Source organism: Lactuca sativa, chromosome 9 (assembly GCF_002870075.4).
Source record: "Lactuca sativa cultivar Salinas chromosome 9, Lsat_Salinas_v11, whole genome shotgun sequence".
In the NCBI taxonomy this organism is placed as follows: domain Eukaryota; kingdom Viridiplantae; phylum Streptophyta; class Magnoliopsida; order Asterales; family Asteraceae; genus Lactuca; species Lactuca sativa.
In genome coordinates, this window is record NC_056631.2 from 199699008 (window position 1) to 199769186 (window position 70179).

The 70179-nt window shown below is 36.1% G+C and overlaps 6 protein-coding genes and 3 non-coding genes across 10 annotated transcripts; 7 read left to right on the forward strand and 2 right to left on the reverse strand.

Moving 5' to 3' along the window:
* The first annotated feature begins 3939 nt into the window (after positions 1 to 3939).
* Positions 3940 to 15018, forward strand: LOC111918227 (phosphatidylinositol 4-kinase alpha 1). Its single transcript, XM_023913895.3, has 25 exons — positions 3940 to 5054; positions 5156 to 5497; positions 5592 to 5753; positions 5836 to 6009; positions 6155 to 6313; positions 7218 to 7345; positions 7428 to 7734; positions 8391 to 8777; positions 8864 to 9022; positions 9157 to 9339; positions 9592 to 10080; positions 10492 to 10851; positions 10975 to 11189; positions 11272 to 11455; positions 11758 to 11903; positions 12007 to 12163; positions 12259 to 12525; positions 12609 to 12686; positions 13012 to 13062; positions 13174 to 13346; positions 13433 to 13628; positions 13704 to 13844; positions 13955 to 14163; positions 14256 to 14417; positions 14518 to 15018. Exons 1-25 carry the CDS (start codon positions 4155 to 4157, stop codon positions 14774 to 14776), a joined length of 5988 nt encoding a protein of 1995 aa, XP_023769663.1. The 5' UTR covers positions 3940 to 4154; the 3' UTR covers positions 14777 to 15018.
* Positions 15019 to 19633: 4615 nt separating this feature from the next.
* On the forward strand, positions 19634 to 21326 carry LOC111918180 (HVA22-like protein k). The gene is made up of 8 exons (XM_023913837.3): positions 19634 to 19672; positions 19805 to 19863; positions 19940 to 20037; positions 20123 to 20174; positions 20298 to 20361; positions 20503 to 20598; positions 20877 to 20949; positions 21097 to 21326. Exons 1-8 carry the CDS (start codon positions 19634 to 19636, stop codon positions 21213 to 21215), a joined length of 600 nt encoding a protein of 199 aa, XP_023769605.1. The 3' UTR covers positions 21216 to 21326.
* Positions 21327 to 30583: 9257 nt separating this feature from the next.
* Positions 30584 to 32689, forward strand: LOC111918226 (HVA22-like protein k). The gene is made up of 8 exons (XM_023913894.3): positions 30584 to 30742; positions 31261 to 31319; positions 31424 to 31521; positions 31614 to 31665; positions 31775 to 31838; positions 31946 to 32041; positions 32175 to 32247; positions 32374 to 32689. Exons 1-8 carry the CDS (start codon positions 30710 to 30712, stop codon positions 32550 to 32552), a joined length of 654 nt encoding a protein of 217 aa, XP_023769662.1. The 5' UTR covers positions 30584 to 30709; the 3' UTR covers positions 32553 to 32689.
* A 2016-nt stretch (positions 32690 to 34705) lies between these two features.
* Positions 34706 to 41509, forward strand: LOC111918225 (uncharacterized). The gene is made up of 23 exons (XM_052767207.1): positions 34706 to 34920; positions 35234 to 35565; positions 35665 to 35768; positions 35859 to 35927; positions 36492 to 36552; positions 36639 to 36778; positions 36871 to 37060; positions 37171 to 37232; positions 37534 to 37622; positions 37721 to 37799; positions 37882 to 37941; positions 38456 to 38602; positions 38721 to 38759; positions 38911 to 38948; positions 39482 to 39568; positions 39804 to 39969; positions 40054 to 40128; positions 40224 to 40357; positions 40484 to 40560; positions 40659 to 40728; positions 40824 to 40889; positions 40963 to 41110; positions 41248 to 41509. The coding sequence occupies exons 1-22, from the start codon at positions 34861 to 34863 to the stop codon at positions 41095 to 41097; spliced, it is 2280 nt and encodes a 759-aa protein (XP_052623167.1). The 5' UTR covers positions 34706 to 34860; the 3' UTR covers positions 41098 to 41110; positions 41248 to 41509.
* Positions 41510 to 42693: 1184 nt separating this feature from the next.
* Positions 42694 to 42766, forward strand: TRNAF-GAA (transfer RNA phenylalanine (anticodon GAA)). Its single transcript has one exon. It is a non-coding gene; the product is annotated as a tRNA-Phe (tRNA).
* Positions 42767 to 43702: 936 nt separating this feature from the next.
* Positions 43703 to 43775, forward strand: TRNAF-GAA (transfer RNA phenylalanine (anticodon GAA)). The gene has a single exon. It is a non-coding gene; the product is annotated as a tRNA-Phe (tRNA).
* Positions 43776 to 45283: 1508 nt separating this feature from the next.
* Positions 45284 to 45356, forward strand: TRNAF-GAA (transfer RNA phenylalanine (anticodon GAA)). Its single transcript has one exon. It is a non-coding gene; the product is annotated as a tRNA-Phe (tRNA).
* A 508-nt stretch (positions 45357 to 45864) lies between these two features.
* LOC111918224 (4-hydroxy-3-methylbut-2-enyl diphosphate reductase, chloroplastic) lies at positions 45865 to 48967 on the reverse strand. The gene is made up of 9 exons (XM_023913891.3): positions 48638 to 48967; positions 48150 to 48346; positions 47588 to 47899; positions 47420 to 47494; positions 47150 to 47255; positions 46635 to 46729; positions 46342 to 46527; positions 46143 to 46229; positions 45865 to 46050 (listed from the first exon to the last, which is right to left on the reverse strand). The coding sequence occupies exons 1-9, from the start codon at positions 48897 to 48899 to the stop codon at positions 45985 to 45987; spliced, it is 1386 nt and encodes a 461-aa protein (XP_023769659.1). The 5' UTR covers positions 48900 to 48967; the 3' UTR covers positions 45865 to 45984.
* A 1884-nt stretch (positions 48968 to 50851) lies between these two features.
* Positions 50852 to 55186, reverse strand: LOC111918223 (probable E3 ubiquitin-protein ligase ARI2). 2 transcript variants are annotated; one of them, XM_042898588.2, is made up of 8 exons: positions 54792 to 54928; positions 54609 to 54711; positions 53066 to 53098; positions 52682 to 52961; positions 52124 to 52604; positions 51497 to 52045; positions 51245 to 51417; positions 50852 to 51164 (listed from the first exon to the last, which is right to left on the reverse strand). In XM_042898588.2, exons 2-8 carry the CDS (start codon positions 54648 to 54650, stop codon positions 51028 to 51030), a joined length of 1695 nt encoding a protein of 564 aa, XP_042754522.1. In that variant the 5' UTR covers positions 54651 to 54711; positions 54792 to 54928; the 3' UTR covers positions 50852 to 51027. The 2 variants fall into 2 exon arrangements, with proteins under 2 accessions (XP_042754522.1, XP_023769658.1); XM_023913890.3 differs by lacking the exon at positions 54609 to 54711 and having other exon boundaries at positions 54792 to 55186.
* Positions 55187 to 70179: the final 14993 nt, after the last annotated feature.

Below are 70179 nucleotides of genomic sequence, written 5' to 3' on the forward strand. Positions count from 1 at the left end.
AATAGTATCATCCGTCTCAACATCAATGAACTCGTTTTCATTTTTTGCATCTTATAGTAGATCAGTGTAATGGATTATATATATATATATATATATATATATATATATATATATATATATATATATATAACAAATACATAATTAAAACACATCACATTGATTATTATTACTAGTTTCGTTACCGACTAGGTTAGAGTTCGACAGCGGCTTTGAGAGCTACAATTTGTTAGTCAATTTTTTAAGTTATACTTACAATTATAGTTATTAGACTTATCCAAGTGGGAGACTGATGTATTAGGTGTCTAAGCTCATATCTATAATTGGTAGGTACTTGAATTGATAGTAGTATAGTCCTTTTGGGTTGCCTCTACACTAGCAACCAAACAGGATGATTATTTGAGGGAGAGGTTGAATTTATTATTTGGAATAATAAATTAGTATATAAAATGATTTATTAATATGTTATGAAAATAACATATTAATTAGAAATCATGTTTTTTTAATTAATTGTTAATCATAAATTAATTTGGAATTAATTTTGGGATTAAAGTTAATTAACTACACAAAAATTCAATTCATGAAAGTGGCCAATCAAACACAAATCAAATTTAAGGATTATAGTTTAAACAAGAACATAATCACTAGAATAGAATCACAAATCAAACATCAAATCACATGTTTCAAGTCAAACAATCAACATGTTTTGAACAAGAACTAGAAACTAGGGTTTCTTAGCCACACATGGCTAAGAACAAATCAAACAAGAATAAAGATGAAATTGAAATGTTTAATGCTTACTAAAATGAAATCAAAAGTGTTTGCAATGATTAGGTCTTCTCAAAAGCTCCATGAAATCTCTTAGAATCGCCCAAGATCGCCCCAAACTGCTCCACAAAACCGTTCTTTTCTCTACAAATGACGTTCTCCTGTTTTTAATTAAAGTTCACGTGCTTTCCATAAGACCATGCGTTTTTAGCATGGTTATGCCTTTTGCCCATGTGTTTTTGGCATGACCCATCGTTTCATCTTCTCTTCGTGCTCCAAAGCTCCAAGTTCCGTCCTCCATGCTCCATGCATCTAAGCTCCAAGTTCCACGCCCCATAATGCCTGCAAAATAAATCAAAAATAGTGAAGTACCAGAATCAAATACCGCCTTGTGGATCCCCTTGAGAAATCGTTTTCCATAAATCGATGTTTTACACGACGAAGGAATATGAAGGGTGTGGGAGGGAGACAATATGTCGAAGGGATGTGGCAACATAATGGTCGAAAAGAGGGGGTTGTAGAGAGATGGTCACTGGAGACGTGACAGGAAGAAGAGAATGAGAGGCGGCCATAGAGAGCCTGATTTGAAGGAGTTGAAGGCTGAGTATCACCGTGGGAGAGAGAAGGATATTCAGTTTAGGATTTTTTTTCTAATTTTTTTATTTTATATAATAATAACAAACGAATAAATCATTAAAATTTTAAAAAAGTCTATAAGGGTATATTAGTCATTTTAAGTTAATCGGGGACTAAATTTGAAACAAAAATAAATTTTAGGGATGGTCCGAGTTAAAAAGAGTTGTTAGAGACCAAGGGTGCAGATTACCATAAAACACATGGACCATCCGTGTAATTTACCATATATATATATATATATATATATATATATATATATATACACACACACACACGTACGTATGTATATAATTTTTTGACTGTTCAAACGGTCACTTTTATGGTATCCAATCAAAAAACGCGGCAGAAAATGGGAGAGGTGCGGCCAAACCACACTCAAGACCGCATAGGATGCGGTGTTTCCTTGCTTATGTGGCACGGAGTGCGGCCAAACCGTCATCATTTCCTTTGAGTCTTAGGATAAGGGGAGTGGTAACACTCATAGCACCTTGCAATGTAAACTTTTTGAGTGCCACCACATTTTTTTTTCCATTTAGCACATAATCTTAACATTTGGTAGGGAGTGGTAGCACTTCTATCACTCTATTTTTTTTTATTTTTTTTTCTAGTTTAATTTAATTACTTTATTTTAATAAACAAACATTTTTTTTAATAATACACAAACATTTTTTCGATTTATTTAATATGACATATTTTTTTTAACGACACACATTTCATATTAAATAAAAGCGATTACAACAATTTAAAACACGATTTAATACTACTTTAGACTTAAAACACGATTTAATACTACCTAAAACATAATTTAAAATGTCGATTTAATACTAAGTAAACGACTTAAGACTTACTTAAGACATAAAACACGATTTAGTCCCAATTATATTGTTTTGCAAGGTCCTTTCTTGCATTGTTGAACACCCGACGATCATCCTGAGACACGTTTTTCCCCTGTTTTAACCAAAGCTTCAATGCATGATTTCTTTCTTTTTCCTTTCTCATTTCTAATAAAGCATCAAGCTTATTGTCCAACCTTCGGAGACCGTCCCTAATCTCCTCCATTTTAGTCGATGAGCTTTGAGCACCTTGAGCTTTTTTTTTTTTTTTTTGCTTTGTCTCGTTCCATAGGACGAGTTGGAAGTTCATATGGCTCATCATTGTTGAGGTCAATCCCTCCAATACGCGCATCAGAATATTGATCGTGGGTAGACTTTGAAGTTTTGTTTCGTTTGGACATCCCCGCGTAATTATCGAGACTTTTTAGATCTAGCTATTTTCGATTGCATTTCACAACTCCCCAAACTCATTGGCAAAAGCTCTTTTGGCTTTCGCCTTGTAAATACGAGGGACGTTAGCCATGTCATCCACCTTAGTTGCACCGTTTTTAGGGGTTGCAGATCGCGTTCAGGTAGATGCCGTTGAACTCCATTGCGGCTCGGTTGTCGATCCTTCATTTCGAGTAAAGTGAATCGGGATTGTGGTACTTCCTTTTCATGCGTTGACAAAAATTAAGCTAAACTTTTGATTTGAAGGTTATTGAGTCTTGGTTGTTGCTGTGGATCGGGTCCTCCAACACATCTAACCATGACTATGCTAATGCATTCTCTTCATCATCCGTGCACCCTCTACGTGGAGCCCTCGTGTGTGTGTGTATATATATATATATATATATATACTTAGTTATCATTATTTTTTGTACTTGTGGTTCGACCTTGGGCTCTTGAAATGACTCTTGAACGGGATCTTCAACGGGGCCTTCATCAGAAGAATCGGTTGACTCGTCGAGTACGTGATGTGGTTGGGATTGAAAATTACTTTACGGTTGAAGAATTGAGTTTTTTCAACCGTTTTCAAATGAATCAAGATCGACATTAGGACGATGTGTTGGTTGAGAATGGTTGTGGTAAAATGTCATTTGTTGAGAAGAGAACGGATTGAATGAAAGCATTTGCGGAGTCATTGTAAGAAAGTAGTAACTAGCGGAATAGGGAATTGGTTGATCAAATGATGGTCGATAACATGATGGTGATGGAAGGGTTGAGGATTGAGTGTTTGGAGGTGGAAGGTTTAGTGATGAAATGTTTGAAGCTTTCATTTTGTTGGTTTTTGGAGTTTTATTTGTTTGAGATAAGAAATTTTTCCTTGGTGAATTGAGAGAGTTTGTGAGAGAGATATGATATTTTGTGTGTGTAAATTGTTGGTTTGATTTATAGTAATTGAATTTTTTAATGAAAGTTGGTAATAAGTTGTTAAAATTAAATTCAACAATTGAATTCGGTCAAGCAACAAACAATTCGGTTAAACGCTCTCCAGACAATCAAATTCGTGCATAGCCTTCTCTCTGTTCTCGCCAAAAACTTGGCGCGTCTCCAGACCCTCTAACAACAGTCGCTAGGGAGCCGTGTTCTAGCGAGTACGGCGAGTGCCACTCCGCTTGGCCTTAGGAGTAAGTTAGCTAGTTAAATTTGGATCAAACATGATAATAACATAGAAAATAGTTATTGCTTTAAATTAATAAAAGTGGATTTAGCTTTTGAGGAAAGAGAAAGACGGCAAAAGAAACAAGGCATACATAGACGAGGGTTTACAATGAGCAAAGGGGAAGATTACATAAGAACCTTGCATTTGACTCGCAATTTTATGTATTATTTTCCCCAAATTAGTGGCTTCGTGATCTTATAGTCAAAACCTTACAATTTGTTATGAAGATTTGATTTAAGGAATTTGTTTTTTCACTATCTGATCATTGGTTGATAATGGAGGCATTGACGGAGCTATGCGATTTGATCGCGCAGAACCCTAATCAGTTTTCCGACAAAATTGCCTGGATTTGCAGCCGGTGTCCTCCGTCGGAGTCTCTCCTATCCGGATCTCCGAGAATTTCACGTTCTCAGCTCAATGCGGTTCTTGTAACAGCCCGATTCATCTCCAAATGCGGCAATTACAGTGATACCCGTCCTCGAACGATTGCTCTTGAGTTCATAAGAGCAATTCCAGCTTCCTTTGAACAATCATTCTGGCCAAAATCGTTTGGGAACTCTTCGATTGCTTCTTTTTATGCGGAATTCTTTGGGTATGTTTGCAAAGCAGCTGAACTGTATCCGGAGTTCGACTCTGATGTGGCAAGGTTCATGGGAGACATTGTTTTTATTGCTGTTAATGATAGATGTGGTGATATAGCGATTTCCAAGGCCTTTCTGAGCGTTTTATCTGAGAGTTTCCCTCCTATTATCCCATCAGATGCAAATAAATTAGTTACTTCTTTACTTGATGGCCTAGACTTTGCTCTTCCAAGCAGCAGTTCTCCTAAAGCTATAATGGGGTCCAATTCCTCTTCACAGAGCTCTCCAGTTAGTGTTAGCAACGTTGCTGCTTCCAGTTCATCTAATGGCGGTGTAGATGATGCCAATTCAAAGGCTATAGTTACCAACGGGGGAACCACTGGTGGATGGGCTACAATAGGGACTCCCTCTGGTAGTGATAGGAGGGGGGCTGCTTACTTTGAAGAGGAATTGGTGGAGAATCTTGAGAAACAGGAGATTGCCTTCAAATTAATCGGACATATTCTTGATAAAACACAGATTGATCCCAAGCTTTTGGAACGGCTGCACATTATTACAAAGGATCAACTCAAATCAATTTCATCTTTTCTCAAGGTAAGATTTGCATAAAATATTGCTTTGTTTTCTGTTCATTTGCATTGCGAAACAACTCCACCATTTAAGAGCTAGTATATGAATTTCCATTTCTTGGGCAGATAAGGAAGCGTGATTGGTCGGAGCAGGGCTCATTACTGAAAGCTAGAATCAACACAAAACTTTCTGTATACAAAGCTGCAGTTAAGTTGAAAGTCAGAAGTCTTGCATCTCTTGATTCAGATGGGAAATCAGCAAAGAAGTTATTGCATGGAGCTTTGGCCTTGTTAGTAGAAGCAGCAGAAGCTTGTGTATATTCAGTGTGGCGCAAGCTGCGAATTTGTGAAGATCTTTTCAGTTCGTTGCTTGATGGTATCTCTAAAATTGCTGTTACACGTGGAGGTCATCTACTACGGGTTCTGTTTATACGGTTTAAACCCCTTGTGCTAACTACATGTGCTCAAGTATATATCTTTTTGTTTGATCTGTGATAAGTTCTGTATCTTCTTTAGTTTCTTTAGTGAGCTGAATGTTTTTTTCTTTGAATTTATCTTGTAGGCTGATACTTGGGCAAGCAGCCAGGGAGCTATGTTTGAGAGTGTCTTGAAGGCAAGCTGTGAGATTATCGACTATGGATGGACCAAGGATCGAGCTCCTGTGGATACATTTATTATGGGACTTGCTACAAGTATTCGTGAGCGCAATGACTATGAGGAGGAGGTTGGTTATATACTTTCTTATTAAGCATTTTACTTTGATAAAAATATAAATTCTTATCATCTATATGTATATATAACTTCAGGATAATGCCAAAGAGAAGCAGGCAGTTCCTATTGTACAGCTCAATGTCATCCGGTTGCTTGCAGAGTTAAATGTACAAGTTAAAAAAACTGAAGTGGTTGACACTATCTTGCCACTTTTCATTGAAAGTTTGGAGGAGGGTGATGCTTCAACACCTGGCTTATTACGTCTGCGAGTATGATACTTATCTTTAATCATGTTTTATTATGATTATAAGTCCTATTTCTTTAAATCACTCATTTTTCTTGTTAAAAGGCATATCAAAATCTCTTGTTGTTATATGAAGGCATTCTCAAACTTTCTTTGGTGAATCACTGCAGCTTCTTGATGCTGTTTCTCGCATTGCAAGTTTAGGTTTTGAGAAGTCTTATCGTGAAGCTGTTGTGTTAATGATAAGAAGTTACTTAAGTAAACTTTCCACCATTGGATCTGCTGAAAGCAGGACCTTGCCACCAGAGGCGAATACAGAACGTGTTGAGGTATGTCCTGCTGGAGTTATGCCCCTTATTTACTTATATATCTTTTGTAAGTTGAACTAGACAGAAAACTGGCACAGAGAAATCTTTATCAAATACATGTAGGCGGTGTTTCTTTTTGATTTAATTGAATTAATGCAGACAAAAGAAGTTATAAGGATTTATAATTAGTGTTGGCTTATGTAGTATGAAATAAAGATGAAAAATGAAATCAGAAAATACTTATACATCTATTGATCTTTATAAGTCCACAAAAAACCATAGAATTTTATTCAAAAGTATAAAAATATCATGCAATTGTAAAAAAACAAAAAGATTCCACCATCCCATTTGATGTCATACATATCAAGATGATAAAAATGATGAAATTATCATGTAACACATATTTTTTTGTTTTTTATATTTGATTGCAAGCTCTTTAAATCCAAATCTTAAAAAACTAAAATTTTGAATTTGGGCATATTTTGTCTTGGATAATTTTGGTTATTATCATAAATTGGAAAGCATTATTGTGAATTGTTAAAGTACAATGTTATTGTGTATATATATATACATATATATTACCAAACAATCAATTATTATCCTGCATAACATCTAGACAGACGGGTAAAATGGTCATTTTGTCATGTTTAAACCATTCATTCGGTCAAAAAAAGAAAAAAAAAACAGTCTTTGTTTATACAACACTTACTCCAGACAGACATCATTTATGGATTGAGTATTTTATCCCTACAACAGTCAATTAGGAGAAAAAAGAAACTGCCCCTTAGTATACTTGCTTACTATATATAATATAAGTTTGATTTTAGAACTGTTTTACATCAAGAATGAATTTTTATAAGTTCACATTCAGTATACTTTCTGTAAATCCTCACCTTAGATGCTCACTGGTTCAATTACATTCAAGACTCTTCCTGCAGGATTTCAATCCATAGCTAAAGGCCTTACCAATGAAAAACTTCGTGTGGACTTTCGTCATCGCCTGCTGTCTTTATGCTCAGATGTAGGCTTAGCTGCTGAGTCCAAAAGTGGAAGGTATAATATGGAATATATGTATAATATATAATATCATTATATGCCAAAATTATCTGAAAAATATATTCTTTCTTATTTGCAGTAGTGGAGCTGATTTTCTTGGGCCTTTACTTCCTGCTGTGGCTGAAATCTGTTCTGATTTTGATCCAACGGTCGATGTCGAACCTTCACTCATGAAGTTATTTCGTAACCTATGGTTCTACATTGCTCTTTTTGGCTTGGCACCCCCAATTTTGAGGTCTCCAGTCTCAGTGAAGCCAAATTCTACAACATTAAACAATGGAGGGAATACAACTGCTGTTGCCCTTCAAGCTGTGGGTGGGCCCTACATGTGGAATCCTCAATGGTCTTCTGCTGTTCAACGCATTTCTCAAGGGACCCCACCCCTCGTATGTAACCGTTGGCTTTATTTTTATTTTTTAAAACTTTTTTGGTCTTTGAGCATAGCTGATTTTTTCAATTTTGTTCTCTAAAAGTTTTCTCTTGCAAATTTGGTCCTTATCTTGAAGTTTTCTAACGATTTTGGTTACTGTGTCATCTAAGTTGATTAAATATTTTAAAATGGCCATTTTGTCCCTGTACCAAAACTGAGGAAACAGTATACCACATAGACTAAATTTGTAAATTTCTCTTATTTTTGAATAGAGGTTTTGTAACATATTATATGTGCATATGATTTGTTTTAAAATTTATAATATTTTAGTTATACTGGTTGTTGAGTAATTTGTTAATATATCAATTTTAAATTATTTATATAACTTGCTAAAATAAAATATATTATTCTTTAAAATATTCTCTATGTAGAAAGCTATAAGTCGATGGGATCGTTATTCAAAAAATTTTATAGTTTAAAAATCCAATATTTTAGGGCCAATATTTTCTTTTATAAACATTTTTTGTCCATACGTTCATTTTACAATGTTCTTGAATCTGTTCTTGACATTAATGGCACCATGTGGTTATGTTTAACTCTCCTGCTTCTGTGAGAACTGTAAAATGTGCAAAACCAAAAACATGAATTTTGTGATTTTATATTCTTTGTCAGGTTGTGAGCTCTGTAAAATGGCTAGAGGACGAATTAGAACTTAATGCCCTTCATAACCCTGGTAGTCGTAGAGGAAATGGAAATGAGAAAGCTGCTGTAAATCAAAGAACAGCTCTTTCAGCTGCATTAGGAGGACGTGTTGAGGTTGGATCAATGACCACAATTTCAGGGGTGAAGGCAACTTATCTTCTTGCAGTGGCATTTGTGGAAATTATACGGTTTAGCAGCAATGGTGGAATCCTTAATCATGGTCCTAATTCCACTGCTTCTAGAAGTGCCTTCAGTTGTGTTTTTGAGTATCTGAAAAGCCCAAATCTTATGCCAGCTGTCTTGCAATGCTTAATGGCCATTGTTCATCGTGCTTTTGAGACTGCATTATCATGGCTGGTGATTCTTTTTCTTATGAATTCCTTTATATTATGCATTTTTATTTTTATGTGTGGAATGTTAGGTGAATCTTGTAATGGATGCAGGAGGCTCAAATATGCGAGACAGGAGATGCTGCTGAGGTCAGAGAGTCAACTCTGGCTGTCCATGCTTGTTTTCTCATAAAGAGTTTGTCTGTTAGAGAAGAACACATTCGGGATGTATCAGTTAATCTGCTGTCTCAGTTGAGAGAGAGATTTCCACAGGTAAAGTTTTCATTTGTATTACAAATTAATGAGCTTTTATATGCTCACCTGTAAAAAATAAATTACATTACCTATAATGGTAAAAAGAGTAAATGATTTGCCCTTTACTTTAAGTAACATTCTATTGGGTGCAGATCCTGTGGAAATCATCTTGTCTGGATTCTCTTTTGTTCTCTGTGAATGGTGATCCCCCTTCATCTCTTGTGAATGATCCCGCTTCAGTAGCTTCTGTTCGCTCTTTGTACCAAAGTGTTGTCAAGGAATGGATTGTTGATTCACTATCCTATGCTCCATGCACCACCCAAGGTCTTCTTCAGGTTTGTGACGTTAATGACCATATTACCCTCATATTCTAGACTGAATAAACCTTTTAAGTGAGACTTAATGACCATATTACCCTTGTATTCCAAAAAAACAAATTTCACAATACTCATCAATTTTAAAGTTAACTCGTTAAGTCATTCTGTCCAGTTTAAGTAAAAGAAGAAACAACCCTATAGTCTCAGAAGGTTCACTTTGTAGTTTAGTAAGTCTAACAAACTGACTGTGTCCAAACATAAACATTTCAGGAGCAACTTTGTAAAGCAAACACATGGCAAAAAGCACAGCCCACCACAGACGTTGTTTCTCTTTTATCTGAAATAAAAATAGGAACAGGGAAAACGGATTGTTGGAAGGGTAAAAAAACTGCCAACATTCCTGCAGTAATGGCATCTGCAGCTGCTGCATCGGGTGGAAATTTGAAGTCAACAGAGGCGTTTAATATCGAGGTTCTTAGCACTGCTATTGTTAGTGCTACAGTGAAGTGTAATCATGCAGGGGAAATTGCTGGCATGAAAAGGTTATATGAGAACATAGATGGTGCAGATGATGATGATGATGATGATAAGGGCTCTGAAGTTGCACCTAAAAAGCAGTCGTTTGGGGAGATATTGCTTAATAAGTTTGTAAGGCTTCTTCAGAAGTTTGTTTCCATGGCTGAGAAAGGTGGAAGTGTTGACAAGTCTTCTTTTCGTGAGACGTGCTCACAGGCAACTGCTTTACTACTATCAAGTCTGGTAAGAATAAAATGAAAGAGGATTCACAATGGTTATAACCTGTTAAAGACTTTTTATTTTTTCCACGTCAGCATTCCCTCAACTAAAAGTCACAAACCTTTTTCAATGCATAAACTTTTTTTTCGAAAATATTTAGCATCATCCATCTAGAATCTTTTACAAACCACCCTCATCTAATTTGTTATCTTTTAAGCACATGCCATATTTATCAACAAAAAACATTACTTGACATTAACATATAAATAAATAATTATTCAAATAATATCGAAGGTTTTACAACTTAAATATGAATACAGAATAAACTAATGATAGAAACCTGTTGAAATAAATCCAAGTAGTAGAAAGCTATGTATGTATTTTGGTATTTGTTTTCCTAATAGTTGCTAAATGATAATGAAATGAAAAATTCAGGCATCAGATGCAAAACCCAATGCAGAAAGCTTCTCACAACTCCTGCGACTTCTTTGCTGGTGTCCAGCTTATATTTCTACACCTGATGCAATGGAAACGGGTATTTTCATATGGACATGGTTAGTGTCTGCAGCACCTGAATTGGGTTGTGTAGTCCTTGCAGAACTTGTTGATGCATGGCTATGGACAATTGACACCAAACGGGGACTCTTTGCATCCCAAGTCAGATTCCATGGCCCAGCTGCCAAATTAAGGCCTCAACTTGCACCTGGTGAGCCAGAATCACCACCTGAAAAGGACCCTGTTCAAGAGATTCTAGCACATCGCCTCTGGCTTGGCTTCTTCATTGATCGTTTTGAGGTCACTCATCTTTATTCACACTCACACAACTTTCTTTTATGCTAGTCTCTAGTTGATTGGAATACAGTTTTACTTTTACATACATATTCTTGTCTTCATCTAAACAGTTGTATGTTTTTACAGGTGGTTCGACACAACAGTGTGGAACAACTCTTGCTTCTTGGTAGAATGTTACAAGGGACTACCAAATTCCCATGGAGATTTTCCCGCCATCCAGCCGCCACTGGTTCTTTTTTCACTCTCATGCTGCTTGGACTTAAATTATGCTCATGCCAATTTCAGGGGAATTTGCACAAGTTTAAATTAGGACTTCAGCTTCTAGAAGATAGGATTTATCGGTATTTAATATTATTTTACTTTCTACTCTTTGCTTTACTCATTTGTCCTCTTCAATTAATTTCCATTTTCCAACTGCTACAGGGCTTCATTAGGCTGGTTTTGCCATCAGCCTGAGTGGTTTGAGACGAATAATGGAAATTTTGCACACAGTGAAGCTCAATCTGTTCATTCTTTTGTCCAATTTTTGTTAAATCAGCGAATGGATGTTCCTCAAAATGATTCAAAACTACAAGGCCAAGAAAATGGAAATGCTTTGCTTAATATGGTAAGAGGCTGTTTCTTTTTGACTTAATCTGCACAGAATGATGTTGACTATTTATATATTTTTCCTTTCTTTTCTTCATCCCAACTCCTCTCATTAAAATTGATAGAATATTGTGAAATTTGTATTTTGGAATGTAAGGATAAAATGGTCATTTAATCTCATTCAGACGATTTGTTCAGCCACTTTACCCATACAACACTTAACAAGGGGAAAAATAAGAAACAACCCTAAAACAACAATATTGCAAATTTTCTGTTTTGTTTTTTTATATCTGATGATTGTGTTTAAATTGGTAAATCCAGAAGGATTCATATCACCCTGTTTGGGGAACAATGGAGAATTATGCTGTTGGTAGGGCCCAAAGAAAGCAGCTACTTTTAATGCTCTGTCAGCATGAAGCTGAAAGGCTTGATGTTTGGGCTATGCCTGTTCCTCTTCCTGGCTCTAAGTAAATATTTTCCACCATTTCCATGTCTTCAACCTTTTCATCTTTTTTCCATTATCTATGAGACTATGACTAATAACATTATCATTTACTAATTTACCCTCAGAGAGATCATCACATCCTGGAAGCCTAAGATTAACCCAGAGAAATGGATTGAACATGCAAGAACAGCATTTGCTGTTGACCCTCGGATTGCTTTCTCTTTAGGTGCTAGATTTCCTACAAATTCTCCTCTTAAAATGGAACTAACTCACTTGGTTCAGGTAACTATCTCCATTTTCTATAATATATAAATAAAATTTTGTTTTATAATTTATATTAGATTTTAGCGACACCTTTTTTTTTTTAAATGTTGCAGACACATATATTAGAGATTCGCACCATACCTGAAGCTTTACCTTACTTTGTGACTCCAAAAGCTGTGGATGAAGATTCACCACTTTTGCAACAGTTAACACATTGGGCTGCTTGTTCAATCACACAGGCTTTAGAGTATTTCACACCAGCATACAAAGGCCACCCACGTGTGATGGCTTACATTCTGAGGGTATTAGAGTCATATCCTCCTTCGCGTGTAACCTTTTTCATGCCACAGCTGATTCAAGCTCTAAGATATGACGATGAGGTGCTGTATATTATATAACTACATTTACTTCAATTGTCTGATTAAAAAAATACTAATAGTAATAACATTCCCTTAATCTGCAGAAATTGGTTGAGGGATACCTGATTAGAGCTGCTCAAAGAAGTGATGTATTCTCTCATATTCTCATTTGGCATTTACAGGTTGGCACATTTTGTCTCTGGTTTTAAATAAATTACAGCTTTGGTCCCCGAGTAGTGAGCGTAGTAGTTGAAGTTTCATAAAGATTTTGGTCCCTATGGTATATATATATATATTCAGTTTTGGTGATAATGAAAAATTTAACAACCAGGCTGTTAACTTAGATGACATGGGGACCAAAATTGTTAGGAAAGTTGAAAAAAAGTTTTTGGAACAAAAATTGTAAAAATGAAGTACAGCCAGGGACCAAAAATGTATATTAATGAATGTATTATGAGAATAGGTGTGAGTTTGTAGTAACTGAAGTGAAGTATTTATTGATGATAGGGAGAGACATGTACACCAGAGCAAGTGGGGAAAGAAGGTGTGTCAGCAAAGGTACTGACCGACTTTTATCCATTTTGTATGTGATTAAGAGAAAGCAATCAACATTTATCTTTTTTGTTGATTAGTCATATTGTTAAATTATGTGGGTATTGATTGATTCAGACTACAGCCTTTTTGGGTCTACTGCCTCTTGTTAGACAACACATCATTGATGGTTTCAGTCCAAAAGCTCGTGACATATTTCAAAGAGAGTTTGACTTTTTTGAAAAAGTGACGTCTATATCAGGTGTTCTTTATCCTCTTCCAAAAGAAGAAAGAAGAGCTGGCATAAAGAGGTAGGTATAGGTATATCTGTTTTGGTATTTTATTAATTTAAAAAAATAAAAATAAAAATAAAAATAAAAAATTGTTTTGGGTGCAGAGAGTTGGAAAAGATTCAATTGGATGGGGATGATCTTTATCTACCTACAGCTCCTAATAAGCTAGTGAAGGGTATTCAGGTGAATAGTGGAATACCGCTACAGTCGGCTGCAAAAGTGCCAATTATGATCACGTTTGATGTGGCCGATCGAAATGGCGACCCTAATGATCTAAAACCACAAGCTTGTATTTTCAAGGTATATGCATGATAAGTAGAATGCTGTAATAGTAGGAAGAAATGGTAAATAAACACATACATATTTATTATGCAGGTTGGAGATGACTGCAGACAAGATGTACTTGCTTTACAAGTGATTTCACTTCTGAAAGACATATTTGAAGCAGTTGGACTTGATCTTTATCTGTTTCCTTATGGAGTACTTCCAACTGACCCTGAAAGAGGAATAATTGAGGTCACTTACTTCAACTTCCATACTTTTTCTTCTAATTTTTAAGCAAAATAAAATAAAAAAACTAATGGTGTTGAATTGAAATTTAATTATATGTATTTATTTTTGTGCAGGTTGTTCCAAACACGCGGAGTAGAAGCCAGATGGGTGAAACGACAGATGGTGGATTATATGAAATATTCCAACAAGATTTTGGGGCAGTTGGTTCTCCAAGTTTTGAAGCTGCCCGACATAATTTCATCATCAGTAGTGCTGGTTATGCTGTTGCCAGTCTCTTGCTCCAACCAAAAGACAGACACAATGGAAATCTTTTATTCGACAGGTACCGTACCTAACCTACCTCATTTTTATATATTTATTTTTATTTTAATTAATAAAAACATGAACATGAATTCATGCATGATGAATATGCAGTTGCGGTAGGCTTGTCCATATTGATTTTGGATTCATTCTGGAGACATCACCCGGTGGAAACATGCGGTTTGAAAGTGCTCATTTTAAACTGAGTCACGAGATGACTCAGTTACTTGATCCCTCTAAAGCCATGAGAAGCGAGACTTGGATATTGTTTGTAAGGTATTCATTCAAAATCAAAACTCTCTTTTTTTCGCTCTCTGCTCTTTGCTGCTGCTACAAATATAATAGAATATAATAATGAAAGTGTATTTGTGAATAGCTTATGTGTAAAGGGGTACCTGGCTGCGCGTCGATACATGGAGGGGATCATAAGCACGGTGTTGATGATGAAGGAAAGCGGGTTGCCATGTTTTAGCAGAGGGGACCCGATTGGGAACCTGAGAAAGAGATTTCATCCGGAAATGAGCGAAAGAGAAGCTGCATCTTTCATGATGCGTGTATGCGTAGATGCATATGATAAATGGTCTACTGCTGGATATGATCTCATTCAATATCTTCAGCAAGGGATCGAGAAGTAAATTCACTTTCAGTTTTCAAGTAATTATTTTTCCATTCTTCTTCTTTTTAGAGAGGCTGTGAGAAGTCATGAGTTTTTTTTTTTTTTATTTTATTATTATTAAAATACTTGTGTATAAAGTTTGTAGGTGTTTGTGTTTTTTTTTTCCACTTGTCACGAGTGCAGGATTGGTATTGTAAATTGGTAAATTTGTAGGATTTGGGTTTTTATCTTTTTGATTTTTATTTAACATAATTGCAACCAGTCTCCTTTCAACTCTTGTCAACTCCTTAGAAATCATTAGACATAATTCATAATTTTCAACTAATTTGGAATGAAATAGATTTATGATGATGGTCAACTCATTCCCGGGAATATATAATGCAACAAAAGACAAAATCTTTTGAGTTCTTGTGCATATGGTATTTTCCGGGTTTCACCATTAAATTTATTTATAGGGGTGTTTGAGATTTGTTTATTTAAAACAATGTACTGTTTTTTTTAAATTTAATTTTATTTAAGTATATAAAGTGTTTATTAGCTTATGTGTCACTAAAACGGAGTTTAAAAAATGTGTCTTGATTACTTTATATGGTACCAAAACATAATAATTGATATATTGTTTTTAGTGTTTGAAAATTTTTGTTTATACATGTAAAATATCAAAAAGTCAAAGGGAGAAGGGTTAATGTCACTCCAACCCTACCAACTATTAGGTTCTGTTTTAAATGGTCCTTTATGTTTTTTTTTTTTTTTTTGGGTGGGGGGGCGGGGCATAAAGTCCATTTTTACCTGTTAAAAAAGGACCTTAACCTGTAATTACCAGTTTCCTTATTAACGTGGCTTTTTCACTTAAAATCGAAATTAAACTAAAATCCTCCTCACATCTTTATCCATCGTCTTCTTCCACAAAGCTTTGATGTTGCTCCCATTTACAAAACCAACCACCATTCTTCCTCTAACAACATAAGTCCATCATAATCGACCCAAGAATGCCATCTAATCTGTGTACATCAATATGTCTACCGCTAAACATAGCGGGAACAACGATATCATGACCTCCGACTGTAATCAGCGATCTGGGATATCTGTGCTGCAAAGAGATGGTTTCGAGATCTGTTTGTCAAAAACAAGAATCACAGTAAATCTGAACCAAATCAGACCTTTTAAGTTTTTATTGCCGGTGGCTGTTTTTGAAACTTAAGAAACAGATGCAAGAATGAAAACGACAAAACTCAAAGATTTATGTCAGCTGATCGGACCTCCCATTCATTTTCATCTTTGGCGCGGGGATTGAGCTCGCGTTCATGGAAGTCCCCTCTGGTGTTCTGTTCCTCAGGCACATTTTGTTTCGGTTTTTTTTTTCCCGATTTTGTTCCAAATCTAGGTGTGATTTGCTTCTTCTGGTCTTGGAAAAAAGATAATGGCAAATAGCGGAAGATGCTGGTGGTGAACAACATAAGATGTTGGTGGTGGGCGATGGCTGTTGGTTTATGTTTTTGAATATAAACCCCAAAAATGGAGTTTCAAACTAAAGATGTTGGTGATGGGTTGAAATCAAACATTTATTCATATTGTTCATAAAACATTAAAAAAATCTATTTAATTTTTTAATCTAGAAAACAAAAGTACAATATAAGTTATTGAAGGGTTTATGCTATGATGATGCTATTGTGATCAATGAGAGAGAGAGAGAGAGTCAAAATCATTGCAACATATGTGGACCAATTTCAAATGATGTGGCAGTAAATCATTCTGACTAGGCAAATGTTTACCGGATGACCTCTTCCATTATCTGATAATGATTTTTTTAACATATTAAAATGAACTTTATGCCCCTAGAAAGCGAAAAAATAACATTATGGATCTTTTAAACCAAAACGGAAAAGTTTGTAGGGCGTCAGTGACATTTACCCAAGGGAGAATTGCAAATTGATATGTACATTGTAGGTCATGAAAGTATGTATGGGGTTTTAAGGTTAAAAAAAAATGATAAAAAGGTAAAATGGTTTCTACTTATAATACTAACTTTCAAATAAATTTAGAAGTACTTTCAAATAAGTTAGAAGAAAACAACTTATAAAAATTTGCTTTTTTAAATCACAAGGTATTTTCACATAATCCAAACGCTTTTAAATGCTTATTAGTGGTAAAAAATCCCAAACAACACCCTAAATAAAATAAAAAGTTTTAATTACTAACTAAACAATCACCCACAAAATGAACCATATATTTGAAGAGTATGCTTCGGGGTAACATTAGGTTTGCGAACCAAACCTCACAAAGTATTGACATAAGAAAAAAGGCCTCAGAAGTCCACACTTTTCAAAAGTTCATTTCATCATCGTCGTATGATACTTTCTATTTTGTTCTTTCCACAAAAAAGTAAAGATCATCATTTTTGTTTGCGCCTAAGGATCTTCGGTTGACAAATATGAACGATATGCAAGTAAGTAGACAATAAACCTTTGTCTTTTTGGTATATAATAATCGTAACCATTACGTGAACACTCTGGGAAGTGGGTTTTAGTATTTCATGTTATTTTGTTTAGTTATTTGGATTTGGTAAGCATATTTACCATTTCCCTAAACAAAATTGAAGTAGTGTAAAGGGAATTGGAACCAACGTGAATGATGAAACTCTTGTGAATAGTTCATGCAAGTCCATGAGACCTTCACGGTAACCTGTTAACCATGTGCAAAAGGTTTGAGTTATTCACATTGATGTTCTTGTAACTGTTTGTGTGCAAATGTGTAATGTTATTTTCGCTTGTGATTCAATATTGTCCAAAAAGTCATTTGATCCGGGGCTATTACATAACCCTATTGATTATCAAGTCAAAGGTGCATTTTATGAATGGAATAATGGAGAGGTTATCTCCCACTCTATCTCGAACAACACTATTTAGAAATTCATGATTCAGGTCGTGCTTGGAGCTACATAATATGAATGGGGACCCTCTACTAATCCATACAATGTTGATTTCAATGATCCATTATGAATTTGATGATTATGTGTTGTGTTTTCAAGCTAGAGGACACAAGTTACGTTTTGGATGCGAGGAGTTTTGTCTTATATTCGATCTTCGGTTTAGTAGTGTTACATGTGTAGATAGAATAATATTTTTCTAGTTTAAGACACAATGTTTCGTCGACAAAATCTTACTGATCTTGTATATATTAAGGATTTACTTGACATGTTTAAGAGCTTGAGGTTTCACAACAAATGTAAGCCTCACAACACCAGACCTTTAAATATGTTACTCATAGAACATCCTCACTCCATATTTCAGAGGGTGTGTGGAAACCTTTTTTTTGGTACAATGTTTAGGACTCCTGTAGTAGTTTCCATGAATTACCCTAGAAATTGATTGGAAGTACAGCGCAACTCATCATGGACCGAACCATATCCAACAATATTCGGTTCCTCCTCTCGGCTAAACCATTGTGTTTTGGTGTCTCAAGTGGTGTCAATTGTTAGATAATCTCACAATTCCTCAAATAATCGTAAAATCGTTGTGGCGTCTCAAGTGGTGTCAATTGTGAGAATAATGGGGTGTTTGGCAGCCTCTGAATGACTGTGCCGAATAATGAAAATCACAATTTTAACATTCTAAACTGTTTTGTCTTTAGTGAAATGTCTCTGTCTGATCTGAATAAACTCGTTGAATAATTATATAAAAAGTTACAAAATATCACACAAAATTCAAATTAAATATAAATCCTAAATTTTCAAATTAAAAAAAACGCATACAAAGAGAACCTAACCCTTAATTTAATATGAGGTAAAAAAAAACAATATGTATACATCACTCGCTTTATTTGCATTCTTGTTCTGGAGTTAGGTATTCGAAAGGGGGCAAGTATTTCTCGCTTGTGTCTCTAATCGGGTAAAATGGATCAAGTATGAATGCAACTGCTCAAGCAGGGTGATAGTTCTTGAATCAAGCTTCATAGAAAGAAAACTGAATCAAACTTTTTGAATCAAAATTCATATAAGATATGAAAGATTTGAGCTTACAATGAAGGATGAAAATATGTGTGCTACACCAAATACAAGCTCTCCCTCGTGAGTAGCAGGTCCAAGGGTTGGGTAACAGTAGTAGACTCTTAAACATGTCACAAATTACTAGATTTAGAACCCACAAAATTGAGATTGACAATTAGAGAACCATAAAAAGTTAACACATCCACAATACCATGTTCTTGGTATATTATTTATTACACAAACCTTGTGTGTATGTCAAGACTAAAATACCTAAACGTTATAGCAGTATACATTAATGCCCTTAAACAAATTGGTGATAGAGATGTAGTTAAAATCACAATTAGCTAGATGTCAAATAGAAGAACACAATATTTACCAAACAAAATTTAACAAAAAAATCAAACGGACAATTTCTTCTTGCGAGATTAACACCACTTTTCATGACATGATTAACAATAAACAATTGTATTTTAGAAGGCATACCAATTACCACATAATGTACCATGTTAAATCGCGAAGTAGCTTTACCACATCAAAAAAAAAAGAACCAATTGTAAATATTGATATGTTGTCAAACTTGAAAAACTACTAGGATTTATTTTATGATATTGTTTGCAATTTACCCGGTAAATATAATAATAATAATAGTACAAGCTACATCGATCCTAAAGTCAAATTTTATGGACCTTTACGTCAACCTGAGAAAAATTATGGAGTGGGATGTAAATATGTGCCTCAACGGCTAGACCGGACTCTTCGTTTAATCCGTTCATCGTATCTGCAATCTGTTACACGTATAATTAAGCCCTATTTATATAACAAAATCATTTCCATCATTAATATAATCATTGTGTAGTCAACTGAATTTAATCACAGTCTCTTCTTGCTCCAATGGCGTCCCTCGGATCATCAATTAATATGCCGACTAAGGTAATCAAACTCCATATTATATCTTCTGTTATTACATATAGTAAGTTTTTTAGCATCTTCTCCTATGTTCTTCACCTTTGATCGATCTGAACTGATTTTACGATATTGTTTTACTAATATATACTAATGCAGGCTGGTTTGAGATTGCTTCTTGTTCCCCTTAATTCCAATATTGTAATCAAAACAGCATGGTAATAAGCTTTCAAATAATGAGGCTCTCTATATAAACATTCATTAATATATGATGATTAGTTATTGTTTGTGCAGCTGCACAGTGGGGGTTGCATTACCAGTTTACTCCACATTCAAAGCAATAGAGGCGAAAGATCCAAATGAGCAACACAAGTGGCTTTTATATTGGGCAGGTAATTATTGAATGCTATATTCATACTCATTGATTTTGATTGGATGAACTGTTTCTATTTACATGTATATACATAAATTTTGCAGTTTATGGGTCTTTTAGTGTTGGAGAGATATTTGCAGACAGATTCATATCCTGGTATTTATTATCTTTAACACTGACTTTTTATTCTTTTGGTATAACTATTAGCATTCTCAAGTCTCCATGAATCTCAAGGTAATAAGTCTCGAGAAACTCTTCTTGTTTACTTTTTTTTTTTAGGTTTCCACTTTATTATCACATCAAGTTTGCTTTTCTTGCATGGCTTCAGCTTCCCACCACAAGTGTAAACAAACTTTTTATAATTTTATTTGTTATCCTTTTTTTTTTTATTCCCCATTTCAACCGGCTAATCTCTGATTCTCATTCTATTATTAATATTATGTCTCTTTTAGTTCCACATGTTAATTGTTTTGCTGTTTTTCAGGGGGCTAAGCAATTATACATGAATCATTTGCTTCCTTTCTTATCGAAACATGAAGCTAGGCTTGATCAAATTGCGGGATTGTTTTACAACAAAATGGTAATTAAACATCTTCACATTTTATTTGTTTCCTAATCAACTGATTCATGTAGTTTAGTTTTTTAAAAGTCATCAAAGTTAATCCGACAAATTCTAAAAACATGGCGTTTTCTCGAACTCACTATGTCTCAAAACAAGGCTTTTATTAGGGCGAAATACTGAAAAGAAGAATGTAGTTTCACCTTTTATGGATTTAGCCACTTGGCTGTTTTTGTATTAATGATTATACCATTATATTGATTTAGCCATTGAAGGATTATATATGAAAACAATTTCAGGATAAATTCGTCAGTGCTCATCAAGGGGAATTTGAATTCATGAAGACTAAAATTATTAAGATTCTGATGTCAGGTACATCTTCTTATGCTTTTGCTTGTTTGTTATATAAATGATTGTCTTTCTAAAAAAATCATACTTGGTTTCTTGTTGCAAACTCATTGTCATTAGAAAAAAAAAGTCACTTCCATTCTTTTTCTGATTTCATTAGTTTTTCATCAGGGAAGCAGTTGGTCAACGGTAGCAGTCAACCTGTTGCAACACAAGAGAGAAGAGCCATTGTGGACCCACGTGAACAGGTGGAAACCTCTGATTCGACTGATGAAGTCAAATCATCATGATGATAATTTATGATGATGAGTACGTATCAATCCTGCAGCATCCTTAGGCTTCTAGTTCTGCCTCATGCTTAAAAAAACGTTGTCCGTAATTTTAAACTCCTTATTAGAGTTTTCATCCCTCCTTCCTACAATATTGCAACTGTTGTCTACAATGCATTTCTAGGAGCTCTTTGGTTTATTAAAATAGTTGTTTCAGGGTATATTCTACTACATTTGATATGACTAGGACCGAGATTACATTTAATATTATTTAAAAAACAAGAAAAATGTTAAAAGAAAAAGCATTTAGTCATTTTACATGGGTTCAATAAAAACATAGACATTCTCCCTAACAAATGACAAACATAGGCACCATATGGTTAGATTTATTTTACAACCCCGACCATTTATGTTATTTACTCTCTAGAAAAAAGTCTTGTCCTATATTTAAAAAAAATACCCAAATAAATATTAAAAAAAATACCCATGTGGTCCCTATATTTATATTTTCCTTTGGGAAATGGATGCATATAGACATTTTTGGTGGTAGATTACAAAAAATCAATGTTCTAAATAACGCAAGATGTAACTTGGTGGCAATGTCAAACCTTAAATTTTTTGAGTTGTTGCAAGTCGTTTGTAAAGCGTGACTTAAGGCTGCATCTTTATATATATATATATATATATATATATATATATATATATATATATATATATATATATATATATATATATATATATATATATATATATATATATATACTATTATTCATTTTTATATACATATGTGACTTACGACAACATTTTGTCAAAGCTTGGTGGCAAATACAAGCCTTGAAGTCATGGGGCGCAATAACAAGCTTTTTAGAACATTCTAAAATATAGACAATAAAATGACATTTTCCGACATGGATTCCGCATAGCTACATTCGAGGGCTCTGCGAAATTAACTTATACTCCGAGGAATGAAGAACAGTTCCTCGGAGCTACCTCCGAGGAATGACGAACAGTTCCTTGGAGCTACCTCCGAGGAATAAATTTTTGCTTCGAGGCGGAGCAAAAGTTCATTCCTCGGAGGTAGCTCCATGGAATTGTTCTTCAGATTTATTTTTGCAACATCGAGTCCTCGGAGCATAAGTTAATTTCGTAGAGCCCTCGGAGGTAGCTCTACGTAATCCATGTCTATATATGGAAGATGTCATTTTCTTGTTTATTTTTTTTAATCTACCATCAAAAAATGTCTATATGCCTCAATTTCCCTTTTCCTTTGTTATAGAGAAGGTTTTCGTGTTTATTGAACTCATGTAACACATATGCCATTAAGTTGTACATATATGTCTTTGATATAATATCATAAAAGGGTAATTAAGTTTCCAACTAAACAAGCATGAAGGTAATTAATAAACTAATGCTTTATTTTCTAAAATACCATTGCTATAAGTAGATAATTTCTCATATAAAAATGTCAACTTGCTTGCTGATGTGGATTGAACTTTTATTAGTGTTTAAAAAATACCTCATAAAAACGAAAAGAAAACAACTCAAACTCGAACAATTAACTTATTTGATGATTAGTCGGTTCATGTAACAAATTACAACATACAACTTACTAAAACCCTTACACCCTTTACACCGACCTCACTATGACCCTCATTGTCCTACCCTCTCATATAACATTAAAGGATGGTTAATGTTGATTTAACCTGAAAACTAACAACAAAGCTTCTTACAAATAATAAGTTTTTTTAAAAAAAAAATCAAGAACACTGCACAACGAAAAACGTGAGAGAAAATCAGAAGTGATCGGAAATTGAGATTTTTAATCGAAAATTGAGATTTTTACATTGATCTGATAATATTATTATATATAAATAAAAGCAATATTCTTTTGAATAGTATAGTTTTGTGTTTTTATGATTTGGCCACAATAGTATGCCTGATGGGAAGACTTATTTTAGCAACTTTTATGTATGTTTTGAGGGACTAAAGCAAGGATGGAGAGGCAGTTGCAGAAGAGTAATAAATTTGGATGAGTGTTTCTTGAAAAGGCTTATGTACTGGAGAGTTAGTATGTGCAGTTGGAAGGGATGCTAATAATCATATATTTCCAATTGCATGGGCAGTTGTTTGTGTGGAAAACAAAGAGAATCAAAAATGATTTTTGGAGAATTTAAGGGATGATCTAGGAATGGTAAATGGTTTGGTATTACTTTGATGTCAGATTAACATAAGGTATATTAACTAACATATCCTTTCATTTTAATCTAATTGTAGTTGTTTGTTTTAATAATTTCCCTTTATGGTGTAGGGTTTGTTGGAGGTTGTGAAAGACATTTTGCCTACTGCAGAACATAGACAGTGTGCAAGGCATATTCTAGCAAACTTTAGGAAAAGATTCACAGGAGTACATTATGAGAGGATGTTTTGGAGGGCATCCAAAGCATCCAATGAGCCTTTGTTTAATGCATCAATGAAAGAAATCCAACTTCTTAACCATGCAGCCTTTGAATATCTTATGGAGAAGAACCCTAAATCATGGTGCAAATCTTTCTTTTAGGAGGGTAGAATGTGTGATGCAGTAGAAAGTGGATTATCTGAAAGTTTTAACAATGTCATAAGAGATGCAAGGAAAAAACCAATCATCACAATGTTAGAGGAAATTAGATTGTATGTTACGGAAAGACAGTTTAATTTGAACATCAAAGGTAGTTCATGGTCTGATTTTAAACCATGTCCAACAATTACAACCTTACTTAATCAACTAAAAAAAGCTCAAAGGTAAATATGTTTTAATAGTTTACTTTGATTACTATAAACGTATACTAACTTCCAACCAATGTTTTTAGATACCGACAGGTTCTACCAACTGGTTTAAACCGGTTCAAGACAAGAAACTTAGCTGAGTCTTACGTGGTGGATTTAGACAAGAAGACCTGCTCGTGTAGAGTGTGACAACTGAATGGATATGATTATGTGCATTCAGTTGCAACCATTTCCTTTCTTAATAGGGATGTTGGAAGTTATGTGGATCCAATGTACTATGAAGCATTTTACAGGAACACTAACAAGTATCCAATGCATGGGATGAATGACAACAATATGTGGCCATGTACCGACTATAGTTCACCACTACACCCGTTGAGGAGAAAAATGCCAGGCAGATCAAAAGTGAATAGAAGAAAGGACCCAAGTGAAAAGACTATAAGGCATACGATCTCAAAGGTTGGCAAGTATGCAGTGTGTGTACAGAAGTTGGACATAACAATGTTACATGTCCTAAAGTTGACAAGCCCAAAAAACTTAAGGTCATAAGGAGAAAGAAATAAAATGGAGGAGGTAATGGAGGTGAAGGAGGTAGTGGAACAAAAACAAATAAAGGTGGTAATGGAGGTGAAGGAGGTAGTGAAACACAACCAAAAGGAAAAGAGAATACAAGGAAAAGGAAACAGTTTGAAAGGATTATAAAAAACAATTGGCTAAAAGGGTTGAAGGAAAAAATGGAGAAGGCAATACAAATGCTAACCCACTGGATATTAAATAAAGATAATGTGTTTATTTTCTATTTAAGTTGTTGGAATTACTTTTGGATGTTTGTTGCATGTTTTTTTACTGCATTTGGTTGTGTCTACCCATATGTGTCTTGTTATGTTATTTGAGGTACGATGTTTGCAACTTATAATTATGTAATGGACGAGCATGGTTGTGTTAATAACTTCCTGTAGTATTGTATATCTATGTGGTCCACTAAACTAATTTCCAATTAAAATATGAGCATGAAAATTAGTGATAATGTGGGTGTGTAGTGGATTGCACAACCACGTTGTTTTCGTACTTAAAATGGCATTTTCATTAATATCCAAGAGGATTACACAACCACATTGGTAAATTGTTACAAATCATTAAAAAAAGACTATTAACAACCCATTACAACTTGTACACTATCATGACAAAGAAAATAGCCCAACTAAGAAATAAACAAATTTTCATCTTCCTAACATCGGACTGAAGCTTCTTATTCGACCTAAGCAAAGTTGCAATCATGATAGCCAGGGACGGATCTTTAATAGGACCAGGAGGGGTCTTGCCCCCCCCCCCCCCCTGAATTTTGGGTCAGAAGTAGTCCAATAAGTTCAAATTTTCTAGATATAGGCTCGAAATTTTCTAGATACCTGCCCAATCGGAAAGATGTGAACGAGATTACGAGAACGACTGAATGGTGAATCGAACCACAATCTGTTCTTCATTGCTCTCTGGTAATCGTCGCGTCGTTGGATGCCTCAGAGCCTTACGCCAGACGCCACAATCGCTACCGCATGTCACCCTTGACCCTCTGGCCTCCTGCCTTCACCAGCAGACGCAAAACAGCAGGGCGCAGGCGGCAACAGAAAATTGTAATCTTGTTCACGAAAGAAAAATCATAAAATTAAGTATGCTTCTCACTTTTCTTGCCTCGGTTTTTATCTTCTTTCTTTTTAAATTGTAATTCTGTATGTCTAAATTCCCACTTTTCTTCAAAAGTCAAATTGAGTATAGTAGTACTTGGATGTATAATATCATTATAAATTTCCTAATTAATTTATCCTCAATTTCTGTAATTTGAAGTATTTCTGATGGTAAAATTGAGTTCACAATGAACAAGAATTATAAAGTTGAAAAAGTCAAAACTTGCATCTGTTCTGGAATTGAGGGGATGTTACTTTTCTTTTTGTTTGTTGAACTGAATCATAACTCATAAGTTTGCTAGTTGCGGACTTGTTGTATGTATTGACCTGATACCAACAACCCAAAAAAGGCTTTAATATGAAAAAAAATGAAAACTATACATGAGAAGTCAAGTAATTCAATGAAAACTTTACATGAGAAGTCAAATAATTCATTTAACTGTGTGATTTCAATGTTGATTGTTTACTGTTTGTTCCTCCAATTGCTTGTTGTTTGTCTAAATGAGCTGAGATTATTGATTAATATGAATTGTTCATCCATTTTCTTGTTGTTGGAATTTAAGAATCAAGTAATTAGGATTTCACAAAATGTTATACGTTTTCTTTTGAAGAAATTTAAGTTATTTGGCTGATTGTGAATGAATTGTTCATACATTTTGATGTTTTTTATAGCTATAATTATGGGCAAGATGAAAACCATTCATTCTTTTTTATATGTAAGAACGGTAACTTTAGGTATTTTGGTGTTTAAATGCTGAATTTTTTTTTGTGTAATAACGCTAATTTTAGATTTTTTTACTTTCGCCCCCCCCCCCCCCCCCCCCCCCCAAATTATATGTTCAAGCTCCGTCACTGATGATAGCCTCACCACTTGTGCTCGTTGTATCAACTTCATCTACCCAACAAATAAACCCATTTTGGGGATCCTGAGATTAGATATTTGTGAGAAACAAACGAATTGTGCAGAAAACCCTTTCCTAATCTAGGGCTACAGTCAAAGGAAAGTTGCAATCACTTTTTACCTTTTTGGGGAAAGAATAAAAGGGTCCTCCTGGGTTGCTCTGAGTGGTTGAGGTTCGTATTATAGCATCATACCCACAAGAACATTCCACTGATTTCATGGTTCATGCCATCTTTATACCTTCAATTTCCAACGAAAGAAGGACAAACAAGCACAAACAAGGTTAAAATGGTAATGGATCTATCTGAGTGGTATATATTTGTAACACCCGAAATCAGAAAGGTCAATAAAGGAAAGGAAAACCATAAGTTAAAGAGGGTCGACTCGTCGAGTCCAGGGAAGAACTCGGCGAGTCGGAGCGGGATCCGGGTGTAAAGTAAGTGACTGACTCGACGAGTCGGCAAGTGGACTCGGCAAGTTTGGTCTGGGTTGGGAAACCTTAATTCCGGGACTCGGTACCCTATTTAAGCACCTTATTCTCTTCCCTAGGGCTCATTTGCGCCCCCTATAGTCCAGAACCCCAAACCCTAGCCACCATAACCGTTTTTGGAGCAAGATCTACCCTTGGTGAAGTAATTTGAAGCTTGGAAGAGAAGAGACTCATAGTGGTGCAAGAGGAGGCCTTGGATCCAGAGTTGGTGGAACTTTTTAGAGCATTTGGAGGTAATGAATCGTTATCCCTGGCTTTCTCCTTTCTAGATCCATCTTTCATGGAGTTTTAGGGTTTCTTTGAGAGTATGTGATGAGAAATTGGTGCACAAGTTAGATCTGGGGTTGAAACTCCAGATCTGAGCTCTATTTGGATCAAAAATGCAGAAACCCCTGTTAGTTGTTATGCAAAAGCCATTCCCTAAGAGTCAAGTCCCTTTCTAGCTTGGTTTTGGTATTATGAGACAAGGAGCACGTAAAGGTAGCAACTTTATGTTGCTAATGGACTCTAGGAACCCAGATCTATTGTTTGGAGCAAAGGAGTAGCTCTGTGACTCGAGATTATGAGAATACACGAAAGGACTCGGTGAGTCTGGGAGATGACTCGACGAGTCGGGCTAGAAACTAGACTTAAATCGCATAGTAACTCGGCGAGTCACATGGGTGGACTCGGCGAGTTGGATGAAGATAGGCAGGAACTCAATGAGTTGGAAGAACAACTCGGCGAGTCTGTTGAAGATTGCCTTAGACTCGGCGAGTCTGTTCTTGGACTCGGCGAGTCAGGTTGCGAAACCCCAAACCCTTCTAGTTAAGACTCGGATCAGTGAGTTGAGTGGAGACTCGGTGAGTTGAGCAGGACAAAACTCGGAAATCAGTAGACTCACGCAAGTCATGGTCTGACTCGGCGAGTCGAGCCGTGAATGTAAGGGGTTTCTGAGCTTATGAACTCGGCGAGTCAGTAGGCTGACTCGGTGAGTAGGGTCAACCTGGAAGGTTGACTCTGACCAGGACTTTGACTTTGACAAGAGTTGACTTAGTTGACTTTTGGAGGACTGTCAGACTAAGTGTTATATTGATATTGGTAGCTCGGAGTGCTAGAGGAGCAACGCCTCAGAGGGTTGTCGGGTAGCAGCCAGAGGGTTATCAGCAGAGCTCAGTAGTTCAGGTGAGTTTCCTTCCAGTAGGAACGGGTCTAAGGCCACAATGTCGGCCCGTTTAGTTAGTAGTAGTTTCCGGACTTCGGTCCGATGCAATAGTTAGTATGTTTGATGCCTTCATGGCTCAGACATGATTTATGTGTTATGTGTTCCGGGCTACGGCCCGATGCAGTATGCAGTATATGTGTTCATGCTAGTTGATATGTTTATGCTATGCTATGTTGAGTTAGTTCCGGACTTCAGTCCGATGCAGTTAGTCCGGACTTCGATCCGATGCAGGGGATAAGGTCCCAGTCAGTTTCCGGACTTCGGTCTGATGCAGGGGGCAAGGCCCCAGTTAGTCCGGACTTCAGTCCGATGCAGGGGACAAGGTCTCAGTCAGTTTCCGGCTTCGGTCCGATGTAGGGGGCAAGGCCCCAGTTAGTCCGGACCTCGGTCTGATGCAGTGGGCAAGGCCCAATATGTGCTTTATATGTTTGTATGGTATATGGTAGTTTGGGGGAGCTCACTAAGCTTCGTGCTTACAGTTTCAATTTTTGGTTTCAGGTACTCAGTTTTCAAAAGAGGAACTCAGAGTGGTTGCAGTGCACACACCATAGTCAGTTAGCCAGGGATGTTTTACTCTGATAATAAGTTTATGATTTGAATTATTACTATGAAATTATGTTACGACATATGAAACGGTTTTTATACATATGGTTTTAGTAATGTTTAAAAGAAATTTTTAGTCGTGAAAATTGGGTCGTTACAATATTTGAGACTACAATGTAAAATGACGAAAATACCCCTAAGTTCCTCAGTAACTAACGAGACTATACTAGGGTTAGTGTTATTAAAATTTTTTATTTAAATGTTAAACTAATATATAGCTTAGTTAACAAAGGTCATCATTTCCATTACATTAAACATGGTTACATAGTCATTTATACAAAATGCCAGCTTAGACAGGACTTCATCATCCACTTCAAAATAATTACACCAAAAAACAATTTTAGGTAGTAGACAATACTTCACATAAACCCTAATAGACAACATTTCACATTAACACAAAAAGCACAGATAACCTAAGACAAACACATCAAGAACAAACACCACCAGACTCACTGTTAGATTAGAGTGTGCATTTTCTCCACGAGAAAACCAAACGTCAACACCACGAGCCCCCCATCACAACAGTCTTATCTTGAATCTTCTTATCGTTACGGTCTAATCGGCGCTGCACAACAAGCATTTAGACCCTTGATATCACAGAATCACGTCCTATTTCCTCCTTAATGCGATCCATCTCCACCTGTGTTTCTGTCATTCTCTCCACACAATCGCATTATATTGTGTCTATGTCACTGAAGTTGATCCGGTCTCGAGAATTTAACGAAGTCGAATCTGGTGACGGTGGTGGGGTAGCCATCTCGTGAATCTCGTGAAAGGGATTGTCTCCTTCTTATCAGTAAATATTTGGCCGAAAATGGGTATAAAGTTTTAGGATTTGATTTATTAAACCATCCCTTTTATAAATACAGGGTCCACAGTGACCCTTAGGGGCCAAGCAAATGATTCAACTCAACTCGGTGACGTGTGGGGCGAGTTGACTCAGAGTTAACTCATTAGATGTCTTGGACTATGACTTGGCTTCGAAACTTCTTAAAGCATATCAATAGACCATTTTATCCGATAAAACTATATTTCGTACCCCTTAAATGCCAAAAAAAAGGGACCATTTAAACCAAAGATGAAACTTGGTAGGGCTACAGTGATTTTTACTCTAAATCGAAATCATTTGTCACCTGGACCCAAGTAGATTTCATTCTCTAACTAAATACACTTAACACGTAAGATGCATAGCTCACCAATGAAAAGTAAAAAAAGAAAACAAAAAATAAACACTTTAGGGTGAACTAGGCTATCGACACAAACAAAGATTACCAAAGATCGACTCTTTTCAAAATAAAGCAAGGTGTCTCCAATTATTGGTGGAGATAAATCACTTTTTATAAGTAAAACTAGTTTTATTAAAAACTATAATTAATTTATAATAAAAAGTTAAATAAAACATACTCAAATACATAATTAATTTTTCTTTATAAAATTATATCAGTATTTATATAATTTTTTAATATGAAATTGAATTTGGTTGGATCGCTAATGCTAATGGGTGTGTTTGATTGAATTGAATTGGATTATATAGACCAAGAAGCGAGAAATTAATTTTTTATAAAAAAATTGTGTCGGATTGAATTATAAGATAACTATCCCATCGGTAACATATTATTTGTATTCCCATCTGTAACATATTATTTGTATTTCACCGGTAAATTAATAATACAAGCTACAATTAAAGTATAGGGACCTCCATGTCAAACTGATAAAACTTATGGACCGGGATGTAAATATGTTCTTCAAAGCCGAGCGGACTCTTCGCTTAATTTGTTCATCGTATTTGTTTTCTGTTACGTAACAGAATCATTCGATCATTATCATCATTGTATAGTCAACTCAATTCAATCACAGAACCTCTCTCTTGATTTAATGGCGTTCCTCGGATCAAATATGCCGACTGAGGTAATCAAACTCTATTTCTAATTTGTTAGGGTTTTTCTTTTGTTGTTGACTTGTTATAGTAAATTCAAGCATTTTCTCAATGATCGAGCTTGATTTTATTACGTTCTGTTTCTGTTTTTCGAATACTGGAAATATAGATATTGAATAGTTAAGTGGCTTGAGAGTTGAGAAGGTTTCCTGTGTGGTTAAGTATCTCTCTGGAACCAATTTTACAATTAGTTACACTAACAGGTTCGTTTAACCATGATTTTTGTTGAATTTATCGAGTGTTATCATCGGAGATGAAAGGGTAAATGATTTGTGTAGATTTTTTTTTTAATTGTATCATGATCTTCGTCATCAGTGCATCAGAAAAACGGTTTTACATAATCTGACTAATCAATTAACTTTTTTAACTCTAATATGAGCTCCAAAATCGAATTTACACTATAATGCACTTTCAAGTGCTTTTTGTTATGAAACTTTTCTGTTCTTCACCTTTGATCTTAACTGATTTATGATTTGTGTTACTAATGCAGGCTGGTTTGAGATTGCTTCTTGTCCCCCTTAATTCCAATATTGTAATCCGAACAGCATGGTAATTAATAAGCTTTGAAATGATCATTCATTCATTATAAAGTAATCTGTTTGTTTAATTAAGATCTGAATGATCAAATTGATGTATGATTATTATTTATGCAGCTGCACTGTTGGGGTTGCATTACCAGTTTACTCCACATTCAAAGCAATAGAGGCAAAAGATCCAAATGAGCAACACAAATGGCTTTTATACTGGGCAGGTAATTAGTGAATGCTATATTCATACACATTAATTTTGATTTGATGAACTGTTTCTATTTAGTATTTACATGTATATATATAAATTTTGCAGTTTATGGGTCTTTTAGTGTTGGAGAGATATTTGCAGACAGATTCATATCATGGTATGTATTTATAATCTTCAAACAGAAAAACTTTTTTTTTTTTTTCCTTTTGGTATAACTATTAGCATTCTCAAGTTTCCACCAGTGAACTCCTTGTTTACTTTTTCAGGTTTCCACTTTACTATCACATGAAGCTTGCATTTCTTGCATGGCTTCAGCTTCCCACCACCAATGTAAGCAACCTTTTTATGATTATTGTAAATTTAATAATCCCAATCTCTGATTCTAATTCCATTATGACTCTTTTAGTTTTGATGCTGATTACTTTACAATTCTACAGGGGGCTAAGCAATTATATATGAATCATTTGCGTCCTTTATTATCAAGGCATCAAGCTAAGCTTGATCAAATTGTGGGGTTGTTCTACAATGAAGCTGTAAACCTCTTCACACTTGTTTTTTTGTTGCATAATCAACTGTTTATACTTTATATTGTAGTTGTTTAAAAGACATGAAAGTTAATAATCTGATAAATGTCTAGTCAAAAGTTAACAAAGGGAAGACTTTCAGGGTAAATTCGTCAGTGCTCACCAAGGTGAATTTCAGTTTATGAAGACCATTATGATGAAGTTTCTGATGTCAGGTATATCTTTTGATGCTTTTTGCTTGTTTCATATATGAAACATGATAAAAACTCATTACTTTTCAGAAATTGAAGTTGCCATTTTAATTAAAAATGTATTATACTTATAGTAGAATTTTTAATCAGTGAAGCAGTTGGTCAACGGTAGCAGTCAACCTGTTGCAACACAAGAGAGAAGAGCAATTGTGGGTCCACGTCAACAGGTGGAAACCTCTGATTCGACTGATGACAACCATGATGATGATGATGATAATGATAATGATGATGATGATGATGAATACGTATCTGTTTCTGCAGCATCTTAGGCTTAATAAAACATTGTCTATATTTTATAACTTCTTATTAGAGTTATCCTCCTTCTAGTTCTAGAATGATTGCAACTTAATCTTTAGGATGCTTTTTTAATAGCTCTTTTGTCTGTTTATATAGTTGTTTCCTGATATATTGTACTGCATTCGACTAGGACTAGGACTTGTTGTCCCATCCAACAAGGTGGGACATCTTGTCTGTTCAAAAGACTTGAATGTCATTTTTAGTCTTAGAAAAAGTCTTTGCCCTAAGACATGTGCCATGACCTCTCATAATTTTCATCAAACTTGAAACTAGCATAATCTCTTAATAAAAAACAACCTGGAAATATAATACTATAAATAGGTAAAAGAAAATTACAACAGCCTTTATAAGAAATATTCTTTTAAAAACTATAGTGGTATAGTAAATTGCTATAATTTATAAAGGGAAATCATATGAGTCCCCCCCCCCCCCCCCCCCCCCCCCCCAAAAAAAAAAAAAAAAAAAAAAAAATTGCTTTGTGTATTCCATTGTGAGTAGAATAGTGTGTGTATGTACCATGATTTTGACGAATTGTGTGAGTGAAAGGGTACATATAATAACATTATTTATAAATCATAAAAACATATAATATGTGGTTAGAGCATTCAAAGTTATTGGTATTTCATGATTTTTTTTTGCCATGTCATATTTGAACAATTTTATTTAACAAATACTTACTATTATCAACACTCCACAATCATTAAGCATTTTCAAAAAAAAATAATTAACAAATTATCTTCACGTTTATGGAATATTTTATAGAGATAGGTTCAAATGTTCTATACAACGGTTGTGTGGATGAATTGACCAATTACAATTAGCAAAAATTAAATAATTTATTAAATTAGTAAGGGTATTTTCGGGTTTTTGCACTTTCAATTAATGGGATCATTTAATTAAATCCCTGCAATTAAGGAAACAAAATAAATATCTAATCTCTTTCTATCTTTTATCACACAATAGTTCTTTTTCGCCTACAAAGGAAAAAGAAATCAAGGACTCGGCTGCTTCGCGGGAGGCATCACATTACTCCATCACCGGTGCAAAAATCAGACGACTTCATCACCGTCTTCTTTCCCCAAAACAACTATAATTTTTTTTATAGTTTTCTCATAAAAAGATTGAAATACTCTTATAACAGTTATTTTTAGAAACTGATTAATTAATTAATTAATATAATTATAGAAATTTTAATTAAATAATTGGTCCAGATTTATTTTTCCTAAATTTTCATTGGTCTATTCGTCCATACAAGTTATCTATAAGACAATAACCTAACCCAGATTTTATAATTGCCATCTATTTTGTCATTTTAAGTGCATGTCATATTTTTTAAAAAAGAAGTATTACTTTAAAATAACATTTGTTTTGATCGATACAGATCTTATTAACTAGCAAGATGATAGGTAAAAAAGACCTATTACAAGATAAAAATAGCAAATGTTGGATTTTGAAACCTACCAACTCACTTAAATTTATATTTTGTTTCTGTTAATTATCTAAAAAAAGAAACAAGAAATGATTAAGTCACAGCATGATCACCTTCGTTGGTTCGACTTATTCAAATAATTTAGTGTTCTTATGCTTCCATAACATCCAACACGTTACTGCTTCAAAGCAATTTTTTTTGTGCCTTAGTTTCGGTTTGTCGCATATAAGTTAACTTATTTTTTGAGTTTATAGCTAGTTTTTAAAAAAATCATTTGAGATAGTTTACTGATAAACTAAAAATCTAGTTTTTCAGCTAGCATACCAAATACAAAATTGATATATGATAAATTTACACGCTTAAAGGAAGAAGGTAGGTCACAATCCCACCACTGAGCAATAAAAGACCGATCATTAAAGCTAACAGGCAACTGATCAAGACATGCAAAATTGATAGTTATTTTGATAAAAAGAAAATGAAGATCAATATAATTTTGTTAAATGCTTTAATTTCGAGTTCTTTGTTAATTAAGGGACTATTTTTGTAATTCTAGTTCTTATTTCTTTTTTCCAGAGTTAAAATTGATAAAGTCAAAACAACGTACAACTTCCATTGTTTAATGTACAAGTAATAACTTGATGAGTTTTTCTTTTTCCAGTCAGCAGAGTCCAAATGAAAGAGGTTTTATATCGTTCAAGAAAACCTTCTTGGAGCACAAGCGATGCCATAGACGCCGATTCACCGGAGACGATAATTGAATCCAATTGCTTCCTCTTTCACAAAACCCTATATACATTTACCCTCTCTCTTCACATTTTCGCTCTCTAAAACCCTCATTTTTTAATATCGCTATGGATATCGACTTCTCTGAGTACCGGTTACGCTGTCAGCTTCGAGGTCATGAAGACGACGTACGTATCATCTATCTACTCTTTCATTGTAATTCATGCATACGGGGGTTTCCAGTAGATTAAGTTGCTAACGAGTTCAATTTTTTATTTTTTTTACTTTATGATCGGGTTCGTGCGATGGTTGGGAGAATGAAATTGGAATTTGAACCATCTTGTAGTTGATCTAGGTTTATTTTTTGATTTTTATGTAGATTTTGTTATCTCTATCGCATTCATCTGATTGACATTCTGATTACTATACGGCAGTTAGTAATTTAGATTCCTTTGGTTATGAAATTAGCGATAAATTTTGAATTGTTTGTTTAATTGTTAGGTTCGTGGTATATGTGTATGCGACAATGGTGGAATAGCAACTTCATCAAGAGATCGAACCATTAGGTTATGGTCTTTGGATCAGACTAACAATTCTTCCCACACTTCATCAAAGATACTACTTGGGCATACTAGTTTTGTTGGACCACTAGCTTGGGTTCCCCCTAATGAACAGTTTCCAGAAGGGGCCCTTATATCTGGTGGAATGGACACCCTTGTTTTGGTATGGGATTTAGCAACAGGCGAGAAAGTTCAGACACTGAAAGGGCACAAAATGCAAGTGACAGGAGTCACTTTGGATGGATCAGACATTATATCTGCATCTGTTGATTGGTTAGTTATTTGTTTTTGGAATTTTTGCTATATTGCCAATGAATTTTTGCCTATAGTTGTCCTTGATGTTGGTTTTCATTCCTTTTTACTTCATGAAAGTACACTAAGACGTTGGAAGGGAGAACATCAAGTTGAGGTTTGGGAAGCTCACAAGGCACCAATCCAATCAATACGGACATTACCTTCTGGAGAGCTTATTACAGGTTGAAATACATCTTGTTCATTATTTCACATTTTCTGATTTTCTTTTATTTTTATAAAAGAAGAATCTTTCTTATTTAATCGTTATTCAGGTTCAAGTGACACGACTATAAAGCTTTGGAAGGGAAGCAAATGTACACATACCTTTTCTGGGCACTCAGGTATGTTTCTATCTTTGTATTTGTTAAAGCGTGGGCAGCAAATATTAGTGCATACACATATAAATAGATAAGTATTATATTGAAAGGTAAGTGCTTTCAATGTATCTGTCTTTTTTCTTTCTTTGTGAATTGTGATCTCATCATACTTTATCCAGCTGTGCCTCATCTATGGGCTTGTTTTACTTGAGGTAAAAGCTGGTAGAAATGAAAATGATGTTTAACTAGAATTTAGATGAACAAATCACACATTTACACACTCTAGATTAGTTGAATCACTCAGTCCGTCATATTTATCTGAGAGAGAATGACAATTATTTGTATTTGTATATAGGCATAGCAGTTAAGTCGGTTAACCTTTACTCCAATAATTGCTTGCCACGTGTTTTCAAGATACTGAGAATCTTTATGTTCTGACCTCTTGTCTTCAGAAAGCATATTCTTTCTGATACATGTAACATGTATCTTAAAACTTTTGATCTCAACATACATACATCACTTTTTGACTCAACAAGATGGTATACTGATGCATTTATTGTTTGGAAATGAATGTTATTTAATTTGCAGATACGGTGAGAGGTTTAGCCATAATGCCTGATTTGGGCATACTTTCTGCATCACATGATGGGTAAGATTTCTCTTAAACACAATAGATTCTGAATTTTTATGATTTTCTTTTTTTAAATTTACGTGTCATCTTGGTTTTATAAACAGAACCATAAGATTATGGGCAGTGACTGGTGAGGTTTTATTGGAGATGGTGGGTCATACTGCTATTGTATATGCTGTTGATGCTCATAAATATGGGCTTGTGGTCAGTGGTAGTGAAGATGGATCAGCTAAAATATGGAAAGGTAATGAATATATATATATCTTGTCCTTTCCATTATTGAGTTTGAACTGTTTTGGAGTGTAGTTATTGAGAGTATGTGTTTTTGGGTTGTAGATGGAGTTTGTGTACAAAGCATAGAGCATCCTGGTTGTGTTTGGGATGTGAAATTCTTGGAAAATGGTGATATTGTGACTGCATGTTCGGATGGGGTTGCACGTGTTTGGACTGCACATAAAAATTTGATAGCTGAGACCCAAGAACTTGAGGGATATGCTTCTCTACTTTCGCATTACAAGGGCAGCAGGTATCTTTCCAATTTTGCCCTTTGTATCAGAAATATTATATAGTAAGATTTAATGGATAGTATCATTAAAGTTTTGATAATAAATCATATCTTGATTTTGTTTTTGTTAGGAAGCGAGTTGGAGGGTTGAAATTGGAGGAATTACCTGGTCTAGAAGCTTTGCAGGTTCCAGGTACCATCAATATTAGGGCCACACCACATGAAACTATATATATATTTTTTATTGTCATTTGAGCATTCTATGATATTCAATTGGGTAATTAGGGTTATTAATTGTTGGGGGATTCAAAGTTGTCTTTGTCTATTCGAGTAGCTTATCATTTTCTTCGTCTCATTAACTGCAATAATACTATTTGGATCATTCTTTTAATGATAACATCTTTGAGATTTGTTTGCAAATGCAATAATCTTGGAGCAATGGCTCTATAAAAGATTTGGGGAAAAAGTTTTTTAATTCAAAATGTGATGATCAGGTGCCAAAGATGGACAGACAATTGTTGTCCGTGAGGGTGACAATGGTGTTGCATATGCATGGAATATGCAGAATCAAACATGGGATAAGGTATTATTCTGAATGATGTTTAATGCACTAAATGATTTGATTCTAATCATCAATCAGGTGTGATGATATTAATTAGCATTTTCTTTTGCCTATTTCAGATAGGGGAAGTAATTGATGGGCCTGATGATGGCAATGGCATGAAGCGCCCAGTGCTTGATGGAGTACAATATGATTATGGTCAGCCTTTTGACTTTTGACTTTATTTCCTATGCTTTTTTTTTGTTCTTTTCTACTGATACCACAAAAACTTGTAAATCAGTGTTTGATGTGGATATTGGAGATGGTGAACCTATCCGCAAATTGCCATATAACAGATCAGGTACTTTCTTTTTTTATATCAAGATATGATTTGGTAACATAATGGATCATTATTAAGAAAAAAGATTAATTTACAAAAAGTTCCTTGTGTTTTCAATTTTGGTCTCCATTTCAAGGTTTCATGTCGATTTTGGTCCCTAGAACCTTGAAATAAGGACCAAAGTTGATATGAAATCTTGAAATAGGGACTAAATTTTGTTATAAAACCTTGAAATCAGAAAGTAAAGTCCTTGGGATGAAGATGGATATATGTAGAGTTATTAGATAATTATTATTATGGGCTAGTTAGTTAGGAATTGTTTCCTTGATCCGTTTTAATTAGGAAAATTGAAATATAGGCTTGTTACTTTTCGGAGTCGATAGAAAACCGTAATCGGTTTCATTGTTGGACTCTAAACAAGGACCAGAATTGAAAAATGTTCCAATTTTGAAGTAAAAATGAGGAAGCACATACATGCACCATTTTTGTAAATTACTTTACTGATAAGAAAAAGGGGATATGATGATGTTTACAGATAATGCATATGACACAGCTGATAAGTGGCTTCTGAAAGAGAATCTTCCGCTTTCGTATCGCCAACAAGTGGTTGAGTTTATATTACAAAATTCAGGACAAAAAGATTTCATTCTTGATTCATCATTCCGTGATCCTTACACTGGTTGTAAGTATACTAAGTACACATGACATGACAATACTAATAATTAATTATCCATTTTAGATTTCTGATTAATCATTAATGGTTATAACTTATATATGTTATGTATTATCTCATTTTTCAGCCAGTGCTTATGTGCCAGGGCAGCCTTCCAGGTCTGGTGGTATGTTCTGTCATCTGTGCTGATTGTCTGTGTGATACTAATACTAATACTAATACCAATACAGGAGTTTCATTTTGCTCATTTTTTATATAATATGATGATGATGATGTGGTTTTTCCTGATCAATTTTATTTGCAAATATTTGGAACAGCTGTATCAACCAAACCAACCTTCAAACACATTCCCAAGGTATGTTTAATCCATTATATTATATTTATATGCAAGATAACCATTTTCTTATGTTCGAGTAAAACCTAATTTGGAAACTTGTAGGAACTGATATCATCATTTTCATGAATTAAAGTAAAAATTAAAAGGACACCCATTTGTAATTATCTATATGTGTCTAGATTAAAGCTGAATTCCTAACACCAATTTTAGTATGTGTGTTTGGCGTCAAGCCAAGGTTAGGGTTTTATAAAAATAAAACCTAGTCTTTATTACCAATATAGATATAGAAGCCTCCAGTTTATAGTTTGGCCCCTCCCCTCCATTGAACTCTTCTATAATCAACCCTCAATTCCTTATACTTACATCATTTCCCTCCCCTTTGACACAAAAACTTCCAAATGATATGTATATAAAATGTAAGAAATACACATGCCAACTTTAATCCATTTAAATCTCACTCCTCATAAACCATCTCAAAACTTTTTTAAGGTTTGTTTATTTTATAAATTACTTTTTTTTAATAACTGACAATTGGCAATAACTCTTTACAGAAAGGAATGGTTGTTTTTGATGCTGCTCAATTTGATGGAATCCTTAAAAAGATTTCAGAATTCAACAATGCTTTAGGCTCTGACCCGGTAAGTTGTATCATGTTTTCATTTTATTCAGTTCAATAGCTAGCATCTTTTTTTTTCTTTTCATTAGATGAAATCTTTACATGGATCTTTAGAGGCTTGGCTTTTTCTTCACTCTTTGTCTGTGTGACAAGCATCATAACATTTTCCTATACACAAAATGGAAAGAAAAGATTATACAGTTAGATTTTTTACACAACTGCAAACTTTTATTCCCATTTTTGTATTTGTATTTTAGGACCAACAGGGCTTATCACTCAGTGAGTCAGAAACATCAAGATTGAGTGGCATAGCTAAAACATTAAAGGACACATCGCATTACCATATTAGTAAATTTTCAAATGATGACATCAGCTTATTGTCAAAATTACTCAAATCATGGCCAGTTTCCATGATGTTTCCAGGTCAGCATCTTTTGAATTACATATTATGAATTATTAACCACCTCTAAAACTTTTATATAACAAAATCATCAAATATTATTGCAGTTATTGACATATTAAGGATGGTCATTTTACATCCAGACGGATCATCTGTTCTGAAACGTGTTAGTGATGAAAACGGTATCTAGTTATCTATACTAATTTCTCACTAATATATCAAAAACACACACAAGGTTCTACTTGTAGAATATGATTTGTTTTTTTTAACTCTTCAGATATATTCATGGATTTAATCAAGAAGGTTACAAATAATCCTCTTCCCCCAAATCTTCTAACCAGTATACGTGCTGTAGTAAATCTTTTTAAGAACTCAACTTTCCATCTATGGTTGCAAAACCATCGTGTTGAGGTATCATTTTATAAATATATATATATATATATATATATATATATATATATATATATATATATATATATTTGTCCTAATATATTATAATGAAAAACACTACTGAATTCCATTTTGGTGAGGTTGTAGATTTTTGATGCATTCGCTAGTTGTTATTCATCTCCAAATAAGAATGTTCAAATATCTTATTCTACATTGGTGCTCAAGTAAGTAAATTTGCCATTTGGATTTGGATTTTTGTTTTTCTTTTTAGTATTTTGAAAATTATGAAAAATGAATGATCCACTTATTTTGAGCGTTACAGTTATGCTGTGCTATTGATTGAAAAGAAGGATGAAGAAGGTCAATCTCATGTTCTTTCAGCAGCTTTAGAGGTAACATACACATAAACCTTTTTTTTTTAAAAATACTTAAATTAGAAAATAAACAAGGGTAAATTTGTAAAATGTTTGTTTTTTTTTTCCTACAGATTGCAGAAGGGGAGACTTTGGAAGTTGATGCGAAATACCGAGCATTAGTGGCTATTGGATCACTGGTATGTTAAATTTGAATGAAATAAGAGATTTTAAAATATGTGTGTGGTGGTTTAATTTGTAATGTAATTACAGATGGTTGAGGGTGCTGTGAAGAAAATAGCAATGGACTTTGACGTTGAGAGTGTTGCCACATCAGCAAAAGCATCAAAAGATTTGAAAGTTGCTCAAGTTGGAGCTGATATTGAAGCTGTAATAAAGCATGGTTGATTCTCTGGCTCTGGTAATTATTATAATTCTATTTATTCAAATGTTTAATGATCACTCAACTTTTATACATCTCAAAAAAAAAAAAAAAAACCGCTCAAGCATGTTAATGTATGGAGTCGACTGTTAATTTTGATGACGTTTTTTTTGCAGAGTTGATAGGAATTGCTGGGTGGAAAAGAAAAGAAAAAAAAGAAAGTTTAAAGGTGGTGAAACATTGAGGAGGCATTAGGTGTTTTTTTATATATAAAAGTAAAAAAGAATGGAATGATGTATTGATGTATACTTACTTGGGTATTATATATCCGTTTTAGTTTACTTTACTGATGGGGAATTCTTTTCGTAGAAGAAGAAAATTGTTGAAATTTTGTTTTTATGAATTTGGTCGGCATGAAAATAACATGTTATCTGGTAATTCATGCATTGCCCAAGTTGACAAATTCCTAGATAAATTGCATTTACAAAAGGAAGAGGAAGATGATCAATTTGTTAGTGTAATCAATAATAATTACATGTTACATCTTTTATCCAAGCCCTCAAATCATAAGTTTGGTTCTTCTAACCACATGACATTTCTCAACATTCTCATGAGAAATAATTAGCTTTTCCTAAAAGACCTCAAATGCAACTTTTAGACTATTTATATTATCCATGACATCTACGGTTGTTTATTTTGGTATCTCTTTGAGTCCTTAACTATAGTATTGCTATATTTTTATAACTCTAATTCCATTTCAACAACTCACCCAACTACACACTCCAACAATTTATTCACTCTTTTTCTATTGATTTGGGAGCAAGAGATTCCCCAAATTAATGCTCTCTTGAGATTGTAGGAAGGAGTCAAATTTAGAAGAAACTCACGCAACTACCTTTCTGGAAAAGGACGCTAGCTGTAGGTTTACTAAAAAAATGGTAGTTAAGGGATCTAGCTTGGATGTAGAGGATTAAGATTAAAAAAGGATAGGTATCATGATTGAGGCATAAGAGCTTAAAGAGGACCTTTTAATATCTCTATGACCCTTTGGAATACTTAACTGTTTGGACTCCACCATTCTTGGTAATTATCTATTCGTGGAATAAGTGATGATCCGATGGTTCTTACTCGGCGAATCTTTGACCTTTTAATATCTCTATGACCTTTTGGAATACTTAACTGTTTCGACTCCACCATTCTTGGCTTATGACCTCTTCAATGAATTTGATATTAAATAAATGAAAATAACTCAATGTGTAAAGAGAAATCTATTGTAGTTTTTAGCATGCATGCATTTCGTAGAACATTGGGATAAAGATTAACTTATGGATAACGCTGAACTTAAGTAAATTTTATATATTGCTTGGACCTTGAGTAATTAATGTGGTTTATTATTGGATAAATGATAAAAAAAAGAACGATAAAAATTAGCTAATTAAGGCCAAAAATGAGATTTTACATAGTTAGGAACTAAAATGCTTGTAAAAATTTCCAATAAACAACACAAACTGAAAAATTCTCATTTATACTTCTTTTCTCTCTTTTTGTTTAATATATTGCTTTTTTATATCAGATCCGATTTCATTATATAAATGTATTATTCATCTCGTAATGGCATGAAAGCGGGGATAGCTCAGTTGGGAGAGCGTCAGACTGAAGATCTGAAGGTCAGGTGTTCGATCCACCTTCACCGCAAACCTTTTTTTTTATTATTATTATATGAAAGTTAAAAATCACTCGTTTGATTTGTTATTGAAGCTATATTACAGATCAGATTTCCTATTTCATATGCCCTTGCACTCTATTCTTTGCGGGAGCTGATTTTTCCACAGCTCCTTTTCATTCATCCACTGAAAATTTAATCAAATGACGATTATGCCCCTCATTTAAATAAAAAGATATTGCCCCAGATGTCCATAAACACCACAGGGATTTGTTTCCAAATTACACGATGCTCATTCCTTCTTCGACGCTTCAATCTTCAGTGGTTGCTTTTCTTCTCCTTGTCCGTGGGTGTTGCAAGCTTCAAATGCAAGTGGTCTCTGATTCCGTGATTCATTGTAGAAAGAAGGGACACCTTAATACTTCCATATACCCTAGTTTAACATCGGCTCCCACTTATGGGTTTTGACTAATAAAAAGAAATATGTATAGATTCATCCCTATTGTGATCGTTGTTAGGACGATGTATCTATGTGTGTGTGTGATGGTTATCGAACTGGAGATCTTATCAGAATTATTCTGTAAGACCACGTGATATGTTACAGAGACACGCAATCATAGAATTTAAACTCATGTGTTTGCAATCATAAACTATGAATATGTAAAGTGTAAATTTCAGAATGATTGATTGAATCTACATGCTCCATGACCTTGAACGACTAATGTTGGTCCATTATTATTGGATAAAAATGATAGAAAAGAAAGATTAAAATGAGTTAATTAAGGCCAAATATGAGATTTTACATAGTAACTAAAATACTTATAAACATTTTCAATAAACAACAGAAACTGCAAAATTCTCATTTCTGCTTCTTTTCTCTCTTTTTCTTTAATATTTTGTTTTAACTTCTTTTTATCAGATTCAATTTCATTATATGAATATATTTTTCATCTTGTGTTTTCATAAAAGCGGGGATAGCTCAGTTGGGAGAGCGTCAGACTGAAGATCTGAAGGTCAGGTGTTCGATCCACCTTCACCGCATCTGCCTGCATTTTTTTTATTATTACATGAAAATTAAAAATCACTTGTTTTATTTTTGATTGAATCTATATTACAGCTCAGATTTCCTATTTCATATCTCCTTGCACTATATTCTTTGCTCGATCAAAGTCCTCCTAACATCTAAAAAATTTATGCCTGTTTGTTATCTAATTGTGGTTTAACTGGTTATGGTTGTTTATTTATTTTTTATCATGGGATCTTGGTTGTGGTTATCGAGGTCTGTATCTCTTAGAAAAATCAGTGGCGGAAGAGATATTGTGTGTACAAACTTGATTCACTTGCATTAATTTGTTAAAACTGAAACCCAAATGAAGAAAACTACTTCTACCAAACAAATTAAGCATGATCCCAAGTTCAATTAGACATGGCCCCAATCTGAAGTAGAAGCTACACAATCTCAAAACAATGATGATGCAGAAGCCCATAATACCAACCTTGAGCCACAAGTAGAATTGCAAAATGATGAGAACGCCAGAAAACTCAATGGCAACCGTATTCCAACAATTGTGGATCCCTAGCAGCATGTAGGTGATTCCATTGATCATAAAAAAGCTCAAGTTAGATAACAACGACGAAGTTGTGAGGTTAGATTATAAGGATCATGTAACAAAGCTTTGTTTGTACTTCTTTCTTCCTCTTTGCTAGAAATAGAGTTAGACCACTGCTCAACCAAAATAGGCAATTACAATGAAATGGAAATAGACCATAAATACGAAAAATAACTAGGGTTAACCAAGTCTCAAATAAAAACTAAGTAAAAGCCCAATATATTAAAGGCTAATCCAAACGCACCATACCATTTACAGGGCCTTTCTAAATTCTAATACTAACCAATCCCAGCCACAATTCAAAAGATAATCTTTAACTACGTTTTATTGAATATAATAACATTAAACAATGAAAGCAACCAACCATTTGACGCACAAGTGGATTTATTGTTACTTGGAATAAAAACACGAAGCATGAAACTACAAAGCTACTAGCAATGAATGTTATGAGAAGAACTCTGAGTTCATTCTTCGAGGGAATGTTACTTTAGAATCAAAACAAACAGTTTATATTGAACATATTATATGGCATCAATAATAAGTGTAATGATCAAACATAGAACATAAACTAAAAACAACCACTCTTTTATTTTCCATCCAACCTAAAAATAGAATTCAATAATCATTCATCTGATTCTGATTAACCATATCTTTAATTAATATATAAGTAGATCAAGGTCGAAGCTATATGACCGCTCCATTAATGGATAAAAGATAGTCAAGAATAATGATAAAAAGGAACCAAGGGCAAAAATGTCACTTTCAATAGTTAGGAACTAAAATCCTTATAAAACTTTCGAATAACAACAGAAAATGCTAAATTCTCATATTTATACTTCTTTTCTCTCTTTTTCTTTGTTATTTTTGTTTTAATATTTATTTATATCAGATTTAGTTTGCATGAGTTAAATATTTGATTCATCTATTATAAACATAAAAGCGGGGATAGCTCAGTTGGGAGAGCGTCAGACTGAAGATCTGAAGGTCAGGTGTTCGATCCACCTTCACCGCATTTGCATTTTTATTATGAAAATTAAACTTTTTTTATGCGGATTGCTTTGGGTTTAACTTTTAGCTTTTTTATTTATTCATTGCCTTGTGAATTGTGATGTTCTTACGTGTTTCAATATATTATTTGCTCGATCAATCCCGAAGTTCTCCAAACTTTATGCTTGTTTGTTATCAAATTCCGGTTATCGTTTTCTACTTTTTTTTTTTAAATCATGCGATCCAGTGCTATTTGTTGTAGTTTTTTATTTAGGGCTTGATTGAATCATTTGTGTTAGACTTAAAATGGGTGTTTGGGATTGAGTTTCAAACCAACTTATTAGCCTTTTGTCATCGTGATATTATAATAGATAGATTTTGAGAATCATTTCTTTGTTAGGGTTAAGAATCAAAAAACTCACAATAAAGATGCGGTGAAAAAGCCATGAATACCCTCCACAGAAACATAGCCCTAAGAACTAAGAAGGTTGTCCAACCACATCAAGTCTCATATAACAAACACAGTCTTAAAGTGATCGAAGTGGTGAGATTTCATAACATGTGTAGATAAATACCAACCCATGGTTTTGTATTATACACATACACATATACATCACATTCATATGTATACATAACATATGTCTAATCTATATCTATGCGAGTTGTAGGGCTTCTTGGCGTTTGATCTCAAATACCCTAAGTAGCACATCCTCCACTACCTGCACATACAAATATACAATATAAATTTCAATTAGACCCTCTCACTTTTAGAAAAATGAAAAAGCAGCCCCTCAGTGTTTTAGTTTATTACCTTGTCAGGGGTAGATGCACCAGATGTGACACCAATTGTGACATGACCTTTTGGTAGCCAGTTCTCTTTTTCAACCAATTCGCCATGCTGTTGCAAATTGCAATCAGATAAGTTGTTAGGACATAAACATACTTGCATAAATAAAGTAATAATAAAGTGATGTTGGTCTTGGTCCAAATGAAGGTGGAAAAATGGTTACCATTAACTTGTAAGCTATGTGGTTCCCGGGACCCACTCTTTGTTCACTATCAATCCAATAAGATGGAATGCCACGTTCCTCTGCAATCTCTTGTAGGTGTGAGGTGTTGCTGGAGTTCCATCCACCAACCACCAACATAAGATCTAACTTCTCATCCACCAATTTATACATAGCATCTTGTCTCTCCTACATTCAGATCATATCATATCATATTACTTTTACATATACATGACTCCAAAACTTAGCTACTGTTTGTTGTCATGGAATCATTCATTCCATTGATATGGACTTGCCTGAGTTGCATCACAGATAGTGTTGAAGCTTAGGAAGTGGCTGTTGATATTTTCTACTCCAAACTTCTGCATCATTGTCCTCTCTACTAATCTCCCTGAAATAAGGAAAAAAGAAACCAACTATGTTTAATGATATAACTTATATATATAAAGTGATGAAGAACAGAAATTAGGGTTTGATGAAATAGGATCAAACAGAGAAAGATCGAAAAGAAGAAGATGAAATTAACTAATTGATTACACAATTAACACAATCTAAAAGATTGCCCAGGGAATCTCCCTCTCTCTCAGCCGAAAGCTTAAGAGCCAATACAAACACTATCAAATTTCTCGACATCCCCATACTGTGACATTTCTCCCTATTTATTATAATCCTAACCAACCTAGATGAATTTACTGTTTTACCCCTTATTGGGCCTTCTAGATATAACTCTTGCTTTAATAGTATTGGGCCTTCTAGATTCCTATCATAAAGTAACATGAGGAATTATTTGAAACAACAAAAAAAAACTGACCTATCTCCTCTGTTTCTCCTTTCAACATTGTAGTTTGGTTTGCCACACCAGCTTTCACAAGATCCTTATCTGGATCAAAACCTTTGGAAACTGCAAATTTAAATTTCTGCAAGCATACAAAGTTCAACACAAGACATTGTACTTTCAATCTTTTTATTATTAAGACATTGTACTTTTAGACATTGCTATAATTGGGTAGATTTTTTAAAGTTCAATGCTGTAAACAGAAAAAAAAAAAATTGAAGTTAGATGCAATAATAAACAAATCACCTCCAGAAAAGCTTCTTTGGTTGAGCTAGATCCATTAAGTTCACCACCAAGAATGTAATCACACACATATGTTGCCTGGATCAAGTAATAAACTATTATTTAATATAATTAATATCAATGTGGAAAAGTGTTTTGCACTTGAGAAGAAGAAAACCACATTAAGCATACCTCATCCATGTTCTTCACAATGATATACTTTCCTGCAAAAGAGGCTGTTGCCACTGTCTCTTCATGGGTATACTTACCATGAATGATTGAAGTATAGTCCCCCTTCTTGTGCTTTTCAACAGTATTCCACACCTTAGACACCCAAGGGCATGTAGTGTCAACTATTTGTACTTGTTTGTTACTCAAAGTCAACATTTCGTCTACTGCAGCTCCAAAAGCAGGCAGAATAACAACATCGCCCTTATCAACAACATCAAATTGTTTTTCTCCTTCCTCAATTGGGATATCTTTAACTTCCATCTCTTCTAGCCTCTACGATTACAAAAGTTCAAAACTTTAATCATCATCTGTTGAAAAAATTTTAAGTTTTACAAGATACATGCATATGAGGGAAGTAGGAATAATAGAGAATACTTTCACTTAGGAATCAACAGAAATCTATTAAAATGACAGCACGATTCAGGGATCAACTGAAAACAGAACTAATAAAAGACCCTTAAAAATGTTTATTATTGGAGGAAAATCACCAGAAAACTGTAAGCCAAATAAACTAAGCTAGTACCTTATTAACAGTAGGGTTGTGAATAATTTCGTTAGTGATCCAAATCTTCTCATCAGGGAATTGTTTCCTGGCTTCATAAGCAATTTGGACAGCACGCTCAACACCCCAGCAAAAGCCATAAGCTTCTGCAAGCTTTACAGTAACATTTCCCCATGTATATTCGTAGTTATTCTCCTTCAAAGTCTTTATTATGTCACCTATAAAAATTCAATTTAAACAAAATACATATCAATCATTAGAATTTTAGGCTATAAGACAGCTTACACCGTGTTGAAACGATTATTTAACATAAGCATCGGTGTTGGAAACTCCGTTAGACCAGAAAATGATCTCAATCAGTTTTCCAGTCGTAGACAAATTAGCCCATGAGATAAGTAAATTTGAACAACATCAGAAGCCGCATCAAATTTAAAAATTCTCAATGCTCAATTATCTCAAATTCAGGAAAAAGAACTAGTTGAAACAAGCTAAACGGATAAGATTATTACTGGTATACTCTTGACTCATTAGCTCAAGCGTCTCCTTCTTGTGTCCGAATCCTTTCCGGTTGTAGTTCTCGCTTCTGGTCAAATTATGCCGGAAAACCTTGGCGTCGAAATCGGAACCAACGGAAATCGATGGAGATGAGGAAGAAGAAGGTTCTCCAGCAGAGCACCGGACGGAAAGAGTCTTCCGGCATCGGAAAACTCTGATGACAGGAAGAGAGAGATCGGTGCAAGTGGACAGAGGAGTTAGTTGAAGAGACGCCATTGGAGAAGTGGAAGGAATTGTGTGTGTGTGAAAATAGTGTGTGTATTTGAAGGTGAGAAACTGATCCCACGAGGCTATAATCCGTGATCCATATTTTCTATAATTTTCGTGTATCTCAATTTTTTTTAATTATTTAATTTTTATTTTTTGGCGTGTTTTGTATAGGATTTATGGTTGAATGTGGCTTTAGATACCTTCTGGTTGCATTTATGCCACCTAAGTATATGTTTATTTAGAAAAAAGAAATAGCTTTTAAATATTTGAAATTGACTTGATACATATGATAATAAAAAATATTTAAACTAAGCATATGTAGTAATGTAGTTTTTGTAGTTATATTAACACCCTGTTTCAAGTTTCAGTCTGTTAGAAAATTATTTGTGTAAAATATGTTACTATATGCGAATTCAATGTTATTTAAAACTTTGATTACTAACTAAATATTGTTATTAAACAGTTGTAATTAGTAATTAGATATTTCATATCAGACGAAAAATGCTAGATTTATTATTATTATTATTATTATTATTATTATTATTATTATTTTGCATACAATATGTTATTATTGTGTGAAGTCAATAGTATTTAAGGCTTTGATTAAATCATTATTAAATAGTTGGTGTTAATAATTGGAAGACAATTGAATATATTTTTACATTTTTTTCTTACTTATTCTTCTACTCGTACAAGGTTATGACATATGAATATCATTAATTCTTTCTCTTAATCTTTTTTCTTGATTTGACTTGTTTTGATCTAATGAGTAGGAAAAAAAGATAGGAGAATATTTGATTTTTCGAAAAGAAAATCTTCAACAATGCATAAAAATTTGCAAACTATGATCAAATTTATTATTCTCTAACCGATAAAGATATAACAATGCATAAAGGTATATAGCGTTAGACAGAGGCAATTGTTTGTCTATTTGTGCTATTTACATATCACAAGGACCGGACTATTTCCAGTTTCAAAAGACTGTAACGTTTCGAGACCGACCCGAGGTTGATCCGTAATCAGAGGAAATTTTACATAGAGGGGTTGTGGAGGTATACCTCCACAACCCCTCCTTTATGTAAAAATTCCTCTTAGATGGTGATTACGGATCAACCTCAGGTCGATCTCGAAACGTTGAGGTCTTTTGAGACTAGAAATGATCTAAACTTTTTTCGGTCCGATCTTGGTCTTTTGTGGATCATGGGCCAATTTTTCATGAAAGTTTCTAGGTTTAATCATATTAATAGATTTTAGATCAATTTCTCATATAATAGATCTCTTGAATTGTGTAACCTAGCTTAAAATAAGATAATATAACTGTAATTCAATAGTCGATCAATAAAACCTCTCTTTAGTGTTTGTCCATGGACTTAGCCGATCAATGTGATCGTGTTAACCACAAAATATTGTGCTATTGTTTTTCATTTGAGTGGTAGAAAGGGATAAAGGTTGTGGGGGAATTTTCACTGGATATGAGAAAGAAATACTACATGCTTTACATATTTTTAATAAAACGAATAGGTAAATTGGTGGTTTAACAACGTTGATTCATAGCTCTTTATTCTGCAATGACACCCTCCATATGTGTAAATAAATGAGCATTCAACATAAAGAAAAAGGTATACACAAAGCGACCAAGGCACGTTCCTTTGGATCTCGCTAGACATCTCATTCAAGATCAAGGCAGAGATATAGGGGTTGGGAGTTGAACCCTGATATAACCCGATTTCAACAAGAAAAGTGTATGTGTCTCCAATTGGAGTCTGAAAACATTGATACCATGCAACCTAGCCCCCAATCTACATTTTCATTATTTGTATGATTTCGTTTATAAAATTAACCCAAACTTCACATGGACACACACGATTTTATTAATAAACCCCTTGGAAACTGGTTTAACATAGAGCAATAAGTCCAGTATACATAACAACGTGGATGAAAAGATCTGATATAGATAATAACCCAAAAAGTTGATAGGTTTTTCTCCTTTATATTATATAAAAACTAGTTATATGAAAAGATTGGAGAAATAATAAGATGAATTCACAAAACAGAGTCGCCCCTAGAGTCAGAGCTATACACTTGTTATATAATCTAGATTAACGAGCAACTCTCCTCTTCCGTTTTCACCACCTCAAACATCAGCAGGTAAATTCAGGTCAAACATACCACGACCATGACCGTCTTTTCTAGCCCTCTTTTGAGCAGAAAAACCACTCTCCTCTGAGCTGCCCGACCCCGAAGGCCGGTCAGACTCCTCCGATGTCCCACCTGCAAATACAAAAAAAAAAGACGTAAATACCCTCCTCCTCTTCCAATAATGCATGCATTTTTACTTTGTATTGGTTTACCATTGGTTGTTGTGGGGTCATGGAGCTTTTGACGCTTGTCATTGTTGCATGAGTTTGCATGGAAAGCGATGGAAAGTTCCGTAGCCTTTTCGATTCCTTTTGAGTAGTATGGAGCGATGTTATGGATCCCGAATTGTAGGGAGCCCAATAAATCCGTCTCTATACATTCATACCTATAAAAAAACAAAATATAAATTAATTATTAATATAAAACTTGTTGTTTCTTTCTTATAGTTATATATATAGACTTACATTTTCTTGCATAAGGTGTCGGTGATGACAGAGAGATTAATAACTTGCATCCGTATCTCCATGATCCGATCCTCGGGGTACTGATCAAACGGTTCCTCAATAAACTTTGACAGCTTCTCAACATTGGTTTCAAGTTGCTGTTGTTGATCCTCAAACAGATGCTGTTTAATCTCCATGTCCTCTTTCGTCATTTCATCTTTGAAAAGCTCTTCACCAAACATGTAAAAAGCAAAAGGGTATGAATAGGAAAGCGCTCGCCTTGATCTGAACAACCGATAAAGTCCGTTTGTAACCCAACTGAAGTCTCGTAGGCGTGAATCTTTCTCCTCCAAGATTCTTACTTTTTCTTTAATGGTTTCTTTGAGCCTTGATTCTTGTTTGAATGAATCCGTGTGAGCTTTGTAGCGATTGTGGTAGTGCATGTACCGGTAGAGGTCTCGTTTTGCGCGTTCCGATTTCTTTTCGCGGTCTTCTTTGTATCGACCGCAGCTGTGACCTGTGATGTTTGACCACGTGTGATCGCGCCCCGTTGCACCACCACATAGCCAACTAGTAATAAAAAATTTTATTAACCATAAAAATGTCATGGAATCAAATATTCATACAACATGTTGTATATTTTCTTACCAAAAGGCTTGTCCACAGATGCAGCTAACTAAATTGCAGCCACCGTTTTTCTCAACTGGTTTGTGACACTTTGGACATGGTTTTGTATGAACTGTAATCCAATTAACTGTTTCTGATTCATCCTTACATTTTTTAGTCCAGAGTGCCCACATTGCACATGAGCAAGGGGAATGGGCTTCACATAAGCAACTGAAACAGAATTGATTCCCACATGAACATTCCACTTCACAAAACTCATCTTCTTCAACACGGATTGCATTCCCACAATGAGGAGTGCTTGGACACCATTTCACCATCTTATTGTCCTCGATATATGACTCGAGAAGAAACCGATCGAATTTTTCTACCAAATCCGGATGCCTTTTGCCAACTAGATTCCGGATTATGGATTCATCACATATTGCATAGCATTTGTGGGCCATGCATCGGATACGTTTACTCTGTCCCTCGTTTATTTTTACAATGAAATGCTCTGTCCAACCTAGAAAAAATAAAAATGACTTCTGTCAGCTGCAAATAATATGTAATGGAAAAAAGAAATGGTTAAAGATATCTTACAATTGTTACAAAAGCAGTGGCCACAGTCCATTTTTGTCTGCTCACTAGATGGCAAATCCTCCATGCATATATCACACATTGTTGTACAAGTAGACACTGAAGGATCAAGGTCATGAGAGTGAAGCATAGGTAAGCCAGCCTCTTTAAATAAACGATCTTTTCCCTTCTCTACAAGCACTGCAAATATCTTCTCAACATCCCAACGATAATGTATAAGTAGTGTACGTGCATGGTGCTCCCTTAAAGAAAGTAACTCCATAACTCTGCGTAAATCTTCCCTCTAAACAAATAACATAAGTAACATACCATCATTCATTAGTCATCACTATAGGTTGTAGGATAGGCAGTTGGGTTATAAGTAGAACTAGGCTTCTAAAGTTATACCTGTGCAGCCAAAAGAGACTCTTTTGTGATGACCTGAAAACGATGCAACAAATGATTCAAAAGCTAAATAGTAATAATGACGTTATCTAACAACCAGAAACAATCAACCAATTATAAATTTCCATGAAGAACACATAAAGGAGTAGCAGAGCCACCAGATTATTTTTCTTTAATCTTTCAGATAACAGTGTCATATGGGCTATATGTCAATCTAACAACAGGCCCATAATGTGTTGAGATACAGAGCTTGAAATTATGTTAGTTTAATAAACATGATTGAAAAGGGTGAATGACGTGATGCATTAGAAGAAATCAAAACAATGTGTTTATGGAAAACAACTACTACAGAACTAGGAATTCTAAGCTTCAGTGCTTCACATATAGAATTACTATGAACTGTTTATGCCCAAGACAACATAAAGAATGATACATGGAGGCAAAAGGAGAAGGGAAGAAAGCAGCAGCTAAAGCTAAGGTCATGGCATACGAGCATATACATAGGAGATTGGACACAAATGAATGGGAGAATGAAATCTTCAAGCTTATCTATTGAAGATAAAATTGGATGAATTCTAGTGAAAGATGAATATATTAAGAATTTAGGAGGAAATGGGGTAGCTATTTCCAATCTTTATTCAAGAAAGTTAGGTCAATCGGGATAGAGACCAACATGGAGTTACTCATCGCATAAAGCAATTGGTTAAAGCAGAGGGAGGCCACAGGTACTTTTTCCAACAAAAAGGTCCCACTGAAACTAAAAACAAAATTCTACAAGGTAGCAGTTAGCCCATGCATACTATATGAATCTGAATGTTGGCCAATGAGAAGGAGTATGAGAAAAAGATGGAAGATGGAATGGAAGTTGTGAAATGAGAATGTTACGATGGACATCCGGTAGAATGTTGTAGGATAGAATTTCAAATGGGTACAAGTGGCGTCAATCAACGATAAATTTTGGGAAGGAGGATTGTGATTGTGGTGGTGTGTGGAAGCTTAGAATCAGGGTAGAAGAGTATCCTAGGTTCTTGTTCAGCTTACTTACAGAAATATGCCTTTCGTCCATTATTTACTTCCTACTTCTTTATCTCCTTTCCTTTTTCCCTCTTCCCTACTTGTAGCAGTTTTGAGCTCCTTTGCTCGTATTGGCTTTAGTTTCATGCATATGTTTAGTGCTTGCACTTTCTTACTCTCTGCTTGTTTCTACCTTCGCAAGTTTGCATTTTTCTTATGCAGGAGGTCATCTGTGAAAACAGATACTCTACATGAGGTGGAGGCATGGCTGCCTACATCTACATCGCCCTTACCCCATTGTTGGGATCTTGAGATATATAGATGTTGATGTTGACAACATAAGAAACTAAGATTTGGATTTTGAAGAATATTTACGATGAACAAACAAATACAGTTTCAGGGCGCAGGGTTCTAAGTTAACAGTAACCATCAATCCAAAATTGTGATCAACAGAAGGAAATTGAGTACTTTGATCAAGAGAACACGTCTTCCCTAATTTGTGACCAAAACATTGAAACAGAGAGAGATATACAGGAACGTTATATAGCACCAAAAGGACAAACACAACTTCCATCACAATTCAACAGCACCGCAGCCACACTGATTAAATAGCCTCGTTGCAGCTTAATTGAAACCTAGACACAATAGAAACCTAATGTATCTTCGCGACTAAACTACATACAGAAAAAAATAAAAAATTTAAAACATTAAATACCTTGGATGATGAACCTTTAGGAGGAGCCCACTGAGAATCAGAGTCTTCGTTCTCGAGCGCATCGTCGAGGGAGTCACGATCGGAGCAATAGTAATCCTCTTCTCCGCCGCTGCTCATGCAATCCTCCACTTCCATCGCACTTCAACAAACGGCGGGTGTAAGCGTACAGAATTCGATTGATAAACCCTTGTAATCAAAAATCGATTGGTAGATTTGAGGGTTTCGATGATTTGGATAGGTGTTGATGGAACGATCAAGTTGAAAAGAGGTGAAAACGCCGGCGAATAATGGGAAGAAAAAGGGGGTTTACTTGCGATGAGGGGGCAAAGCTTAAGCGGTACGATTATTATGGTATGTCAAAGTGTGAGGTACAATTTGGAGCCATTGTATTGACACCACAAAGATAACCCAATACCAACTCCAAATTAATAAGCATGTGTAAAGAGATTTCAACCCAAGGTTAGAATCGAGATTTCAAGTATATATTTTTTTTTTTGGAAAGGGAACTTCCCTAACGAGGGTTTCCGGGCCAGCTTACGCGCACCGACTAATCCCCCGCTGCAAACATGAGACTTTGCCTCATGCCCTGGAGTCACTGCAGGCGAACCTCCATGGCCACAAGGGCTGAGTAGTGCCAGGATTTGAACATGGGTCAATAGGTTATCCACCATATCTTCCACATGCCTTACCAAGTCACCACAACCCAAGTGGTTAAGTATATATTCAAAATCAAAGCATGATTATACAAGAAAAACTTTGGTCGAATTTACTTTGTAATATGAAAATAACTCTATCCTGCTAACCCTAACTCATGCATTTTCAACGTAATAATTATTTCATTCCGATACGACACAATATATTTATAGTGTCTAAACTCTAACCCGTTAACCTGACAATAACTCAAACAAAAATAACGGGTTGATACGATGTTACACGATGATTATATGGGTCGAGTTACGTTTAAGATTTATTAACATTTTTAATATTTCAACTCGACACGATGTTTGTCAGAGCTAAATGTATATTCTCCGCAAAATGAAATATATAGTAATACTTTATTGGATGAGTTATATAAAAAAGGTTGATGATTTGGTTTTGATAGTTTAAGGTATCCAATTAAATGATCAAATTTAGGGGGTGTTTGGCTAAGCTTTTGAAAGGGCAAAAGTCTTTTTTGTAAAAGTTATAAAAAGTTAGGTTTCTCTAATTTTTCCAAAAAGTTCATTTTTGGAAAAGTTATAAAAAGTCAGGTTTCCCTAACTCATGCATTTTCAACGTAATAATTATTTCACTCCGATACGACACAATATATCTATAGTGTCTAAACTCTAACCCGTTAACCTGACAATAACTCAAACAAAAATAACGGGTTGATACGATGTTACACGATGATTATATGGGTCGAGTTACGTTTAAGATTTATTAACATTTTTAATATTTCAACTCGACACGATATGTTTGTCAGATCTAAATGTATATTCTCCGCAAAATGAAATATATAGTAATACTTTATTGGATGAGTTATATAAAAAAGGTTGATGATTTGGTTTTGATAGTTTAAGGTATCCAATTAAATGATCAAATTTAGGGGGTGTTTGGCTAAGCTTTTGAAAGGACAAAAGTCTTTTTTGTAAAAATTATAAAAAGTTAGGTTTCTCTAATTTTTCCAAAAAGTTCATTTTTGGAAAAGTTATAAAAAGTCAGGTTTCCCTAACTCATGCATTTTCAACGTAATAATTATTTCACTCCGATACGACACAATATATCTATAGTGTCTAAACTCTAACCCGTTAACCTGACAATAACTCAAACAAAAATAACGGGTTGATACGATGTTACACGATGATTATATGGGTCGAGTTACGTTTAAGATTTATTAATATTTTTAATATTTCAACTCGACACGATATGTTTGTCAGATCTAAATGTATATTCTCCGCAAAATGAAATATATAGTAATACTTTATTGGATGAGTTATATAAAAAAGGTTGATGATTTGGTTTTGATAGTTTAAGGTATCCAGTTAAATGATCAAATTTAGGGGGTGTTTGGCTAAGCTTTTGAAAGGGCAAAAGTCTTTTTTGTAAAAGTTATAAAAAGTCAGGTTTCTCTAACTTTTCCAAAAAGTTCATTTTTGGAAAAGTTATAAAAAGTCAGGTTTCCCTAATTTCCCTAACTCATGTATTTTCAACGTAATAATTATTTCACTCCGATACGACACAATATATCTATAGTGTCTAAACTCTAACCCGTTAACCTGACAATAACTCAAACAAAAATAACAGGTTGATACGATGTTACACGATGATTATATGGGTCGAGTTACGTTTAAGATTTATTAACATTTTTAATATTTCAACTCGACACGATATGTTTGTCAGATCTAAATGTATATTCTCCGCAAAATGAAATATATAGTAATACTTTATTGGATGAGTTATATAAAAAAGGTTGATGATTTGGTTTTGATAGTTTAAGGTATCCAATTAAATGATCAAATTTAGGGGGTGTTTGGCTAAGCTTTTGAAAGGGCAAAAGTCTTTTTTGTAAAAGTTATAAAAAGTCAGGTTTCTCTAATTTTTCCAAAAAGTTCATTTTTGGAAAAGTTATAAAAAGTCAGGTTTCCCTAACTCATGCGTTTTCAACGTAATAATTATTTCACTCCGATACGACACAATATATCTATAGTGTCTAAACTCTAACCCGTTAACATGACAATAACTCAAACAAAAATAACGGGTTGATACGATGTTACACGATGATTATATGGGTCGAGTTACGTTTAAGATTTATTAACATTTTTAATATTTCAACTCGACACGATATGTTTGTCAGATCTAAATGTATATTCTCCGCAAAATAAAATATATAGTAATACTTTATTGGATGAGTTATATAAGAAGGTTGATGATTTGGTTTTGATAGTTTAAGGTATCCAATTAAATGATCAAATTAGACTTACGAATTCACAAACTTGTTTTTTTCCGAGTGGTCAAAGATCATATTTTGCAAAAGTTTTGAATAACTTGCAAAATTAGCGAAATCTTACGATATTAACAATTACCAAATATGCCATTAATATAGAAAATGATTTGTCAAAACTCACCGCTTCAAGATTTGTTTTTATCCTATCATAATAATGTTTAACCCATTACATAATTAAAGTCTCAAAAGAATCATTTGGGCACTATTAAGATGTAACTCATTACTTGAATGAAATTTTTATGTTGATAAACAATAATTATGTCATATTTACATGATGTTTGGATGGAAAAGACCATGGAATATGAGAGATGGTTTCAACTGATTATTTACATTTCACATCGATGGACATCTTAAACTTCTTGAATAATACATAAATCAAGTGATCATTTGTAAAGTTTTTCAAAATATGGTAAGTGATCATTTGTATTGAAAAGATGTATGAGTTATGTTTTAATCAATCGTAAAAGTAATCAAAGTTAATGATGCCGATTCTGTGAGAATCAGCAGCAAGAACTCGTGTATCAAAGGTTTTCCCAGAAAACAAATTTTATTAAACTTTTCCCAAAAACTACTCAGAATAAGTTCCACCAAAAAACAAATAGTAATCAGCTCCTAAGAAATCGGAAACAAAGGATAAACACACGTCTTTTTTTAAAACTCAAAACAAGATAAAGAAGCAATTAAAATATTCCCTAATTAAATTGGTTGGGCCCAATTTTGCAAAAGAGACCTGTCGGCTCTCACACCAGGTCATCGCCATCATCCTCCCCTTCTTCGAGAGGACTCGTCACCGAGTCAAACGGTTCCTCTTCCTCTGGCACAAACGGTTTTAAATCAGCAACATTAAATGTTGCAGACATGTTGTCGTGGCTTGGAAACTCAATTTTATACACGTTGTCATTGATATGCTCCAACACTTTGAATGGTCCGTCTGTCCTTGGTTGAAGCTTGTCGGCCCGACCCTTAGGAAACCTATCTTTACTCAAGTGTATCCATACTAAATCTCCTTCTTTAAAAACGACCCGCTTGCGATGAACATTAGCACGCCTTTGGTACACGATATTGTTGTTAACAATCTGATCTCGTACCTGCCGATGTATCGATTTAATCTGCTCCGACCTCTCTTCCCCTTCAACACTAAAGTGCTCGGTAGCAGGTAACGGTGCCAGATCCAATGGAGTAAACGGATTACGTCCATAAACAACAAAGAACGGGCTTTGACCCGTTGATCGATGTGACGTGCGGTTGTATGCAAACTCTGCTTGTGGTAGGATAAGATCCCATTAGCGCGGATTGTTCCCCACAAGGCTGCGAAGGTGATTCCCAAGGCTTTGATTCATCACCTCCGCTTGTCCATCACTTTGAGGGTGATGTGCACTACTAAAAAGGAGCGGGGAACCCAAACGCTTCCAAAGTGTTCTCCAAAAATGTCCCACAAACTTAACATCACGATCAAAAGTGAAAGATTTGGGCAAGCCATGCAACTTAACAATTTCAAAAAAATAGAGGTGGGCAATTTGACTTGCATCATAAGTCTTTGCATACTGGACAAAGTGTGCCATTTTTGAAAACCAATCCACTACTACCATGATAAAATCTTTTTGTCGTTGGGTACGCGGAAGACCAACAACGAAATCGAGGCTAACGTCCTCCCATGGTCCATCTGGAACTAGCAAAGGAGTGTAAAGGCCCGCATTAGAGTGTTGAGCTTTGGCTACATGGCAACTTCGACAACCATCAATAATACATGACACATCAACAATCATTTTAGGCCAAAAATACCGTTCTTGCACCAACTTAATGATTTGTCCCGTCCAAAATGGCCCTGTAACGCCCCGATTCTCATGTATTGCTTTAAATAAGATGTATTAGGTTAAGCTCTACTCGACGAGTTGATTGCCCTATTCGTCGAGTAGCAGCAGGGTGGGATCGCGTGTTAAGTGACCTACTCGACGAGTCCATATTGGGACTCGGCGAGTAGGAGCTGACAGATGAAAACCTAAATCCCAGGGTTTGTACCCCTATTTAAAGGGACCTTAGCCTCCCTTGGACCTCTTTACAGTTCTAAGGAGTCCTTGAGAGCCCTTATCCGTGTGTGTGTGTGTGCCTTGTGTATGTGTTAAAGCTTGAAAAGAGGATTTTTAGAAGTAGAAGACTTGGAGCAGAAGGAGATCGGAGCAATTAGAGTGTGGAAAGTAACATTCATCTCAAATATCATCTTCCAGAGGTACCTAAACCGTCATTTTCCTTATAAGATCTCCTCTATTGGTTGAGTTTTAGGGTTTTCTTGGAATATCAAGTTGGTATGATGAGCTATGGGCTAGATCTGAAGTTGTAACTTCAGATCTGGACCCTCTTCGAATTCTAAAAGCATAAAGTTGCAGTTTTGGTCGTGATTGAGGTCCCACTTGGGCATGAAGCCCCATTAAAAGCTTAGATTTGGCATTTGGAGCATTTAAAGTCATGCATGCACGTAAAGTTTGCAACTTTACGTGATAAGCATGCCCTAGAAGCTTGGATCTGTAAATTGGAGCCGCTACATGGCTCAAAATAGGTCTGTATGGAAAAAGGACTGAATGGACTCGGTGAGTTGCAAGGTTGACTCGGCGAGTCACATGAAGATGACCGTGAACTCGACAAGTTGGATGAACAACTCGGCGAGTCCGATGATGATTGTCATAGACTCGGCGAGTTGAAGAACAACTCGGCGAGTCAGATGAGTTTTCTCCTGGATATGTATGTATGTGTATCCGTCGAGTTGCAAGGAGGGAACTCGGCGGGTGGCCTTAAAGTTTGTTCAAGAATCGAAGGAACTCGACGAGTCACCCTGATGACTCGGCGAGTTGGAATGTGCTTCAAGGAACTCGGCGAGTAGCCGAGGGTACTCGGCGAGTCGAGGTCAACATGGACTGTTGACCTTGACTGAGGACTTTGACTTTGATCAGGGGTTGACTAGTGGGTTATGGAGTACCTCATAAGGTTAAGGACTTACGAGCATCTTGTGCTATAGGTAGTGGATCCTGTGTCAAGTGATCCGAGAGTTGGAGCTTACCTTCCGAGTCGACATCTGCGAGGTGACTTATCCTCACTATATCGATAGGGTCTACGGCACCAAGGACGACCCTTTAGTTGTTATTGTTATGGTATGCTATATGTGGTTATGATTTGTTAGATCGGAATCAGGGTAAACAGTATGTTATGCTCTTATGATCTGTAGGGATTGGTATGTTAGTGGCCTGCTAGGTCGGTACTCTAGTTACGAGAGAATTCTATGATTGATGACCAATGATAGATATGCTTGATGTTTATATATGTCAGTATATGATAGTTATGCGCACATATTATTTGCTTGTTGGTTGGGTTGAGGCGGTCCTGCTTTGTGCTATTGGCCAACACACCCTATGAGCGGTCCGGGGAGACTGTAGGCCCACGTGGCAGACCAGTCATGCCGAAGGCTCGGGATAGATCCAGATAGACTATAGGCCCTGTAGGGCGGTCCAGTCAGGCCGATGGCCCAGTATGCATGTTGATTGATTGATTATTACTGATATGGTATTGTCAATGTGGTATTGGTATTTTGGGGGTAGCTCACTAAGCCATCGGGCTTACAGTTTTAGTTTATTGTTTCAGGTACTTCAGGAGATCATGGAAAGGCAAAGGCATGACCGTACCGCTCCTCATCCTTATGTTATGATTTTTGGGACACTCTGATGGATAATGATTTGAAAACATTTTGTAAAGAATGTTATTTGGTTTTTATTTATGATTGAAAAGTTTAAATTTGGCGTAAAATTTATGGATGTTACAAGTTGGTATCAGAGCCTTGGTTTGAGTGAATTGGAACACTCGTGTGAATCCAGTCTCAAATCAAGGAGATTTTCGAAAAGTAAGTTTTAAAATGGTTTTCAAAATAAAGGATGGAGGATGCAGAGGGTACGATCAGTCGGAGCCTGTAAGTAAACCCCAAAATACCATGCAGTTATTTGATATTCTGATATGTTAGAACAGCATGCTAGTGCTAGGCTAAGGATCTTTAGGAATCGCATGATAGATTTGTCTGATTACATGATGCCTATTAGCCTAGGGTTTCTTGTTCGTGGAATTGACATCATAATTGTAGATGTTTAGTGTATGCATCACGACTGTGCATAATAAAGACCTTATAGCCTGAGAATGTTGATTCGGACTTCGGGTAGGATTGGATATTCGAAAGTCTATTGGGTCCAACGTTATGTGCAGTTAGCATGCACTGGCGCTGCAGGGGATGATGAAAGTTTCATGGATGTATGCGTCGTGATAAGTTGTGAGACTAGATGCGAGACATTTGGTATTCCCTTAGAAGTGAGGGCTGAGCGCATTCCTATGTTGATGATATTGTTAGGGCGTTGTGGTGATACTTGAGACAAATATGGGTAGGTGTGGAAGGTAGTATGGGCTCGTACTACTGAAAGCACAGGACCCATACGCGTAGCAAGGAAATCACAACCCCTAGGGTTTATGGGTTTTGGTCTCCCGACATTATGTTATTTATCTGATGACTTATATATATATATATATATATATATATATATATATATATATATATATCAGTATGGTAGTGATGAGACGTGTTGCTTCAGGATCCGGATCAGGATCGGGGTCGGGAGACGGAGGATTGGAGGTGCCGGTAGCACCTGAGCCCGTGGTTCAGATAGGGACCGAGGAGTTGGATGCCATGATCCGGGAGATCATGCACAATGAGATTGTTGTTGTGTTCCGAGCGCAGCTGCCAGAGATGTTTGGGTCGATTAAGACCATGATGGTGGAGTACTTTGATGAGCGATATGCAGCTCTAGCAGAGACAGTTGCCGTTGCAGCCACTTCGGCTGTAACTGCGGCAAGGGTTGGGGAGGAGCCGGCAAGGCTTTCTAGTACTGGGACTTCGATAATATGAAGCCCCCGACATTTGATGCTACACAAGATGCGATCAGGGCTATGCGGTGGTTGTCTGGCGTGGAGGGCTGTTTCTTCACGTGCTCATGTCCTGCTGACCAGAAGGTCAGGTGTGCTCTGAACCTGCTTAGGCTCGAGGCAAAGGACTGGTGGAGATTGACGACAGGTTCATATTCTGATGATCAGCGGGCTGCTATTACTTGGGAGCAGTTTCGGGATATGTTTCGAACCCGCTACGTTCCGCGCGTGGAACGGGAGCGGCTTGCTCAGGAGCTTTTGACATTGAGACAGGATGGGGAGTCTGTTATGGAGATCACCCGGATATTCATTGAGAGGGCTATGTTTTGCCCGGAGTTTGCATCAGAGCAGTCTCAGATGACTCGTTATTTGAGTATGCTCAAGATGGATATACGACAGTTTGTGGCTACACAGCGTTGTGATACCCTCCTGGACCTTCAGGAACCTGTGAGACGGTGTGAGTTGGAGATAGAGCTGCAGCTGAAGGAGCAGCGTCAGGCACCAGCACAGTCTCAGCCGGCGCCTAAGCGGTCTAAGACCGCTAATACACGGTCTGGGGGCCATCAGAGCCACACTTGTGGAAAGTGCAGCAAGGCTCATTCAGGGGTTTGTCGAACAGGAGGTAGGTGCCACAAATGTGGCAAGGATGAGCACTATGCCAAGGACTGCCGTCAGTCCGCCCCTCCAGCAGATATGAGGATTTGTTACTAGTGTCATCGGGTTGGTCATGTGAAGACCAACTGTCCGCAGCTCGCCGCCAAGCCGGCGCAGGGTTCTGCGCCAGCTACTGTGAGGATTGGAGATGGGAGGCCAGTCAAGGTGGAGCCTCCGAAGGCTCAGGGTCACGTCTTCCAGCTCACGACCGAGGAGGCCAAGTCAACACCAGATGTGGTTGCTGGTACGTTTCTATTCTCTGTCTTGGTTATTGTATTTGTGTTATGCTTATTGATTGTACCTGTGATTAGGTACGTTTTTAGTGAATTCTTTGCCTGCTTTGGTATTATTTGACTCGGGGGCGAGTCGATCGTTTGTATCTTAGACCTTCTCTAGAGGGTTCAGTATGTTGATGGATGATCTTGAGTACCCGTTGCGAGTTTCGATCGCCAACGAGCACGCGGTTTCTGCTTCTTCGGTCTTCCGGGGATGCGAGTTGGAGATTTTCGGGGTGTCCTTCCTGATAGATTTGATTCCTATCCCCATGGGGGATGTATGCGTGATTGTAGGGATGGATTGACTTAGCCGTTTTGGCAGCATGATCGACTGTGAGGGACAACAGGTGGTGGTTCGAACCCCAAGTGGGGGAGAACTTATAGTTTATGGTGAGGGCACCAGGTTGGGATCAGGGTTTTGTTCGACAGCCAGGGCTCGACAGTATATTCAGCACGGGTGTGCCGGTTATTTGGCGTATGTGGTAGATACGCGGGGTTAGAGAGCAGCTCTCAGTTCTTGAGGTCCCGGTGGTGAGGGAGTTTGCTGATGTGTTTCTGGAGGAGTTACCCGGAGTGCCTCTGGAGAGGTAGGTTGAGTTCAGGATTGACCTAGTGCCAGGTGCGGCCCCTATCGCCAAGGCGCCGTACCGATTGGCACCGCCTGAGTTGGAGGAGCTATCATCTCAGTTGCAGGAGCTGTTGGGTAAGCAATTTATTCATCCGAGTATTTCACCCTGGGGAGCACTGATCCATTTCGTGAGGAAGAAGGATGGTTCGCACAGGATGTGCATTGACTACAGGGAGCTAAACAAATTAACGGTGAAGAACCGTTATCCGCTCCCGAGGATAAACGATCTTTTTGATCAGCTGCAAGGTGCATCTTGCTTTTCCAAGATTGACTTGATATCAGGATATCACCAGGTAAGGGTGAGGGAGGAAGACATGGAGAAGACCACGTTTCGGACTCGTTATGGTCATTACGAGTTCGTGGTGATGCCGTTTGGGCTCACCAACGTGCCGACAGTGTTCATGGATCTGATGAACCGAGTTTGCAGACCGATGCTCGATCGCTCGCTCATTATGTTTATAGATGATATCTTGGTGTATTCCAAGACCCGAGAGCAGCATGAGGAGCATCTCAGGGAGCTGCTGGAGATTCTGCGACGAGAACGACTTTATGACAAGTTCTCGAAGTGTGAGTTTTGGTTGCGAGAGGTCCAGTTCCTCGGACATCTCGTTAACCAGGAGGGGATTTTGGTCGATCCGGCCAAGGTGGAGGTAGTTATGCAGTGGGAGACTCCGAAGTCTCCCTCATACATCAGGGGTTTCTTGGGTTTAGCAGGGTATTATCGGAGATTCAATCGTGATTTCTCCAAGATTGTCGTACCCCTCACTCGTCTAACGAGGAAGGGGGTAGATTTCCAGTAGGGCCCTGAGTAGCAGAGGGTATTTGAGACCCTGCGACGATGTTTATGCGGGGCGCCAGTGTTGACACTCCCCGAGGGAGTTGAGGATTTTGTGGTGTTTTGTGATGTGTCCATCACAGGTTTGGGGGCAGTCCTCATGTAGAGGGGACGAGTGATAGCTTGTGCATCGAGGCAGCTGAAGCCGCACGAGACAAGATACCCCACGCACGATCTTGAGTTGGGAGCGGTGGTCTTCGCTCTTAATATTTGGAGGCACTATCTGTACGGGGTCTGTTGTACTATATACACAGATCACAAGAGTTTGAGACATATCATGGATCAGCCAAACCTGAACATGAGGCAGCGCAGGTGGCTGGATGTGGTCAAGGACTATGATTGTGAGATCCTCTACCATCCTGGTAAAGCGAACGTGGTTGTGGATGCTCTGAGCCGCAAGTCAGCTGGGTCCTCTACCCCAGCCACGTATATGAGGATAGCGGTGGATTCCCTGCTGGTGGGTTTGGTCAGGGATGCTCAGATTGAGGGTATGAGGCCGGAGAACTGGAAGTTGGAAAGTATTAAGGGCGAAAGCGCTTGGTTTGTTCAGGATAGTCGCATATTGTTGACCCTTATGGTCGGGTTTGGGTTCCGATGACCGAAGGGGTCCGACAGACAATGATGGAGGAGACTCATAAATCCTGGTTTTCTATTCACCCGAGAGCCACCATGTACCATGATTTGAGTTCGAGTTATTGGTGGCCTGGTATGAAGCGAGATATCGCTTGGTTTGTTGAGAGGTGCTTGACCTGCAGGATGGTCAAGGCCGAACATCAGAGGCCGCACGGTAAGCTACAGCCTTTGGAGATTCCCATGTGGAAATGGGAGTGGATCGCGATGGATTTCATCACGAAGTTGCCGAAGACGACAAAGGGGTTCGATGCTATATGGGTCATCGTGGATCGATTGAAAGAGTGCCCATTTCCTAGCCATACGGGAGAGTTCGTCGGCAGAGAAGTTGGCCGACCTGTACGTCCGCGAGATTGTCTCTCGCCATGGGGTCCCAGTTTCCATTGTGTTCGATCGGGATGTTAGATTTACTTCCCGTTTTTGGCAGAAGTTCCACGAGGAACTAGGTACGAGACTGCATTTTAGCATGGCATTCCATCTGCAGACTGATGGGCAGAGTGAGCGGACCATTCAGACCCCTGAGGATATGTTGGGGGCGTGCGTCATTGATTTCGGTGGGAGTTGGGATTCTCACCTGCCGCTTGCAGAGTTCAGCTACAACAACAACTATCATTCTAGTATTGGCGCCCCGCCTTTCGATCTGTTGTATGGGCGGAAGTGTAGGACCCTAGTCTGTTGGGGCGAGGTTGGGCACAGGGTAATGGGTCGGACAGAGGTAGTTCTGCAAACTACCGAGATGATACAACAGATTAGACAGCGACTGCAGACCGCTTAGAGGCGGCAGAAAAGTAATGCCGACCGACGCCGATCTGAGCTGGAAGTTCAGGTGGGTGACATGGTCCTCCTGAAAGTCTCACCCTGGAAGGGTGTGATCCGCTTCAGGAAGAGGGGAAAATTGGGTCCCCATTACATTTGGCCGTTCAGGATTATTGCCAGGGTCGGCAGGGCGGCTTATAGGCTAGAGCTTCCGTAGGAGCTCAGCCGGATCCACATCACATTTCATGTTTCGTAATTGCGAAAATGCATTATGGTTCATGAGGCAGTGGTATCGTTGGATGACATTCATGTCGATGAGCGCCTGAACTATGTGGAGAGGCCTGTGGCTATTTTGGAAAGGAAGAAGAAGATTCTGCAGAACAAGGAAATACCTTTGGTAAAGGTACAGTGGGAACATCAGAGAGTTGTAATGCCCCAATTCCCAGGTATTGCTTTAAATAAGATGTATTGGGTTAAGCTCTACTCGACGAGTTGATTGCCCTACTCGTCGAGTAGCAGCAGGGTGGGATCCCATGTTAAGTGACCTACTCGACGAGTCCATATTAGTGTAGTTGTGTTAATTATGATGGCATGTGCGGAATAAGAAAAGATCTAGTGAATCATCATGTAAAATCAAGAACACATGGAGTAAATAAATCTTTGTAAGCTCTTATTAGATCTAGAAAGAATATACAAATGGGTTTGTACAAAGTTTCTCTCTCTAGTCTAACACTCCAAATGGATTCACTTACATAATAGGAGTCACTCACTTCCTATTTATAGGAAAGACTCAACCCATTTACACATACAAAGAGGAAAGCCTAAAATACTACATCCAAGAGTGACTTTGCACCCTAACATTCTCCCCCTCAAAGTTAGGATTGGATGTCCGGCTTTAATCTCCAACGAGCTAACGCGATCAAGACCAAACTCCCCCTCAAAGTAACACAGGTCTTCAAATCTGCAAGCGAATATTCGATAAACCCGAGAAGCTTCGAATACCCATCATTCTCCCCCTTTTTATAATCAAAAAATGATTATAAAACCCACTAAGGATGAAAAGCGCCCGAGGAATAGTCTTTACGATACTCCCCCTTGATATGTACCAAAAATGAATCACCAAAAATCTTGCACGGAAAAACAATCACGAAAAAGCCACAAAAAATTTCCAATTTATGAAAAATTTTGACTTTTTGGGTGAAAGTTGCAAGATCTTTCAAAATCCGGGTAGAAATTGTCACTTTCTGAAACTTGCAGGGACCCGTTGCGCCAAAAACAGTCAAATATGCGAAACACACCCCCATTTGCGAAACTGGGTAGAATGTGTAAATTCGCACAAACTGCAGGGACTGAACATGAAACTTCTGCATTATTCACAAAAGTAACAAAATCAACACTTAATGTTGAATCTGGGTAGATATTGTAAAGTCGTTAAAATAGCAAGGAACCAAATCGAAAATCTGAACATCTTCTTCAGTTCTTGTTACCAGTTACGAACACGAACAACACAAGTCAAAATACACCTTTTGACTACATATTGAAATTGCGTTTTTCCAAAGCGAAACCGGCCGACCGATCCATCTATTTTGAAATCAAAATCATCTAATCGATTATTACACTTGAACCTTAATCGATTTTGACTTTTTCAACTCATCTTTTGACTTTTCGAATTCGTCAGTTCACAAACACAAATCGAAAACTTTTCAGAGTAAGTTCAGATCAAACATACTATTCGAACTGTTCTTCATCAACGTGTTCCTATTTGTTCTCAAACCAAACCCGATAGTATGCAATCCATAACACCTTCGTATCACAATCACCAAAAATCGTAATCCATTTTAACGAAAACCATCTCCTTTTCGTCAATAAACAAAGCCATCGATTCCAAACAAATCTTCAAGCATCGATTCCAAATGCATCAAGCAGCATACCTTCGAAATCATAATCTAAAACTCAATTTTTGCTTTTTGATACAGGAACCCCAAAATCAAACAGATCCCAAACTATCGAAATCAAAATCATTAGACATCACTACCAGTTTCTTCCAATCGATCATATAACAAAAGCTAACCAGTTCATTTTTCAGTTCATCATCATCCTGAAAATCAAAATTCAATCAGGCTTCGATCAGAACTAGCAAATCAAGAAATCATCGATTATCCAAACCATCGATTTTAATTTCGCCTTCAATCCTTCAAAATCAAACAGTCTATCCATTCGATTTCCAGATTTCTCAAATATTCGATTATTACTCCTTTGAAATCGACTCCAACTCAAATTGATTTCTTTCCAGATACGAACTGGAAACAATATCATATTCGATTTCGACTCCAAGCATCTATTAGTTGAAAACTTCAATGTCGATTTTTCATGAATCTGTTAATCAAATGGGATCGATTCACCAACAACGACTCAAAGAAATCGATTCTCAGATAAAGAACCGATGAAGACAATATGCAATTGTACAACCAGACAAGGCTGACGTACAAGTTGACTGACTAACATCATATACGTCGATTGAAAACAGATTCAAGTATACATCGGTTTTTCGATTTAAGATATCGGATCGAACTGGACTCAATCTTGGATCGAACGAACAGTAAAAGTAATGGATCAAGATCAATTGGGCTTTTGAAAGGATTTCAAATGATTTACTTTCTTTTGGACTTAGTAATTGAAGCTATGAACAACAACAGATCGAGAATTTTTGGATTAAAATGGATTATGGGCTTAATCATGAACTATGAACAATAACGATTATTTGTGTTGTGCTTGATCTAAAAAAATTAATCGGATCAAACAAAGGGGTTAAAACGGATTAGATCCAACGAAACAAATCGATCAAAAATGAAAAACGCAAAATACGAATAGAAATCATGAACGTTTTGGAATCCATTTGAGAATTTGTGATACCTTTTTGACGAATCGAGATCTATTTTCAACAAACGAATCAAATTTGGAAGATCTTGGTTCTTTTGTCGGAATGAGAAAATCTCCAAATCGAACATTGTACCACCCACCATGATAGATGTACAACTCGTTCTTCGTGTTCTTCAACGATCCAAGAACATCTTCAAAAGAACCACCAACACATTTGGGTTTTGACTTCAAATTCAATGCAACACTTGGAGATTGTTGCATTGGAACCCAAATTTGTTTCACGGATTTCAGCTTCACAACATTTGACGATTTTTGTGAGTAAACCCGCTTGTTTTTGCGATTGATCTTCTTCTTCTTTTTCTTTCTCATGTTTTTGCATCTTGAAGACTTGACTCCATGAACAAACCCACTTTCCACAACATCAACTTTGTGAATTTGAATCAAATCTTTTGGAGTTTGATACTTGTGATTTTCTTGGATCACCGACTTCCGATAAGGAATCATTCCTTCAAACGAATCACAAGAGCGCAAAATATCATCGGTTTGAACTCCAATCAAGCAAAAAACTTTTTCATCATGAAAATCAACTTGAACTCCTTTTTCTTGAACATCATTATCATCAAGAACACCATCCCGAGCTTCACGATAATCTGCATAATATTCAAGTTTATTGCTTCCATATTTGCATTTAGCACGAGAAATTCCTTTTATGACTTCTCCATCTCTTCTGTTTCTTTGTCTCTTTTGATATGTTGTAACCAAACGATCAAACAAATCTTTGGTTTGATAAATTG

Bases quoted from the DNA above. Each gene is read 5' to 3' on its own strand.
- LOC111918227 (XM_023913895.3), top strand. From the start codon at position 4,155: ATGGAGGCATTGACGGAGCTATGCGATTTGATCGCGCAGAACCCTAAT. The intron at 5,055-5,155 runs GTAAGATTTGCA...TTTCTTGGGCAG, and splicing joins CAATTTCATCTTTTCTCAAG to ATAAGGAAGCGTGATTGGTC. The intron at 12,687-13,011 runs GTTGGCACATTT...TATTGATGATAG, and splicing joins TTCTCATTTGGCATTTACAG to GGAGAGACATGTACACCAGA.
- LOC111918180 (XM_023913837.3), top strand. From the start codon at position 19,634: ATGGCGTCCCTCGGATCATCAATTAATATGCCGACTAAG. The intron at 20,038-20,122 runs GTAATTATTGAA...TAAATTTTGCAG, and splicing joins GTGGCTTTTATATTGGGCAG to TTTATGGGTCTTTTAGTGTT. The intron at 20,599-20,876 runs GTAATTAAACAT...AAACAATTTCAG, and splicing joins GATTGTTTTACAACAAAATG to GATAAATTCGTCAGTGCTCA.
- LOC111918226 (XM_023913894.3), top strand. From the start codon at position 30,710: ATGGCGTTCCTCGGATCAAATATGCCGACTGAG. The intron at 31,320-31,423 runs GTAATTAATAAG...TTATTTATGCAG, and splicing joins ATTGTAATCCGAACAGCATG to CTGCACTGTTGGGGTTGCAT. The intron at 32,042-32,174 runs GTAAACCTCTTC...GAAGACTTTCAG, and splicing joins GGTTGTTCTACAATGAAGCT to GGTAAATTCGTCAGTGCTCA.
- LOC111918225 (XM_052767207.1), top strand. From the start codon at position 34,861: ATGGATATCGACTTCTCTGAGTACCGGTTACGCTGTCAGCTTCGAGGT. The intron at 34,921-35,233 runs GTACGTATCATC...TTTAATTGTTAG, and splicing joins TTCGAGGTCATGAAGACGAC to GTTCGTGGTATATGTGTATG. The intron at 35,928-36,491 runs GTATGTTTCTAT...TTTAATTTGCAG, and splicing joins TACCTTTTCTGGGCACTCAG to ATACGGTGAGAGGTTTAGCC.
- LOC111918224 (XM_023913891.3), bottom strand. From the start codon at position 48,899: ATGGCGTCTCTTCAACTAACTCCTCTGTCCACTTGCACCGATCTCTCT. The intron at 47,495-47,587 runs GTATGCTTAATG...TACTTGATCCAG, and splicing joins TTGTGAAGAACATGGATGAG to GCAACATATGTGTGTGATTA. The intron at 46,051-46,142 runs GTAATAAACTAA...TTGTATGTGCAG, and splicing joins GTGCATCTACCCCTGACAAG to GTAGTGGAGGATGTGCTACT.
- LOC111918223 (XM_023913890.3), bottom strand. From the start codon at position 54,926: ATGGAAGTGGAGGATTGCATGAGCAGCGGCGGAGAAGAGGATTACTAT. The intron at 52,962-53,065 runs GTATAACTTTAG...TTATTTGTTTAG, and splicing joins AGTCTCTTTTGGCTGCACAG to AGGGAAGATTTACGCAGAGT. The intron at 51,165-51,244 runs GTAAACCAATAC...TTGTATTTGCAG, and splicing joins TGACCCCACAACAACCAATG to GTGGGACATCGGAGGAGTCT.